We start from the raw sequence: 61,982 nt of genomic DNA, 5'->3' as shown, positions 1-61,982 counted from the left end.
AGATTGAAAGTGTGCTAAATGACTAAAAAATTAGAGTGCAAGTAGATAACCGTTACTCTTTTCATTTTCATTTGTAGAAAAAACTATTACTTTTTATTCATTTTTTATATAAGTAAAATCATATGTTTTAATAAACATTTATTATACATTTCTTAAATCACTCCTCATGAAAAATAATTAATGCATGCTTATATTGATTAACATAAGAAATTTTATTTAATTTTTTTTTTTCAAACATAACTATTATGATTAATTAATTTTCTTAAACTATGTGATATAATTTTTTTCTCTTATATATAAAAATGGATGGAGTACGTCTCAAGCCTATATGCTTGCACATTAAGTTTATTTGTTTGCTTTAGTCCTCCATTATAATTTTGACTCCAACAAAAAACTTAATAGCATTTTGTTGTAATTAGGGATACTTGTTTTGAAAACATTTTTTATTTTTCAAAACAAGAGAACAAAAAATGTTATTTGGTAATATGTTTTCAAAAAGTATTTTGGAGAGCCAACAAAATACAAAATATTATTATAGGGAACGAAAAAAAAAATGAAAATAACTTTTAGATATTTTATGATTATTGTTCTTAAAAATAAAGGAAAATGAAAAAACACTTATTTTTATTATTTTTTTGTTTTCGTAACATGTTTTTACAAAACATCAGTTCTCATAACAATAAAATCAAAATAGTTTCAAATATCCTTATAATTCATCTCCATCATCGTTATTTTCTGCTAATCTACCAAGGTGCTCTTATGACACAAGGCGTAAAGAGACTGCTTAAAAGAGTGGTTGTGACCAGAGATGGAAATTAGGGAAGACTTGGCTCCTAAGAGCTCAGACTTTAAAACTCAATTATCTAAAATTTAACCTAATTCTAAAGGCCAGTCCTTATTTATAGGGCTTAAAATCAGGCTCTTAAGCCTTCTTTTCTAAAAAAAATTCAAAATTTTAATTTAAATAAAACATTCTAAAATTAACATAAAACAAATTAAAGTCTCACATAAAATTAGACAAAAATTTAAAATTTTAAATTTAAGATGAAGATTTTAATTTTCATCAATGTAAATTGAAAATCCTCATCATCATCATTTAAAAATAAAATTTTAGATCCTCACATGTAGATCCATTTGTTTAAGATGAAAGTGGAGATTTAATGTCACTTATTTCTATAAATTCTTCTTCACCACTTATAATAAATATTTACTAAATTATGTCACTATTAATTAAATATATTTATGTGTATATATACATATATAAGATAACTTATTTTATCAGGGATTGAAGAACTTATCAAGATCAGGCCCTCAAATCTAATTATTTAAAAAAAATAATTTTTAAAACTCAAACTTTTATTTAAATATAATTTTCAAACTTAACTTTTTAAACCTGACATTTATTATCGGCTCTAGCTGTGACCACCCTTTGATGATTCACGAGACAAGATGAAATAAACAATCATAACAAGCAAATTCATCTCACTTTGTGGGTGTCATAGCAGTATTCGTTTAATAGTAATTATGACATTACCTTTTTATGGCAGTCAGTTATTTGTCTTCATCAGTTGCAGTCAATTCGGGGAGTCGAGTGAACGCGTGGTTTAATTAGCAAGTTAAATGTACACCAAATATATGTGCAAAGAATCTGGGCTCGGAGCCTAGATTCCATACGACAACACTCGCCAAAGTTGGGCCCATAGAAATGCCACATAGTCGAGATTCATGGTCACAAGTATGATAAGTCTCCTAACGGATCATAAGGTGGGAAAACAGGCCAGCCTGATCTTAATAAGATTGGCCGTTGATAGGCTCGTGTGAATTGGTGATGTGTACAAAGATACAAAGTTGCAAAAGAAGAAGAAGAGCTCTTTTTTGTTTTTGTTGAAAACGACGAAACCCAGGCAAGATTAGCCCATATCCCTATTACAGTTCATAAAGTCTCTATCCATGATGGCTGGAAGCTCGTTAGGAGCCTGTGAAATAAAACTGAAACTTAGCAGCAAATTGAGGCCAGTTTTATCGAGATAGTCTGCGGCGCAATTCAACCTCCTACTGACATGACTTAACCGCACTTCCCAGCACCTCTTCATCATCGTTTCCAGCTCTAGTCAATCAAATCATTATCTCAAGTGGCAGGCACCAATCTATTGGAAAAGAAGGTTTTTACCAGACTTACGGATGTGGTAGGCCGCCAGCATACAAGATGAGCTTTCCTGATGGCAGGGGAATAGATGCACACACAAACCAGAAAACACCACGCACATGGAGCTAACGAAATTGTTGATATGAGCAATAGGATGAAGAGTTTGGGGCTAGTTTCTCTTCATTTTTTCTTTCTCCATTTCTCATCTCAACTATCAGATTCATTCTTGAATGGTTGAGATTTAATATCTCATAAAATTAATTTTTTATTTTTAACTATAATCTTAATTTTTTTTAATTTTTAATCATAATCTTAAATCTTGAATTATATTTTAGATAAAATTAAAATTTAAAATTATAGTTAAAAATAAAAAATTAATTTTATGAAACATTAAATCTTAATTATAAAAAAAATTTAACAATTAAAATAAAAAAAATAAAAAAATAAAAAAATGTGAAATGGAGAGAAGCCAGCTCAATAAGTTTGGCCAGCTCAAATGGCAAGTAAAGCGTCACTTACGGTGTCTCTTGAGATATTATTTTTCTTTTGCTGGAGGCCCCTCGGTAGATTTCCTACTGCGTCCTCTGCCCTGCGCTCCCCACCCCCCAAACAAAAAACAAAATAATAATAATAATAATAATAATAATAATAATAATAATAATTTGATCAAGTATCTGAGATGTAAACTCATTTTCGATACATTTTCACATTTAAAATCTCAATAATATCTCCTTTGCTATTAATTTTAACTATTAATTAATTAAAAAATTATAAAAAGATACCTCAAAAATTTTTAAAAATAACCCAAAAGTTATGTAAGAGGATAAAAAATAATATTCTGTGATTCTTTTGATTTTTTTTATAATTTTTTAAACCCTATACAGCTACAAAATTAATGTCAAGTATTAAATTGTCATGTGACTTTTTTTTTTTTTTTTTCCCATCCTTTCCTTAAAGGCCATCAAGTATATTCCACGTTCATCTTACTTGTTATTTTCATCTTCATGCAAATGAGCTTAATTAAAAGGGAAAAATTAAATTTCTTGTAGCGGACAGAATCAGAAGATACAGATTGACGGAAGCTAAAGCCAAAAGAGAAAGCAAGCAGGGTTGGAAAACTTGGCATCAAGTGCCCAAAACGCTGACGCTTCTTGGTCCCGCCACGCCTTTTTCTCACCTCCGGTTCGCCGCCACCACCGGACTCTGCTTCGCAACTTGCATGGCGCAGACAACGATACAGCACGTGTCTGCTTAGCCGCATCAATAATTCCCCATTGTTCGGCGTTATCGGTAACTGAGGCGCGCAAGACTTTTCTAGTTCTTCCTCCTAGGGTTTCTCAAATTCCTATGGACAGAGGGGGGATTTCACAATTAATTTGTTAATCATTAATAATTAACAGTGTTATCGTTTCTTAGTACTCACGCAAGAGGATCGGAATCAGGGAACTTGTGGCTGCCGGGAACTGTTTGCAGGACCCGTGCGAGTCCGTGGGAGCTCTAATGGAGGTCGATGTGCCCGATCCGAAACCCATTGTCACAATTCGGAGGGAGAATTCGGAGGAGGATAGGGTTCGGGTCAAGAGGAAGACCTTGCAGGCCGTGCTAGAGCAGTGCCAGAGAGCTCTAGAATTACTCAATTCAACCAGCGGTGATGGTGACGATGAGGAGAGTTGTGAGGATGAAGCTGCAGTGGCCGATGAGGAACGTCGCCTTGAAGGCTCATCCTCTATGCGAGCTGATCGAGAAGCGGAAGAGGTAGAATTTATTTTCTAATTTTTTAGGCGGGCTTTTGTTTCGATGATATTTTAGCATTTGATGATTTGATGTCAAAACTAGGACGGCGATTGAGATGGGAGTAGGTTGGTTGAATAAAACCTCCTTTAAAGCTTGCTTTTGTTTGGATGTGTTGTTTCGATTGTGATGAGTGAGTTGGTTTATTACGAGCCAAAGCTAGGAAACGAAGTTAAAGAAAGGGTATTTTAGATTAAGAGGTGATTTCTTCTTGTAGCACGAGCCTTTTGCTTTAGCGTTTTGCATACGTGCGTCTTTAAGTGAACTTATGACACTGCAGGTTGTATCTGTCTTGAACATTTATAATTTGTTAAGTTAAAATTATATTAATGTCACGTTCCTCTTATATGCTTAATTCTTGTCTTTGAATATATATTTTTTCTTGCTTTAGTTTGTAATGGCGTTTCCACTTACATTCAGTAGACACCACTTGAAGACAAATGTCTGTTATTGAAGATACATGTACAAATAATGCTGCAATACAAGTTATTGATAGTTGATACTGTCATCCTGTTTATCCTCATGCTAAATGCGGTGGAATCTTTAAATATCACGGACACTTAATGACTCATTAAGGAAACAATGCCTCACTGTTGGAGATTATCCTTCCTAAATCCTAACAGATCGTATCATGTGCCCTATGCAGTTCTGCGATCTTCTCAAATCTAGGGTTGAGTGCCCTGCCTTCCTTGAAAAGCTGGAGTGTGCCCAGGCATCAGTTTCACAGAATGCAGCTGGTATGCATCCACATATAATTCTTGTCTTGTACATGGTGGTTTTGAGTTTTGACACCAAAAAGATTTATAGTTGGGGACGACATCAATCTTATTTGGAATTTATAAAAGCTGTTCTCTTTATTGCTTGATTAATGAATGCTCATAACAATTTTCTTGGCCTGTGACAGAAGATGGTAATTCTTGGGATATGATCAGTGACAATGATTTATGGGAAGGTGAAAATACTGATTCAGACCAAGAAGATTATGTACTTGTTAGACAAGAAGATATAGCGGAGGGCATTGCTTGCTTCATGGCTGCATATTTGTTATCTCTTAAACAGACTAAAGTAATGCTCTCTCATGCAAGAGTCTTTTGTACCTGTAATTCTTTTGGCTCACTTCTTATTCAATAACTAAATGTATGGTAGATCCATTGAAATACAATCATAATGATATTATTTGACGATGACTTGACAACCATGAAGATTTCAACCTCTTGGCCTTTAATTACTTTTTGGTATGCGGTACAAATAGATCAGTGTCTTCTATCTGCTATGAACATTGCTAATAGGTTTCATTTTTGTGGACTTTTTGACTTTAAATATGATGCCCATTCATACTTGCAGCCATGTATTAAGATTCTTTTGCAGCCCTATCGCTGAGAATTCACACCACTTGATATACACGTCTATTCTGGAATATAGTTCTTGTTGGGAGCTGTATTGCTTTCTAATTTAGATCTAGAACCTTTTCTCATGCTGCTGCAGCCTAACAATCACTCTTACAGAATTATACGATGTGTCATTTTCTTCTTGCTGGTTAAGAATGTTGTATCAAACGTATATTAAAGTTTCTACTCTCTTTCTTTCTCACTGATCGATTTACTCTTCGCAGGATTTAACCCCTAACCAACTTCAGGAAGGTGAGTCTAATTGCTTCCTTCATAGATACAATGAATAAATGGCACCCTTTTTTGCAAGTTTATGCTCATGTTAAACCAGTAAGCTAAAAGAAATGGGCAAACATTTTCCTAATTTCTCCTTGTGTGTGTCTTAAATAGCGCTCAGCAAGACATTTTCAATGAAGAAGAAGAAGGGAAAGCTTCAAAAGGCATGGGATGGGAGCAAAGTCATTTACAACGTTGCATCCTGGGGAGCTACTGCTATTGGGTAAGCCATTCCCCCCGTTTTCTTTCCATAAAAACTACAAGAACCTGTTAACAACATGTTAACACTTGGGAGCCTGCATCTATTTATGTGGCATGCCTTGCTTTTGGTGCTTGCTGTTTTCTGTTCGTCTGAGATTATTCACATTTATTTGTGTATTCATAGGAAGTCATTCTGATATAACGATTCCTCCTCTCTGTCCAACTTATCATTTTTTCCCTTTCTTTCTGACCGTCTTCTGTTTTATATTCTTGTCAGGATATATCAAAACCCTGTTATTTTAAGGGTTGCTACTAAAGCACTCTGGACTTCCTGTCATGTTATATCAAAGCTTCTCTAATTCGCCAATGCAGCTAGGAGCAAAGTTGCTTTGTATTTTAACTCTTTTGCTTGTGCTGCAATTCAGCGTGGTGTTCCACAATCTGCAGTTTATAATTCCATTCGTTTGCACCGTAGTTCATTTGGTTTGGATGTAGTTCGATCTCTGTAAATATCTCTCTACTAAATGCTTGGGTGCGATTCAAGGCGTGTGTTTATTATTAATATTTGCCTATATGGTGCTCTTCTTAGCTGTCCAATTTTAATCATTGAATGGAAAGCAATAAAATCAAGTGATTGTGTTGTCCTAAGGTTAAGTTTTCATGTCTTATCTTTGCAGAGGTACATAGTGCATTTTGTGTTGAGAAAACGTTGCCAAATGCTCCAAATGTAGTAGAAAATTCTTGTATCTAGGCTATGATTATAGCCGAAGATGGAAATTTTTAGAGAAGATAAATGAAGATATAGATAATTGAAGAAAAGTGAACATTTGGATATTTGCTTAGAATAAACACGGGCTTTGATTTATTAGAGACTGCAAGAATTCATTCTAGTTTGAATCCTATTCTTGTAATCAGGCTACATTAACAAGAATAAAATGTAACTTCTCTAAGAAAAAGAGAGTGAAATGTATTTGGGACGAGATGGAGGGGATTTGAATGGCGTGTTTTACTTTGTATAATTGGCATTCTGTATAATTAACAGCCAGAAAGAGAACAAGTAAATTGGGGTGACAAGATATAACTTGCCCATAAGTCCGTCTTCTGCTAGCCCTAAGCGGAAAGCAACTCTGCAGAATTGTACCCTTGCGAGAAAAATTATCAAACCACATTGATCAATATATATATATATATATAGCAAAAGGCTGCGATATATATATATATATATATATATAATGCTAAGAAATAGGATAACATAACTGTATCAATTGTAATATAGATTGACAACGAAAGATCCCACGTGGGGAATATATTAATCTTTCCAGGAGCAGCCAAGTTGCTAGTTAGCCTACAAAATTGATGACAACCCCCTCGCTACTATAAATTCAGTATTTGTGCCCTCCTAACAAAATCGAGCTTTTCTATCAACAATCTACCAAGCCAACAAGCAAAGGTAATGCTGGCGTTTATCATCTACTAGTTCTGTAACTAAATCATCTCTGAAGCTGTTATCATCGCGTATTAACCACCTTTTATGTACAGGTATAAGCCTAATAGTAGAAAGAATTATCCTTAGGATTGGGAGCATCTTTGCAGAGCATAGAACGAACTTCCATGATAGACCTAGGCGGTTCTAGGTCTTTCTCTTGCAATGTGTTTCCCAGAAGCTGCTGCATCTGTGAGGCAAAGGCATCGTCCAGAATCTGCACAGAAATCTTCAGGTCAGAGATCAGATGGTATGTAACAGCCTACAATACGTGGAAAGTGAAACACAGCTGAGAAAACGGAATCTTCACAATTAAATCATCGGATCCCCACTCATTGAATTATCCAACATGACAGCTTTGCTTATATGCCAGAAGTCAGAAAACCCTACATTGGCACCATTCATGTTACCCAAATTTAATCACTACAATGCTAATACAAGATTCTCTTAAGCCACATTTCTAGAAGTACCACTAGAAGCATCTAGTGAAGTGGATCCAGCAAGAACACAGTTTCTGATCTTTTGATCTGGTAATGACAATGAGGTTAGGTAAAGCAGTCTTCATAAACAAATAAACCTATAAATAGAAACCTCTTTTTGGGTAGATGAGTCGGATAAACATGGACAGAAACCACTAAAATTTTGTATTCTTTAATAAAACAAACAAATCCCATAAAAGGCAAACAGCACTGTGATGGAATCTCTTTTGCTGCAAAAACCTGTAAGAGCAGAAATAGGAAGCTACAAACCTGTAAGAGGAGAAATAGGAAAATACAAGAAGAAGGAACAACACCTCTAGGAGGGGCTGAATGTTGATTTTGCTATTCTTACCCGTAAGAGGAAAGCTATTCAGACTTAGAGTGGGCTTGGGGGGCAGGGGTTAGGCCTATCTTAGCAGAAAATGATGTTGGAGACTGTGCAAGGTACTTTTGGGATTATAGCAGTCGCTAGTGTCTTTTGGAAGGTAGGTCATATTTTGATTGTAAATGAGAGAGGAGACTAGCTCTCGAAAACTAGAGGGCATGCTTGATAACATTGCATTGTTACTGTTTTGTTGAATATTTTGGTTGTTGTAGGAAATAAGGTTTGTTCTGAATCAGTGAAGTATTTTTGTAACACTGATTTAATCTTCTAGAATTATTAATATCAAACTTTAACATTTCCCTTGATCTGTTGGTTGTCCTATTATTGCTATTTCTGCATTTTTGTGTGTTGAACAGCAGGGTTCCATCACATTGTCTTCTATACACTTTATACAAACAAATAACATACTAGTTGCTGGTTAAATGGATCGCTGTACTCACAGATACTGCAACCCTTGAGCCTTTGTACCATGATTTATTCTCTTTTCTGTTCTCCAAGAAGCTTAAAATTTCCTGTTGAAACAAGATGTAAACCAAGGGCATTGATACTGAACAATTAACAGCCTGAAATCTGCAATTTCAAAAAGGTGAGGAAGTCAAATATACAAGGGAACTTACCTGTCCCATACGGTCCCAATAACCTCGACAGATGGCAATGAAGACCTGGGTCTCAAAAATACTGTGAACATGACTTATGGTATTAACCAACTGGTCTTTCAATGGCTGCATTCTTACTCTTAGATCAGATTCTACCAGAGTTTCCTTTGACTCTTGAAGAACCTTTTTCAATTTTGTGGCATTCTGTAACTTTGTCTGGGTATAAAAGATGCATCATGAATAGTAAGGACACAAACATGACTTGACTAACGTTATTTTAGAAGAATCAGTGAAACGAGAATGAAATATCTTGAACTGTGGATGTAGAAAAAAGCAACTTCAAGGTATCAGAGATTACATGGTCAATTTGATGCCGCTAGGAATTTAGTAAGAGATATGCTAGTTATATGCAAAGAGTAATTTTCTACAATTCAATTAAAATAGGTTTTATATTGGGTATAAACAACTAGATGATGGCACGAAAACATTGAATGCATTGCTGCCCTGCTTACATAAACTGGAAAGGTTTTATCAGAAATTTAGAAAAAGTGAAGCTCATCATGCCTGCCACTTCATAGGTCTCACGTTCCATGTCCCAGCAAGATCTCTATTATTGAGTTTATCAAAATCATCATATCATAAATTTATAACAGACTAAGATTTTCCTTATTTATAGCATGATACTCACATTCTCAGCAAGTTTCTCCACAATAGCCTGCACATAGTTCCTGAACTTTGCTCTCAGCATCACTGTCACTTCACTGAGTCTCTCACCAGGTGCTATGTTTCCAACATTTGGTATGCACGAACCCCATGACTTGAAATGTGATTCCACCCTGGGACGCAAGACATCCAGCATTCTCTTCATGGAATTCAAAAGAATTCCAAGCTGAAAGAAGCAACAACAGTTTGAATAATAAAGTACATGTCTAGAAGAACACTACAGAAGTTCCACTAACCTCATCAGGAACAATATAAGAGGATGCAGATCGCTTAGTAAGCTTCTGCACATACTTGAGCCCAAATTTCTTAGGGATGATGTTTTCCTTGATTGGAGACAGTACATCTGCGTACTGTTTGTCTAAAGCTTCCACAATGGCTTTTTCAATATCAGCAATGGCCTGTTGACACATGCCAAAAAATTAGGAGCCCAATTACAACTTGCACATTCTCAGTTCTTTTTTGAGTTTATTAAAAAAAAAAATACAAATTTCTAGAACAAACTTTTTTTCTTTTTGGGGTTAAAAAAAAGAATAACAGTGCCTCAATGATAACACAACACACATAACCCTCAATATGTGTGTTTGGACTTTGGAGACATGAAGGAGAGACAACAAAAAGATGGTTGTGGGGACGGATGTTGAAAAATAGTTAAAATCTACTAAAAACCCCAGTGCATACCAGGATATAGTTGGATCTACTATCTAGCACTAAGAGCCTCCTTACCCTTAACACCTCCCTGAGCGAAGAATTATCCAGAAAATAATACAGTTGCCAAGGAAGATGACAAACAGTGATTACTGATGTAACAAAATATCTTTAGTAATATAGCGTAGGGTTGATTAACAGTATAATTTTAAGGACACAGTTGAAAAAGGATGCAAGTAAGATCTATTACAAAGTTCAAATTTGTAGCAGAGCCAGATATTAGAAAGAATGACGAGATAGAAAAGATGAAGATCCCTACTGACATACATTCTCTAGAACCAAGGTATATTCTGGCCAGCGGCTAATGATGACTTCATAGTCTGTCAATGTTTCTTTCAGCCGTTCGTACATGTCATCAATAAAAGGAGTAGTAGAATGTTGTGTTCTGACTCCTGACCATTTCACCTGGCAAAAATGATGCTTTTAGACAATAGATTTGGTGTACAGATTATACTACTGGAGAGAGCAGTCAGATACATGATCAATTTCAAATCATCTTTCATACAAGATATAAATCTAGGAGTATCATGCAATAGCAGTACATTAAAATTAATGTACCTTATCCAGTTTGCATGACTCAAGCAAAGATAAGCGTTTATCTTGGATCCAGACAAGAATGTATAAGTGGAACAATTCTTTCGCGTCTACTCCGCCTTTGACAGGACTGAGAAAGAAATTGGGGGAAAAGTTAATATTATTCAGAGTTACAGAAATTTGATTGCCAACATAAATGGGGCTATATATATTCTAAGCATCAACACCGCCTTTGATAGGATTGATAAAGAATTTTAGATGGGGGGAGGGTGTTAATATTATTCAGAGTTACAGCAAAGTTGATTGCCAACATAAATAGGGCCATATATACTCTAAGCATCAACGATTACCTAAGATTCCAGCTGATAAGATCCCTTTGAAAATCTGATGTTGCAATAACAAGTTCTGCTACATGTGTTGAAGGGCCTGCTGGTGGACAAGCAATGAGGAAATCATGTAATCGATTGCAAAGTTCAGTGCTGTATATGGATGCAGAAAGATTTGGTAGGTCCACAAAGCTGCAAAAATATATGGAGAAAAAAAAAACAGTTTTAGAACCTTTGATTGACATTAATTGCTTCACAATCCCGTAGAGTGAAATGCATGCACACGAGATATAAGTGCTTCAAATGCTTCTTGGTGAAGAGTAATAGAGAATAATTCCACTGTAAATGAAACATCTCTTAACGCCAATTAACTTATCATAATATTAAAGTAAATAACAAGTCTTATCTCACTAGATAGTGTATAATATCAAAGTAACGTCCCAAAAAAATAAATATTAGATAAAACACCAAGAATTGCAATTATTGTAATTAAATCCATCAAATTTTTGAGTTAAAATAATAAAACCATCTTCTCTTCTATTGCTTTCTAAGCCTTTAAGAATGTGATGGAACCCTCTACTCTATTAAGCTTAAAAACAAGGAAAACCAGAAAATACACTCCAAATGTAACTAAAAATTACTACTGCTGAATAATAGAGAGAGATTACAAGCAAAATAAGAACTGAAACTACATTCAGATGACAATTACGGAGTACAGGAAACATCATAAAATACACCCTCTTTAACAGCAACACAAACACAAGCCTCTCACAAATACAAATTAAGGTAGAAAGATAAAATGATGAAGAAAACGTGATCTTCTCCACCCCTGATCTACCATTCTAGAGGCCAGAACTCTCCTCACTTTGGTACCAACAGTCCCATTTTTAACAGTCCCATTTTTGCTGTCACTTTTCTATTCTTTTCATGTCTCCTTTTTAAAGTTTTGACATTGACCAGTGATGGGGTCTTATCAGAATGATATCAACTACAACCTAATTCATTGCTATTTACTTGTCTTGTTTCCCGAACAGATAAGACTACTGCAGTACTGCTACCTCTGCCTCTGTTAAAGTTCACATGAATGGTGATTATGCCTTCATTCAGTCTCAAAAACGAGTATTCACTGATGAAGACTTGAACGGTGTACTTGGTAAGAAGGAATAGCATGCTGCTTTATCATCACCCCAGTTAATGAGACACTCATTTAAATGATACACTCAAAAATTGAAATTTCCATTAAAGAAAGGGTGTGTTGATGATTAACAGTAACTGCATTAGGTATTTTTATAGTGGTACGAGGAGGGGGGTGGTCGTGGTGCATCAAAGAGTATTTACTAAGATGAAATTTAGTTCTGAACACTAGTAACATAAGCTTGCAAACCAAGAATCAAATGACAATGAAGACTCAATCTGAATTTGACAAGAAAAGACAGTTCACCACAGATATATCTCGACAAGACAGAAAAACAGCTTATTCCACATTCTTCAGGGCAATAAACTGATTTGGTTATTTTTTAATATTTCAGCATTTTTTATCATAAAATTACACAGGTGCGTCACAAATAGACATGAATGTGAACCAAATTTCCAACTACTTAAAAAACAGAAAAGATGACGTGAGAAATAACTAATACCTGGGAAGTATATTTTGATTCAGAATCTGGATGTCAGCAAAGATCTCGTTTCTAAGATTTACGCAGAGGGTTTTCATTTTCTGGTAAGCAGTATGTGTGGACACACTGTCCATTAGATTGCCTTCATTATTGTTTGAAACATACTCATCTGTTTCAGTCAGGAACCTTCTGGACCTCTTTTTTGCAGCAACCTAGGGGGTTACCAGTAGTGAGTGAAGCAAATACGTTCATATACTTAGCAAGCATCATGATGATAATCTCAAGTTTCACTAACCTGAAAATAGTGACAGAAAGCTGTTTGAGCCTCAGGAGATAATATATCATGAAGAAGTTTGTAGAGTTTGACAGCAGGCTCCAGTGCAGGTGCTGCGACACCAGACACAGGTCTGAAAACCTCTGAGATACCAGAAAAAGATGATTCATCGAGTGACTTGTAATTCTCAAAAAGAAGAGTGAGTATCTGTTCAATTTGATCCTTAGTCTCTCCAAGTATTCGGTTCTGATCAAAATAAGCCAAATTCACACTATGTTAGGCCAGACAGCGCTCAAAAGTATTAACTGAATAGTTGCTCATGTTACCAGAGCATTATCCAAAAAATAAAACACTATGAAAGCAGAGCACACAGTCTTAAAGTTACATCACTTGACTCGGACATTTCAATAGTACCTCCTGGTGGCTCAAAGAAAACTTGCCGTTGCCCTTCATAATAACAGGTGATAGCAAATCATAAACCAAGTTGAGGCAGTCAGCTGTTGGAGTAGCCACATCCATTACATAAGATAGGTACCTAATTGGATAGAAAATGAGGAGCAACACAAGTAATGAATAAGGAAAATTATCAAAGAGAAAATTCATTAAATTTAGTATTTCTAGTATTCAAGAGAAAATCAGCAAATTAACATCAGATTACCTTAACCTGGTATACATCTCAGACACCCCATAATATGATGCGAATTCTGTTAAAAGCCATTTCCATGGACCATGTAACGTTAGGTTCCTCTGTTGAAAGCCTTGAACTTTCATGGCAACTTCCAAAACTAAGTCATATGCCACCGTTTCTGCCACAGAGCCACACTATGATCACAAGAAAGAGACAACAGTGTAACTGCTTCAGGTAAAGTACAATAAGAAACTCATAATTTACATAATAAGATATCATTTAGTCAAAAACTCTAAAATCAAATGGTTAATAAAGTCTTTTTTTCTTTTTTCTTTTTTTTTTTTACTACTTAATAAACCATTTCTGTGCACTCATGTGGTAGTTGCTAAGACTACAAGGATATATCTCAAATGCTTTTCTTGTCCAGATTTCTGCTGGGGATAGTAGAAGAGGAAGGTGGTATTTAGGAGGATCTGAAAATTGCATTTAATACTTTATAATATCTTTTTGACAGTCTGCAAAAAGATAGCGCGTCTCCAGTAACTTTAGTTGAAAAAATCTTATCACAGCTTCTAACAGTACTTAACAAAAAGAATATATCAGAAGCCCAAGGAAACTACTGGGAGATAACAGCACCTTTTAACTTTAAACAGTTTCTTGCTTCCTATTTCATGGCAACTAAATAAAATGAGGTAAATCGCACATCTATTTCACACATTTGATAGTAAGATCATGGTTTAACTGTTTAAGGCAAACAGCTCATAAACTCTGCTTATATTAATAGTGACTAACCTTGGGATGACTATTGTCATCAGAACTTGTTGAATAATTTATATAAAGTTGTATCTTGCCCACAAGGTTGTGCTCTTGCCCGTGATAAATGTTCCACCAGCGTAATTTGTCAGCCTGCATTCACATTGCTCATGACTTGTAGCATAATCATCATCATTCAAATATGCATTGTAAGTGTGCTTGCAGGCAAAGGGTATTTATGCATTTTGGGTTTCTGAAATGCACAGGTGGCGTGCTTGATTCAGCATGTGCCAATTATTTATTTGTGTTACTACACATGCCATGCAAGTGTAACAGAATCTATCACCATGTAATTCAGAGATTGTCGTCAGGATCATCTGAGCCTTCACTCATTTTTCATTTATTCTATTATTTGCTTCTCTATTCCCAAGACACACACAAATAACACCTCTAAAAAGAAAATGCAATAGAAAATATTACCGGGTCATCAGCGACATTAGCCACTTGGACAAGAACACAGCCAAAATGCTTCCCCTTGGAATCTTGGACTTCAACAAGCAGATCATCTCCTAGGCTATCTGGAAAACTGTAGAGTACTCGGCAGTTTGTTCAGAAAGTACAGTCATAAAAGACTACGAAACAATACTTACAACATGTGGGTTTCACATGACCCAGGCTGCATCCTGATGGCATCTTCTTCAACCATGCTTTTAAGTCTTAACAAACATGAGTATGTTTCTGGACACATAATAGGCAGAAAAGTTTATATAGTAAAGGATAAACAACAGATTAATACTTTATAAGAAAAAAATGAGAATGGAGCACGAAGGAATTCACAGCTATTACGAGACGATGTAGTTCACGAATGCAGACAATAAACATGCAAGCGCATAGAAATGAATTAAAGAGTGAAGACTTCTGAAACACCAAAGAAATTGTTATGTTTGTTACTGGAAAATATGAAATAAAAGAAAAATTAACAAGAAAATTAATTCTCCACAAAAAAAAATCAAAAAGCATCAAAACTTTCGCTTGTAGTGAAATTGAGAGGAAACAATGGTAAGGGTGCAAAATGCATCAAAAGCTTTCCGTACTACACCAAAAGAAAATAGCTCCAATTTTACTTTTGGGAAATCATATGCTGCTCTGAAGGAACAACAATGAAATATTATTCATGAAATTTGCACTTTGAAACTACTCCCCCCATTCCATAATGTTTATCTCCTTGGGGTTTTCACACAAAGCAAGAAAATAAATAGATAGCACTATCTTGAATACTTTCTTCATTAGTGGAGAGATAAAAATAAAGGGGAAATAGGGGGGAAATGATAAAAGCTTTGTTGAAATTCAAAAGTAATATTTATTTGGAAAAATCAGAAACTCCAAAGTGAATCATTTAGAACAAAAGTAATACTTAGTTGCCCATATGGTTCTTTGACACATTCAAATAATAGTAATATTTCAGATAGACATATATATACACAAACACAAAATTCAATACTTGTACAATCTATTCCCCACATAAAATAAGTTGGCAGCTTAGGTATTAAGCACCTGATGTCATTCTAAATTTCTTGCTCCTTTGACTCTCAATTCTAAGAATTAAAAGAAGCTCGTAAGAAAGAGTGAAGGGCAGCAGCCAAGTTCAATAATTACAAAGAGGCACAAACTCAACAAAGGTAATGCATCCTTGTGTCAAGCACATGATCGCGTACAAAGTTTATAGGGTCATAATTACTATATTAAAAAAGGAAGGAATTTCTCCAACAGTACTCCATTTTCACTCAATCAACTGCAACATTTTACAACCCGAGCAACTATCTAGTGAGACTAGGGCAGCAGGACAGTATAAGATATCAAATATTGGAATCAGCACCCGTAGGAGTAAAAAATGCACACGTTATAAAGAAATCTTGATGGGCTGCAAAACAATGCATAAAAAATAGCATCTTCACATACCTTGCGCAACTTCATATGATGATGGAGAGTTCCGAAGAGTTTTAGCACCGGCTTTCAGGAGTCCAGAAACCTGCTGTATATATCGGGTGCTGGCACGTGCATATGCCAAACTTTGCTGTGCAAAGGAACCATTCGCCGGCACACGTGGGGCGAATCGAACTTTTCTGAGGGATTGCCATCCAGAAGAGACTGTAGACTGCAGGCTGGTAAAATATTGTCGCACAGACTCCATTTTAATTGAAGGTGTCCTTAAAGATGAGATGCTACAGCCAGAAGGAGGTTCCAGGCCTGGTTTGACTTTACGTACTGCACAGTAAAACAATATCAACAAAGATTTTATATCAAGAAATTAGATTATTGAATAGTCAAAGCTGTCATAAAAATCAACCTTGCACTTTCATCTTTCCAATGAGTTTTTTATGTTTTGGTGCAAAACCCTCACTGGATAGCCCTGAATTTTGTTTCACCATTAGTTCATCCTCTGACTGCAATAGGACCTGCCGCAATCTACAATTCAAAAAATATAATGAGGGTGGAGAAACAACAGCACATAAATGAGAATTCGAGACTATAAGCCAGAACCATGGCTACAGTTGTTTGGTTTCAGCAATTTTCAGACCAGAATTAACATAAGATTGCTTCTTATAGAATTATGAATCCATGAGAATAATTAGTTTTTATCTATTTTGGAATCTCATAAGCTCAGATGGATGCTCTCCACATCAAAGCCAGAAGAGTTATACATATGGGTTTATCCTCTCCAAGGACAAAAAAGCAGAATAAAGCAAGGTTCATCTTTGCATAACAGAATCAATGACGTTAAGAGGAAGAGTTCAAACTCACCCAAATGCATCCCTTAGTAACGCACATTCATTTTCTAGAAACATAGGAGCTTCTATGCATTGCATAGCCCAAGCATGAAGACAAAGACGCACACAAGCATCATAGGTTATAACAGCATGCCATGGCCCAAGGGCGCTGAAATGCATTTACATAAGCACATAATTAATGAATATAAACCAGAAGAATACTTCCCTCAATCATCAGCGCAATTAACATAAACGATACCTTGCATGAAAGGTTGGAACACGAGCAGGGTATGAACTTGAAGATGCAACAGCCTCCAAACCAGCAGTAGTTCTGTAGCATATACACTTCAAAATAAGTTGATACTGAGTGTATAAAGTTTGCATATGTTGTGTGACTAGAAAGTCAATGCATTTTGTATGAGATAAAAGGAAGAGCCTTGAGACATGCTTGTTCTCGTCAAGTACACAAACCTGACAAATTGGTCAGGATTCTCATTTCTTTTATTGTTCTCTATCTTATCCTTAGACATAGATCTGAAAGGGCTTGATTCATTTCCAAAAGAAAACCCTTGTGAATCTGCCGAATGAGGAACTGCATGAACTCTAGAAGCTGCAATTTTCACAGACATTTGCTTGATTTCTTGATCAGAACTGCAAAATGGTGGGGCACTGGGAATGTCTTCAACCTCATCTTCATCATCATCACCAGTCAATCTTCCATTCTAAGAATATTCATATAGGAATCACGAGTTTAGGTCAATTTCCATTATAAGAGAACTTATACTTGTAGAGGGTAGAAGGTAGGAGCTTAGAAGCTAAAGAAGAGAAAATTCTTAAAGCACTTTCAGAGATTGCAATTATGCCTGAATGAGCATTTAGCGCTCGACTTTCTTTAATTTCTTTTTGTCTTTCTTTTCTATTTTTTAGTGAAAGTTGCCCATAGAAAATCATTTATGATTATACTCACCATTATACAAGTCCTTGATCTTCAAGCAAAATATAAAGAAGCTTCAACAACACAATTGGCAATCATACAAAACAGATAGATGAAATTTACACTGTAACCCTGTGCCTAATTTTGGACGTTAAAAATGTAATCATATAATATAACACGTTACAGCCATGCACTTGATTTGATTATATTAGCATGTTACATACCTTTTCAGTAGCATGGTTCACATTAATCCTTGAAGGCACACTAGAAGTATACCCCTCTGCAAGATAAGTTCTTGTCTTTGATAAAGTACCATTGACGCTTCCTGTCGGTGAAGTTGAGAATTCCGAGCTCGCAGCAGAATCTGATGATTCGTCCTCCGTAAAATTGCCCTGCATTGCATTCCTAGTTACCCGCATCTGGGGATTTCTCGCAGCGCCAGGTCTTCTAACCGCTGTTTCCCTCGAGGAACTCACCTCAGAGAACGTATTGTCACTACCGCATGGAGATTGCCCTTGCGTGAAATTCCTGTATCTGTGACCGGCACCATTGGGGACTCTGTGGTCTTGGGGAGACGAATCCAGTGAATATCTGCCACCATAAACTTCCTCTTCCGAGTCACTGGCACCATTATCAGAATAAGTACCACTATCATCGACCCCGCCAGGAATCGCATTCGCAGGAAGATGACCACTTCTGAATTTTGCTGGTGGTGGTAACCCGAATCCTCTAGCGCCACTGCTATTTGTCCCGCCAACAGGATCAATTCGGGATCTTAAACTTGAATGAGAGAACGGAACTTCCTTCTGGACAACAACAAAATCAGAACTTAGAGAGATCAGTATACATTTACAAAAACACGTGCCATTATTCAGAAATCCAAAATGTGATGCAATAGCAAGGGGAATGTGTGAAGATCGATGTCTATCCCTTACAATGGAATGTGGGGAGAAAGGGAAAAGGTAGAAACAAGTCAATGAAGCTGACCTCTCGAACCCATCGAATTGCACTCCTGTCAAGTCCTTCAGTAAACATGGTCGCGGCTGAGCCTTCGCCTGGTCGAGCTACCAAGCCTAGATAACCTTCGCTCCAAATTCACAACCTCGACCCTCAAGCAAACGTATATAAACTGTGAAGCTTGGGCTAAATAACAATGCTTCACATGTGAATTGAAGTAAGGGGTTTCAACGCAGAGAGAAGCAAATAGAAGCAACGTCAGAGCAAAGTTTTGAGATTTAATCAGCTTACGAACGCTGGAACACAAACAATGGGAAATTTGGGGAGAGAGAAAGAAGGGTTTGCTTCCTCAGAAAGCTTTCTTACTTGTTCGTTCAGCTCTCTAAGGAGAGACCCACAGAAGCACCTCTGCAGGCAGGCCTCTTGGTGGATTTTCAGTTCACTTTCCGTTCCCTCTGCGGAATATGCTCATTTTTGTTGAAGGGCAAATCATATAGGGAGAATTTTAAATAAAGTTCAGGAATGTAACATGATTATTAGTGAGTCCTAAAAATTTTTAAATTTTACTTCAATATAAGGATAAAAGTATAAATAATTTGAAATGTAAAGAGATTAAAAAATTATTTAATCATTATACAAAATTATTAATTATTAATTATTTTATTTTATTTATTAATTTATTAATATAAGTTGCTTGACATGTTAATAAGAAAATAAAACTTAATATCAATTGTTCAATCATTAACAATAATATCAATTATTAAATTACTAGCTTTATTTATTAATTTACTAACATCAGTTATAAATTATTGATAAATTTTGTAATTTATTAATATTAGTTGTAAATTAATGATGGATCTTATAATTTATAATTAATGTTGGTAAATTAACAATTAATGTTACTGCTTATCCGACAAACAAATGTAATTTACAAGTGATGTTAGTAAATTAGCAAGTGAAGTAAGAAAATTAATAACTAATATTCTGCATAACAAATACTTTCTTTGTTTAAAATATAAGACATTTTTAATTGAGCGTTACTCCCAATAAAATAATTACATACTTTCAAACTAACCATATTTTTCTATATTTATCCTTATTAAACACTCTATGATAAATATAAAGTCATTCATTAATAGTGATATTTTTAAAAAGGATAATGATTGCACCTCGAAAGACTAAAAATGCCTTACATTTTTTAACATTCAACTCCTCAAAAAATATCTTTCATTTTTTAACGGAATGAGCAAGTGAAATTTTAATTTTTTCACAATTAAAATTAACTTTACTTTCATTCTTTAAATTGAACTGAAATTTTAACATTTTTGAGAGTCACTGGTAATTATGTCAGTCCTTATTTAAAATTCTTCCAAAAATACATTTCGACCTTTGACTAATTTTGTTAGATTTGTTTCCAATAGAAATAATTGCCAAATTTCATCAATCGACAGGTTGTAAATAGCACAACAGGAGCATTTTAGTGGGAGAGAAAATTTATTTTAATAATAGAGAAATACACACACACACACACACACAAGATGTGTTTGGATTTTACTTTCAAGTGAAACTGATTTGGCAAACTTGATTCTTAGAAAGATTGAGGCTAGACAAAATTAAATTAAAGTTGGTTAAAAAGTAGATGCATGTTACTTCTTTACTAACCAGAATTTTAGGTTTGAACATGGTTGGAAAAAAATATGCATTTTAGTTTTAAAGTTTCAAGTGTTTCTTTTTTCCTTTGAATAACGAATGTTAAGATAAGCATAAAAGTACTAAGTATAAACTAAAGAGAAATTTCTATCGTCATCTTCCACCTCGATGCAATAAGAGGATAGGTGATTGAAGATATATCGGCCACCAAAACAAAATGAAGCATTCCTAGCTAAGTAATAAGCACAAAAATTTGCCTCCCTAAATATGAAGTTAATCGTGACATGCCACTTTCTCAACACAATGCTTTTACCTACTCAATAATATCTTGGAATGGATGCTAGTTAGCATTACTACAGTGGATCAAGTTAATGTGGCTTTAACGTAAGGACTGTTAAGGAATGCCTTAACTCAGTGGTCAAGTTTAAGGATAAGAAAATGACTATAGATCTAATTGTCTTACCATTAAAAGACGTGGATTTAATTATGAGGATGAGTTAGATGTTGGCAAATGGAGCTATTATAGACTGCAGAGAAGGGAATGTGTCCTTATTTGCTTTGTGCATGACTTCATTAGAGAACCAAGAATGAATTTTCCTATCAGTGGCACAAGTTGATAAACATGTGAAGAAAGGGTGTTAGGTTTTTATGGTATTCCTTTTTATTCAAGATGAATTGGATGAAGGGGTGAAGAACGTTCCAATCATAAAGGATTTTCCCGACGTGTTTCCAGATAAGATCTACGGCTTGCCTTAAGAATGTAAGGTGGAGTTCTCGATCGAGCTAATACTCGACATAAGGCCAATTTTTAAGACTCCTTATCGAATATCTCCCTTGGAATTGGCTAAGTTAGAAAGGGAAATTGAAGAGCTACTCGAGAAGGGTTTCATTCAACCAAGCATTTCACATTGAGGTTCACTGGTTCTATTTGTAAGAAAAAAAGATGGAAACTTTCAAATTTATATCGACTACCGACAGTTAAATAAGGTAATTATCAATAACAAATATCTACTTTCAATGATTGATGATCTACTTGATCAGTTGGTGGGGTTGGCGATATTTTCAAAGGTTGACATAAAATTAGGGTATCATCGGTTGAGGGTTAGAGCAAAGGATATTCCTAAGACCACCTTTCAAATCAAACATGGGCACTATGAATTTATAGTGATGTCGTTTGGGCTTACAAATGCCCCTGTAGTGTTTATAGATTACATAAATAGGATATTTAGGCTTTATCTAGATAAGTCCATGGTGGTGTCTATCGATGGTATCCTTATTTATTTGAAGGATGAGGACGCTCATGCTGAGCACTTGAAGACTATCCTACAAGTTTTGAGGAAACACAAGCTCTATGCTAAGTCGAGCAAGCGTGAGGTTGGCTCTAAGAAGTAAAATTTTTAGGCCACATTATATCAAAAGATAGGGTAACAGTGGATCCAAGTAGGATTGATGCAATGATAAAGTGGGAACAGCCTAAGTCAATGACAAAAATATGGAGTTTCTTAGGTTTAGCCTGTCACCACCGCCATTTTATTAAGGGATTTTCATAAATTGTGATGCCCTTGACCAAGTTAACCAAGAAGGATGAATCATTTACCTAGACTGACAAGTATGGAGTCGCTTTTCAAGAGTTGAAGAAGAGATTAACCATTATTCCAATGTTAACTATTTTTAACCTGGCAATATCATACACTTTGTACAATGATACTTTTTTGAAGGGACTAAGATGTGTATTGATGCAAAACAAACGAGTAGTCTCATACTTTTCGATGAAAACAAAGGCCATATAGACAAAATGCCTTACACATAACTTATAATTGGCAGCAGTTGTGTTTAGCTTAAAGATATGGAGGCATCATCTATATGGATCTAAGTTCAATACCTACAGTGATCACAAAAGCCTTGAGGACTTGTTTGATAAGAAGGAATTGAACATGAGATGAAGAAGATGGATGGAATTTTTAAAAGATCATGACTTCGAGTTACATTATCATCCAAATAAAGCTAACGTGGTAGATGACAATCTAAGTAGGAAGACCATCTATGCAATGTACTTAATAGTACATGAACACTGATTGTGGAACAATTTCTATAATGTTCTAGCGAACGCAATTGAACATCAATTTGCCGCATTCTAAGTAGCTGACTTTGAGAGTTGGTTTTGAGATGACATCAGAGTAGCGTAACAATTAACAATTACTTATAAGGCATAAGGAAGGAAGTAGAAGCAAATAAGGCCTTGGATTTCTTTATTTCTAATGGCATGTTGTTGAGGTATGAGGGGAGAGTTTGTATACCCAACAATCTAAGGCTGAGGAATATCCTTTTGGAGAAAGCTTATAGAAATAAATACACTATCCATCTCGATATGACGAAAATATACCATGATTTGAAGTAAGATTTGTAGCGGCAAGGGATGAAGAGAGACACGTCATGATTTATTCTGAATACACCTACGTGTTAATCTATAATATTTGTATATAATATATGAACTGAGTCAATCAAGATATGCCTATCAATTTGTCAAAGGTCATGAATTTTTTGTATTCCTCACTTTTTTTTAAAAAAATAGAATATAAGTTAAATAATCAACCTTAATCCATTAAGGTTATTTTATATGGTTCACGTGTTATCTAGGTTGGGTTAAAAATAAAAACTTATTTTTATATGGGTCATTTTTTTTTCAATCCAAATTACTTCATATTTCCAGCCAATTCATAGAACCCAACTCACACTCTAGGTTCTAGGCACGTGGCAGTTGGGCATTTTTGCCAAATGAAACGACAACGTGTTCTCTCTGAGGGAATGACGTGCCCGATGGGCGATTCCATCGCAAATCCGCGCCCCACAGTAGAAAAAAGAAGGAAAGTTCTCTTCTCTCCCTCTTATTTTATAATGGAAAGTCGTCTCTTTACCAAGATGATGAAGGGAAGAAGGCACTTTTGGCCAAAAATAAAAAAATAAAAAAAAAAGGAAAGAAGGCACTCTAACCGAGCGGGCTCGGAGCGGTCCAAAAATAAAGCGCACCTGGTTTACACTTCGAGTAGCAGTGAAAGTAAGAAAAGCAACGGGATTTTCTGAAGTGGCTGAGCGATGGGTAGTTTCTAGAAGTTTATACTTAATTTATTAATTAAATTAAATTAATTAAATAATATCATTGCCAGGCTAAACAATCGAACGTTGTAGTGTGGAAAGTGGAAACACTTCGCTCTTGCCGTAACTTCATGCTCCTAAGAAAAAAATAAAATGCTAACGAGAGGCGGCCTACTAATCACATTATATGCACATGGTGGTAGGTCCCACCTTATTTGCACTTTTTTGTTCTGTTCTTGCTACTCCCCAGCTAGCAGACCTAACGCTATCAGCTCACAGTGTTGGTCCATTGGGTGGACCGACCCGTGCCCGCCCCGAGCCAAGATGTTTTAGAGTCAGACGGTGTGTCGTCGATGGAGGTCGGACCGCAAATCAATTCATAGACCACGGTGATGATGAACCACGAGAATATTTGAGTGAACAAAACTAGTGGAATCTGGACGACACTTTTAATTCGAAATTTTTTGAACGGTTACCCAATCGCGACAGCAATATAATAATAATATGACCTGGCCGTTGCTCTTAATTCTTTCATTCTCGGAACCAAAATTGAGAGTTTGACTAGACGCAATGGAAGCAGGGAGGTCCTTTGGCATTAAGCTAATGATTCCGACAGCACCACCAAATTAAACATTCAGAATTATAAAGACGTTCGATAAAATTTAATTAACATGGATTAAGCCGAGTTGGCTCTGACATTAAGGACTCAGTTTTCAAGCACCTGAAATTAGTAAAAGGAGGATGGGACGGGGTAAATTATTGTGTCTAAAGCGTGTTCGGAATTACCCAGCATATATATACCACTCATCTAATAACCGAACTAGGATTGAAGAGCATAGATTGCAATTTGCATGCAAACAATACAAGCACGACAACACCGATTCTTCGAGGAATAAGTCATAACTCATACGATGAGCATGCCATAACTGCCAAAGCATTTAAGCAGCAAAATCTGCAATCGCTTTTCTAGGAATGATTTATCAGTATGAACTAACCATGGATATAATAGTAGAAAAATTAATCGCTAAGTTGCCTTTTGAAGGTTTTGATTCTTTTGATGTGATATGACTGACTGATCGGGTCTACGCTCAACACGTAACTATCTGTTAATTCAAGACAGCCGAGATACAGAGCTTGAACAAAATGACATCCAGCTAGTAGCCATAAAACAATATTTAATTCTCTGCACATTACCAGCTACGTGTGAAAGCATTCACTGGCGGTCTAGCGCTGAACATGAGTGGACAAGAAAGCAACAACCAATAATCAATGATGACTTCACGGCTTGGTCGGCTCTCACATACTGTGGCTTTTCTTGGCAAATGGCCACTGGCGTCTGGCAAGCTTTTCTTTCTTCCTTTTGTTTTCACAATCCCAAAATATATATTGCCTCAGTTAAAAAATATTTTTAATTAAATTTTATTTTTAATAAAATAATTATTTATTTTTAAATTAATTTTATTTTTTATATTTATTCTTATTAAACACTCTATAATAAAAATAAAATTATTCATTAATAGAAATATTTTTAAAAAATTAATAATTATATCTCACAGAATTTAAATAATTTTATATTTTTTAATATTTAATTTTTAAAAAAATATTTTATATTTTTAAATAGACGGAAAATTATATACACAACGCGCGCGCGAAGGGACATGGAACAACTGAGCAAGAACACGATGCCGCACATGCATAGGCGCAAACCCACAAAACTGCGTGTGCAGTGGGAGGTGGCACGTTACGGTGAATTCATTAATCCGATTATCCGAGTCACGATAGGAGGACCGTGCAGAACAGGGCATTAAGATTGGATTCTTTTTTTAATGCATAAACACGTAATTTTTTTAATCATCAATTCTGGTCACAGTTCCGAATATATATTCATCTTTTTTTGTTTTTTTAAAGCCACCAAATCCATCCGCATCATCGCATCTTCTCAATGAAAAACACCGATTCCTTCAAAGTAAACTGTGTTTTTCTTGTTTTATGTAAGAATTCATTGATTAAGCCCTTTTTGGCGTTGTTTGTCACGGATCGATCCATGTGTGAAAAAATATCTGATACTCGAAAAGAGGCATGTTATTTTTAAGTTATTAACAGGCAAAAATATTTTAAACTGGATAAATTAATTTTTAGTTTCTTTATCATGCGTATATAGGGTCCGTTTGGATTTTAGTTGGGTATAATAGATTATAAAAATAATTGATTACGTGATAGATTTTAATCATAATTAATTATGTTATAACATAATCTGTTTGGATACTGTTTTTTTAAAATTGATTTTAACATAATTGCAGATGTTTGGATAATTTAATCAGAATTAATTTTTAACTATATAAATTACTATATAATTTAATTTTTAAACATCAAATATTAATTTTTTAAATATACAAAGTTTAAATTTTATTAAGAAAAAAAAAAGAAAAAGAAGAGAGTTTAATTTTATTTTTATTAAATTATGTGCTTTCTTTGTAATTTTTTTTTGAGCCTTTCTTTGTAATTTTCTCCAACATTTTTGACAAACTTTTGGCAAAAAGCTGGTGAGAGGAGATTATGAAAAAACGCGCGTTTTATCTTTTTAATCGATTTCTGTGTTTTTGTGCTGTTTGGGTGATTTTGTTTAAAAAATCAATTCTAGACTGAAAACGCGCGTTGCTCTGTTATCCAAACATACACATAATCTTTTTTAAAAAGACGTTTCTCTCTCTCCAATTTTCCCAACCCAGCAACCTTCCACCCTATTCTCAACCAAGCACACTTTTAATAATTTTTTATAATTTTCTTGTTTATAATTTTCTCAAACTATATTTAGTTGGAGGGAGAAGAAGAGGTAAGGGGGGGTGGAGAAATCCATCAATTTGGGAGGAGCCTTAAGAGCATGTTTGATTTTTAAGGGTGATGCTTGATTGGTAAAAATGAAAGGGAGGGGAAGGAAATTTTTTTTACCTCCCCTCAGAATGGGAGGGGGTTAGGAGGAAAAGGATGTAATTTTATTGTATTAAATTAATATATCCTTATCATGACATGATAATCTAAAAATGCTCCTCTCTTTTTCTTGTCATGTATGTCTTTATTCAAGTTATATTTTTCCTCCTAACTTATATTGTCATTTTTTATTCTCCTCCTTTTATTTTATTTTATTTATTCTTTTTCTTTGTCACATTTTGTTATTGTTTTTTTTTTATGTTAATGAACTTACTGCTTGTTCATACTTTTGATTTATAAACTGTGAATAAATTATTATTAAATATATTATTAGAAATATATATACTTCTTTTATTAAAAAATATAAGATATTTTTATTCAAATTTTATCCTAATAAATTAATTACCTATTTTTAAATTAATTTTATCTTTTCATATTTATCCCTATTAAATACGCTATAATAAATATAAAATCATTATCAATAGAAGTACTTTTAAAAAAAGGCAATGATTACACCTTGAAATATTAAAAATGTCTTACATTTTTTAACATCAAACTTCTCAAAAAACGTTTTATATTTTTTAATAGAGGAAGTATGAACTATGGATAATTATATATTAAAAATATTCATACCTACATTTTATTAGGAAAAAAAATACTATTACTTATATAAGGGTAAAATTGTCTAATATATTTATTTTTCCTTCCCTTCCCTCTTGAGCCAAATAAGTATATCATCCCTCCTTTTCATTAAGACCCCTCCTCTTGCCCCCATTAAAGGTGAAAATATGGGCCAACCTGGATCATATAAATTATAAGAAATGTAGGTTGAGTTGGATTTAACTCATTTTTGTATGAGTTAAAAAAAATTCTAACTCGACCCTTGAGGGTTGGCGGGTTGAATGGGCTAACCTGCCAACCTATTTATTTAATTTTATTTTATTTTTTATGAATTTTTAAAAATACACCTAAATAATGGTTTTAATCTAACATTCTTTCATAATTTATTTTAAATATATCAAAATATTAACCCCCAATGTTTGTACAACATGTATGAATTGATTCAGCTGAATAAATAATGTCTAATATGGTTTATATCTACAAAATTTTCTCATATTTTCTTTTTTAATTTGTTTAAAAATAATATGGGTTAAATGGATTAACCCTAATCTATCAAAGTTAATCCATATAGTTCACGAGTTATATAATATGAGCTAAAAAAAACTCATTTTTATTTAGGCCATTGTATTTTCAATCAACCCAACCCATTTGATTAGTTATTTGGGCCAACTTGTATAATCCGACTCATATTCTTGGTTTTATCTCTTATTCCCTCGGCTCTCCTCTCTTCAAACCAAATAGATCCCAGGACTTGAGATGAGAAGAGAAGGAAAATTTTAATGAATATATTTTCCTTCCCTTCCCTTCCATTATAGTTTTGCCAACCAAGGGAAAATGAGTTCACTCCCTCCATTTTTCCGTTCATTAAACCAGAGATAATGTTAAACACGATCTCTAGCATTGATGATGTACATTAAGCTGTACATGCGGCGTTATGTTATCGGAACACGTGTAGGGGGCTTGTTTCTTTGGCCGTTTGAAATTTTTGGGAATATTTTTGTTACCTGCAAAAAGATGTAGAAATTTGTAGTAAGTCCACATATTTTAAGTAGTTTTCAATTTACCCCCTCCATCTATTGGTTTCTGGACTCATCTCTGCACGTACGAAAATTCTTCATATAACACCTTCTCTAGTCGTTTTTATAACACCCTCTTGATTGAATTAAATAGATTAAGAAGTATGGTTATATATAATTACTTAGGTATATTATTTTTTAAAATATAATATATTATTTCAAAAGCGACCGCGGAAAGGAAAATTGGTCAAAGACTGATTGAGGCCATAAATCCATCAAAATCCCGTACTTCCACCTTCACATTTGTTGTAAGCCAAGGGGCCGAGTCAGATACATTTGTCAATGTTCCCAAAATTTTTACTCCCACGATCTAGAGGCACTTGGTTAAGTTGGACTGGTGCAATCATCTCTTGTAGCAAACAGTGATTCTCCCTGTGACACGCGAAAAACAAATTTGGCAGATACATATGACCTGCTATCCGATCCCCATCATCCACTAGTGATACTTGACAAAGCAGATGCTAAGCTAGGTCGATCCTGTATCTAAGGAATTAATTGGTGGCCCCTGTCATCTACCGGTAAGGTACACGACACTGTTTTAAAAACTGAATTGGATCGGACAATCAGATCAATTGGACCATCGATTGATCTGATTTTCGGTCTGGTTTATAGAAAAAAATTGTTTTAAGAGTTGAGTCGGATTGAGTCATTTCGAACCAGCGGTCGGACCAAGAATCGGAATCAAACCGGGAACCGGATCCGGTTTTCAAAAGTCAGATTGTTCAAAAAAAAACTTTTTTATTGTTTTTCAAATTTTTTTAAAAAAATGATTAATTTTTTTAATCATTTAATATTATATTGTATCATGTGGCTTGTTAAATCATGATAAACTTAAAATATTTAATTTTTTAAGTTAAGTATCAATTTCATATGTATTTCTTATCTTTAAATTATTATATACATATATAATTTTTTTAAATTTAATTATTACGTTACCGGTTGGACCATTGGTCAAACCGGTTGAACCATGCGAACCGTGAACTGCTGGCTTTTTCGGTTTAATGTCCGGTCTGGTTTTGAAAACATTAGTGCACGGCTTTCCATTAAATGAGCTGCAGTGTTCAATTCAAATAATTCCAACTTCGTGGTACAACAATCTTAGCGTGAGAGCATCAAAATCTAGTCCGATGTTTCATGCTATAGGAGCGAACATTTCAAGATTGATGTGCGCTCCTTCACAAGGGATAAATCCATCAACAATTAGATTTTATTTCTCGTGTAGCTTATGACAGCAAGTGGAGTACGTGACAACTCCATCACACATAATGCCGGTCATGGAATAATTTTCTATGTCTCTATTCCGTTTGTAATCTTCAAATTTTAAAACCATTGCATTCATGCTCTCTCATACACAATAGCGGGCAAGCTCTGTTCTTCATCATCTGATTCCTCAGTTCTGCATCCTCTATCTTCCTAGAATTCCAAAGGGTTGCTGTTATTTTTTTTTTTATCTTCCTTCCTTATCAATCTTACCTTAGTACTCCCTCGGGTTGTTGTTCTTTTGCAGCGTTCCCATGGCTTCAGAACGCATTACCCCACTCAGGGAGTTAGAGGAAGGCGTGTTACAGGGTGATATCTGTGTTTGATTGGTTCGTTTATTCTGGGAAAACGACATGGGCTTCAAATATGTCATTGATTCTGTGAACGCTATTGTCTACGACGCAGAGGTATCATGTGTGATCTTTTCCAATTGATTCATTTTGTGTTCATATTTGATCAAGTGTCTATCTTATCTTGAGATATATGTATATGACGGCCACAAAAGTTATTTTCACGTTTAATGTTATCTTATTTATTGAATCCTCTATGTTCCTTTTTTCACGTATTCTTCTCCTGTAATTATGTGGACTCCCAGATATCCGGAAATCTTAAAATAGCTTAAAGAGGAGGCGTGTTATTGAGGACCAGATCACGAAGCATCCTGCCATAGGAGAACTTAATTCTATGAACTCCTTTTGCTTACATTTTAAATGTTAAGCTTGAGCTTACTGATGCATTTTTTGTCTCATCTATGTTTTTGCACACTAAACTACTATTACTCGATTATCATCAGGTGATATTATCCATTGCAATTATTGAGCCTGCCCTTTGTGAACAGATTCAAGGTCCACTACACTATTATGTATTCCAGTGGCAGGACTTCTATTTTTTTTCCCCCTTAACCGTATTGCTTGCAATTGTTAGAAACTACTACTCAAGAGTTGCTTCCTTAGGTTTGCAGAATCATTTAATCAGAAATGATCCTTCATCAGTCAGGTTGACAAGTTGATGATACTATCAATTCATACAGGATTCATGTTGTATACTATATTTTTTTTTTTCCAGAATTCAAGGAAAGGATCTTTCCCTATAACACTTCATATTCTTGCTAGAAGAGAGATGGACATGAGAATCAAGATTGATGAGTCAAGCATTCGTCAAAAAACATCTTCTATTGGTGTGTCTCAATGCAATGAGGACCCAAAAATGCTGGAGAAGTTTACATACTCCAAGGCACAAGTATCATTATGTGATCTTCATATTTTATATATCCAACAATATTTTATCATCATTCATTTGTCTTACAAAATTATTGCTCATTGTGGTTTCAAAGGATCCTGCCCTTGATGTGATCAAACCACAGGTATGTGTTAATTTAATCTCTCATATGCTAGAATAAGTACTTTAACCCAATATATCAGTATGGGAACTCCGATTTGATTTATCTTTATGAAACGAATTCAACACAGGCTTCTGTTTTCACCTCTTCTGTTAAACCAGAGTCATTTTCTGCTCCTGAAAAGAATAGCAAGAGAAGGAATTCTATGTTTGCCAAAGACTACTCTAGATTTGACAAGTATAGGTGAAATGTGTACACTAACTTTCAGCTCCACCAAGAATCCAAGAGTCATCAAGCAGTAGGAGTAGAGAAGAGCATTATTACTAAATAAGTTTATGGTCTTGGTTTTTTTAATTCTAAGCATTTCTACTGCTTTATATTTTGCATGTGCAGTGTTAGACTGCATCATATTTTGTATTCAGCATTTTGAGTCTTTTTTATCAGAGTCTTCTTTCAGGAATTCCTTCAAATATGCAGTGTCATCCTGCATTATTTTTTGTGTTCTTCATGATGAGTATTTTTGGGGGAAGTCAAACCCCAAGAACTCCTTCAATCATGCAGTCAGATTCTTGCCAACACTTTTGTAATGGAGTTGAAAGAATTTTACCTTCGCTATCTAATCATGTCTCATTCATTGCAACGTCAGCTAGCGTTTTTTCGACTGAAAAAAATCAGCAACTCTATCAGCATTAATTTGTATTCAAACATCTCTAACACAATTCAAATAATATAGAAAGGAGTGAAATTAATTTAAAAATATTGACAATGCCATTTTTGGCATTTTACCTGAAAAGGATGTGCTTGTCTTCTTGAACCAAAATAAATTTTAAAATCTATTGATCCTATTACACTCCTTCCATCTTTATATATAAAATATTTTTAATTAAATCACATAAATTAATAAAAGTTAATTATTTAATTAAAAGTATAACAACATTCTAATTTTATCTCTAATTATTATAACTAAAAAATGAATATCTTTTTTCAGAAAAAATTAATGAGAGTACTTTTCTTTTTTTTTCCAATTTAATAAAAGTGTAATGATCTATTCATTAAAAAATGTTAATAATTTCTTTTATTTAGGGGCAAAAAAAATTTTAAAAATTTTTTATATATAGAAACGGAGAAAGTAATCACTGAGTTTAAGAATTATTAGACTCACAGTAACATAATTGAATGCTTAACAGTAAAAAAATATGTACAAGTTGGCCAGCATACAATATACACGTAATAGTAAGACTTAAGAGGGACAACCTCATTTAAATTTCATAATGCCCTGACAGATCAGAATGAGAACTATTATAATAAATGAATTTCATCTATTGATGGTACTTTAAGCTATCAGAATTCAGTTTTCAAATTCAATTATCAGTTTTCTTGAATCAAAAAATGCAGCAGACATATTTCATGCCATGATTACTTTCATATGTCTAGTGATAAAGTATTAACTTTAAATAATTTAATTGAAATTGTTGGCTTCAAATGAATTAACGATCATTCGCACATGGCTCGAGTTTGAATGTAATTGATGATATGGAATGATTTGTCCAGCTAGCATTGTGTGCCCGTGTTATTTTTCGGAACGGTTTTTAGATATGTTTGAATTTTAATTAGATATAATTGATCGTGGAGAAATTAATTAATATAATTAACTTTGATTATAATTGAATGTGTTATAATGTGATTATATTTGAATTTTTTTTAAATTGATTTTGATAGAATTGAAAATGTTTGAATGATTTGGTTAAAGTCAATTTTGATTGTTTAAGTTATCATAAAGGAAAGTTTGAAAAGCAAAATATTCATAAAGTTGTTGTTTAGGCTAAATTTAAAACGATGCCTATTCAAAATGACACAATGGTTATAGCAAAAAATGGGCCAAGTGAATGAAGTATTAGGCCAGGCAAGAGATTCAATAATAATAAGCGCGGTTCGCGTCATGATGAAATAATTTGATTAAGTCAGCTTAAGTCTTTGAATTTCTTGAGTCTTGAAACTATTATCAACACTGTTACTTCACATGACCCCACAATTTCAACAAGTTCTGAATCTCACAAAATCATAACTCTTGTCTACGGATATTACGTGAACACAAGCTGGCAATTACATGCTGTAAATAAGAAAAACATGCCACGCATGAGCTTAACTTAACCTTTAAGATTCATGATAGACGTACGAGATCATCAAGGGAATATGGGACATCATGCCACAAATCTCACAGCCCGAGTTATTAAATCCTTGATATTTCGCGAATGGACTCTGAATTTTGCGAGGACAGTTATCTCAACTGAATCACTATAGAAGCAAGAGAAGGTCGCATGAAGAATGGATTCCACCAAACAATCAATTATTGACATGCATTAATACTTTTAGCATTTTACTCTATATTTTCAGAAAGTTTTTAGCATCATTTTTAGTTTTGTAACTTTTACGACCTTGTATCCTGCACATTCTATTAATCAAATACTTGTCTTCTGACTTCTTTGCCTCTTTACATCCAAACAAACTATAATAAGGGAGCTCGAGAATCCTTTTGTTATATTTTGAGATTCAATATTTCTGACATGTCTGATACTTTTACTGTTCATGGGGAACGATTGTGTGTAGTATTATTACATTTGTTAAATTTTATTTAACAAGTAAAATATATTATTTAACTTATACTCTCTCTGTTCATCAATTTCCATCATGGTAGAGACATAGTACGTTATTGATCATCGGTCACTTTTATTAGTCAAGCTAGCAATAATACTATCAAAGAAACTAGAGAACTTTAAATCTCATGAGAAATTAGGAGGATGGCACACAAGTTATGAAGGAGCAATGTCACAGTAGTATAATTGAATTTGAGAAGCTCCTTTCCCCAACTTATACTGAGACGTGGTCAATAGCCAATTGATTGATTATGGGCAATGTGAATGTTTGGGTATTTTTCATCCAAACCATGGTTTTACCCAAAATAATTGATTATCTTTTGTATCCGAGCAGGCGCTTTCTCATATTTTTCTATCCAGTGTGTCCCTATGCGCGGGCAGGTTATCTAATTTTCAAATGAAGAATGTGACATTTGGCTACTTCGTAGTGCTGTCAAGTAGAGTTGATCCTTGAAGCATTGAGGCCTAAACAAGCTAGCCTTGTTAAGCTCAATTATATCTTGGGTCTTCATTTTAGTTCGCCTAAACTTGGCCTTCAAGGCCTCAATCCTATCTTTTTCCCATTTTTTAATTTAAAAATTTTAAAAAATATATCAAAAAGCACAAAAAAGTTATTACAGTTTGCACATAACATTAAGCTTAAAAAACCAAATTTAAATTAATACACACGGTGATAAATTTAAGTTTAATAAAAAACATCAACATCACAAAATTAACATCTATAATAACTAGACTTTGTTAGTATCATCAAGTAAATTTGATGATTTTTATTGTCACCAACATTAATATAATTTTATCATTCTCCTTATGGAGTTTCATTGGCAAATATACTAAAAATTTCATATATCATCTCTTCATTATCGTAAAATGAGGTTATAGTTTTAAAATTAGTGTGATATTTAATTTTTAATATTAAAATTTAAATAAAAAATCATAAAATAGTTTAAAATGGCCAACCCTTTTAAACCTTAATTATCATTTTGTACTCCAAAATAGCAACTTGACCTTAATTTTTTTTAATTCAGATCAAGCCAGATCAGGTTTAGGCTTGCCCGGATAACAAAATAAAATGTTTAAAATAAATATAAAATATAATAAATATTAATTAATTTGTAAGTTCTATGTCATTTTATATAAAATACTATATATTTGATTGCATTATTATAGCTATTTAAAAATTATTTATATTTTCATATTTTAATTGATTAAATATCTCAAAATAATATTTAAAATGTATTTTAATATTAATTTTTATATTTTAAGATCCTTTAAAAATTTTTTAAGTCATATGCATCATTTATGTATGCAAAAAAAATTATATTTTTATAAAATAAGATTATTAATTTTAAATTGAAATTAAAAATAATTTTAAAAATAAAATTCGAGCATGTATGAGTTTCTGAATCTACTACTAAATAAATATAATAAATAGAACAATGTTCTTGAATAATTATTTGGTTATCATTCATGTTAAAATTAGTTAAAAATTAAGAATAAGTTAGAGTAAAAAATCCTTTTATGTAAGGTTAAATAATATAAAAATTTAAAAAAATTATTTTACTCATAATTAAATTACTTCTTTATATAGTATAATGATAGCTATTTTTCTCAAATTTTTAAAAATGTAAAATACAATTTACTTAAAATGAATAAAAATTTTGAACTAATTAAAATAATAATTTTAAATTAGTAGTCTAACTAGATTAATTTAATCATAATTAAAATAATATAATTCAATTACAATATATAAACTATTTATATATGATAATGATAAGATCAATATTTAAACAACAAAAAGGTTAATTTATAAATGAAGGAATCATTTATGAATAAATTATATATAATATAATAATAGAGCTACTTTAATATAAATTTAATAATTTATTATTTTTTACTCTATTCTTTTAAATTTAAAATAATATTTTATACTTAATAGAATTATTTAAAAATTAAAATTGGTTCAAACTTCAAACAATAAAGAAAAATATTTTTAAAAACTTTTAAGTATTTAAGCCGACTTGAATAAGTCCGAAGCCTGAAGGTGTTAGGGTTGAATTTGACTATATGAGCTTTTTAAAAAGGATAAAATATTTTAAATCTGATCCAAATAAGCTCAATTTACCTGAATTATTGACTCTAACTAAAAATAAATTTGAATGATGGAAACAAGTATGAAATTGACAAAAGAAAAGGAATTAGAATTAAAAATATTTTTAGTATCACAAAAAATTTAAATGTAATTTTGATATTATTTATATTAGATTTTTATGGATTGAGAATTAAATAGAAAAATGAAGCCACAATATTAAAAACAATTTCTAGATTTTTATTATTAATTATCTTCTTGTCTAGATGTATTATCTTTTTTACTAAAAAAATTAAATATAAGCTCATATTATTATTTTAATGAATTATTTTTTGTAATTTTAATCAATGAATCTCATGAGATTAATAAATAATATATATTTAACATATTTTTATAAAAACTAATAAATAATCAATTTATAAACTATAATAAAATTTTATTTGCAATTTATAAGAAATACTGACACTATCTTTCAAATGTAAAGAACATATTTAAAAGTCACAAATTATAAATTAAAAAATATTGTTATTATTGTAAATTTATAAGTAAAAAATAAATTATTTTTTTAAAATAAACCAGCCTATTTTTAAAAATAGACTAATTCTTTTAACTCAATCTGCCACTCATCAAAATTGGGGGTTAAATGATTTAAACCGCTTGCTCGACTCATTTTTCCAGCTATATTGCCAAACCTTTGCAATCTCTGGACAGCCATTTTTCAGTATTTTTTTTCTTAAATACTGACGATCTTTTTAAACCCCAGAAAAGACAATGGCAATCTTGTTTGTTTTCCCAAATCTATGGCCCTTGTATTTTTCTGGTCACCATTTTTAGGGGCTTGACTATTGTGTGACAAAAGAGAGGGAGGGAGAGGAAATGTATCCCTTGGCTTCCTCCCCAAGTTTAAAATTCGTTCTGCTGAAAAAAATTCCACTTATAAATAACATAATTTGTTATTATAAATTTCATTTTATATATTGATTTTTGAAACATTAAATAAAAAAGGTAAAACTTATCTTTTAATATTGAAAATACATAACTTATCTTTTAAATTTTGTATAATTCACGATAAAGCATGTTTAATTATGCTAAAACTTGAAATTTCATTATGAAAATTATTGTATATCAACGCAGATGTTGTTTTTCAGGTCACCAATGTATAGCAAATTAGGGCACACAATATCCCACGTAAATCACATCATCAATCAATACTATCTGTTAAAAATATCTTATTTCAAGGCTTGTTTAAAAATATTTTTATTTTATTATTATGATTAGTATTTTATAAAATATGTTTTGAAAATTAAAAAAATAGATGCCTTGCCGTTTGCATTCTTTCTCAATCTCTAAAATAATAAGTTTAAAATATCTAAAACATGGTTCCGTTTTTTTTAATTTTATCTAATAATATATATATATATATATATATTTTTTTTCTTTTTTACTCTTCAAAAGATATTTTAAAAACATACCATTAAATAAATTTCTTCATTTTGTTTTGTTTTGTTTTGGGAAACAGACTGTTTTCCAGTTCTCAAACGAGCCCTTTAGCCTTTACTCGTTTCATGTAATTTCTCTGGGTAATATTACTGGTGGAACTTGACTCGTTCCTTCTTTAATATAAAGAATTTTCCAGACAGAAGGTTGTTGCTGAACGAAGACGAGTATCGCGGCACATTTTAGACGAACGCGGCACGCCGATAGACACAGATACGAAGGGAAAGGCAGGACCCCCAATCCTGACCGGATTATCCCTCGATTTTCATATGCCTAAACCCAGGGTTGAGGTTGAAGTTTACATTCAGTCTGAAAGCACGTAAGCCTTTCTTTTCCTGCTTTCGAAATTCAACATGACGTGGCATGAGTGGGACAACAATATCCCTGAAGGTGACCAACCCGACAAAGATTCCTATCTCAACTTCGATTTCTTCTCTGCTCTGTCCAAGCCCAAGGTAAATCTGGAACATTTCAAGCTCCGACCCCCGTTTTTGTAATTTTGAAAGGTCATGCGTTTTGAAAATTGATTTCGTGTTAAGGATTGCTTTCCTTTAGTTTTAGTTGGCTGATGCGTGTTTCTGATGCTACTGTCCTGAAATTGTGAGTTGTATTTCACAGGATTATTATAAGATTCTGGAGGTGGATTATGATTCTACGGACGACGCTATTCGTTCTAATTACATCCGTCTAGCTCTGGTGTGTTAGCTGGTCCAGCAATTTCTAACCTCTATCGTTTTATTTGTTGGATTTCGTGCTGAGTGCTGGTTTTCACCGAGGAGCTGAGGGCTAACATTTCTCTGCTTCTGTGGACACAGAAATGGCATCCGGACAAGCAGAAAGACCAAGATGCCGCAACCTCACGATTCCAAGAGATAAACGAGGCTTATCAGGGTCAGCAAACCAAACCTCCCCCCCCCCCCCCCCCCAAAAAAAAAAAATCCCTTTCTATTAATGATATGGGTAACTAGCTACTTATGCCCTAAAATTTTAGGGTTATTCGCACATATGGCCCTGCTCCTATCTAACTTGGGCAGCTGGTGATGTCTCAATGTTACTCATGATTCATGAATTACGATGATTGGATAGCGACTGGTGGATGTAAATGAAAAATTGATTAGCTTCTTAAGTGGAATCTGAAATAGGCCTATAAACTTGGTGATATGTCTCAAATCTTCAACATAAATGCTTTTCTTACTTGGACAATGAACTTGTTGGAGTTATTGCTCCCCCTGTCAATAGACTGTCTTCACGAAAGCTTGGGACCAAAAGTCTAATCAGTTTGATTCTATTCATTATATACCCTTTCACATGTTCTTGACATGGCTGCCTTCTTTTCCTTTTTGTTAGGTTTAGTTCATTATCATACTCAAAGAGTTTGATTAATAATTAATAATCAATAAATCCTCTTATTTCTGGATGTTTATTACTGTAAGGTCTTTGGCTGAACAATGATGCCAAATTAGCTCTCCTTAATTTCAGTTGGAGAGGAGGATTCCCCCGGGCACCACCCCAACCTAAACATTTTCCTTTATTTTTTCTGTGCTGGTCATAACCTTGTGTGTGTGCACGTGCACGCGCCTGTGAGAACTAGTTTGAATCTACTTAATGCAGTTCTGCATTCCACTTTACTACCTCATTATTAGCTTGTCAAGATTATTGACATTTATGTTATAACAAACAATGGTACTGTGGTAATTGTTATGCGATTCTAGTGATTCTTGAAGCCATTGTTGGACGTAGGAGGGGGGTGAGGGAGCGAGAATTTATACATGATGAGTGGAAATTATTTCCATTTTGAAAGAGCTAGCGTGCTAGGAAACAGGATCTTTACCTTTTTCTAGATTCATCATTGGCTGAAATACACATTCCCTTCGGATTTGATCAGTACTAAATCACTTAAAGACTGATGGGCATATGATCAATGAGGAAGGCGAGTCTATGTGAAGGCTTCAAGAATATAAAATGTGGTTGATGCAGCCAGTCGTGAAAGGATTAGATTAGCTGTTCAATAAATATGGCTAAGTATTTTGAAATTATACTGAAGATTTTAACGATTTTCTACCTTTTCTTTCTCTTGCTTCTGCCTGTTAAGGTGGACAAAACTGTGAAGCAAGAACATGAGCTTATCTCAAATGATAAGAATAACATATCTTTTGCTTTACTGAACAGTCTTGAGTGATCCTGCCAAAAGGAGAGAGTATGACAAAAACGGGATGTTTTATGTCTACGATTGCAATCTCATGGTAAGGGCTTCCATCGTTATCTGTCATGAACTATGATTGTAGAAAATGGATTAGTTACCAAAAGAAAATATTTTAGAATGATTTTTTTCTTTATTATTTGCTGCAGGATTATCTTAATCGTTACAAGAGCCTTATATTGACGTGTAATGGCCTTGGGATGAAGCAATTCATCTGGTAAGCCAAATTAACAGCATGGAAATCCTCCCAATGCATCTGGGACAATTTTTTTGGGTACCTGTCTCTGCATGCCATGCTCGGGAATGAAGGAGACATGCTTTTGATGTACTAGGAGGGCTTATTTCATGCTTCTGTATAAAAAAAGTAGATACGAATTGGTTGCCACAACATTTAAGGGTCACTTTACCTGCTGTCAAATGGATGTGTTTCTTTCTTGTGGCTTAGTTTGTTAATGGATATCTGAATTCACTCTGCTTTTCTGCCATTAAACCAGTTAAACCCTAACAATCACGGGATGGCATTTTCAATTAATGAGAACAGTCGGCAGTTGCCTAGAAAGATGAACTCGGAATATGGGCAAGACAAGCTGTTCTCCTGATTCATGCATATGTTCACTGGTTTATATACAACACTTGCTCGGAATTTTAACTTAATGGTTCCTGCAAAAACACGCCCAGAATTTTAATTTTATAGCATTTCACACACACACACACACACACAATATATATATACGTGCATGCTGTCGAATTGCTCTATCATAATATAGGGGTCTTGTAATTTTTGATTGCATGGTAATAAGTTCGTAATCTCAAAGTGGGGGGTGAATTCGGAATTCATCACATGGGTCATGGGGGCCATGTTTAAAATTTCATTTCAATGTTGGGGGTTATAACTAAAATTTTATACAAATATGGGGTGCTACCAGTAATTTTTACATTTTTTCATAGATAATTTTACCTATTTAAAACAAAAATTTTGAAGTTGTCACTGATCTCAACACGAATGTATCATCATTCCACGAAACTAAATCTTTCAAATAGGAGTGTTCAGTCTGGACCTATCCCGACTGGCCTGGTATCGTTTCAATCATATCGGGATGAGTCTTGTTTCAGCCCGAAAATAATCAGAACAGGACTTTATGGGACAGGACAGGAAAGGGGTTCGTGACGGGACGGGACACGGGGTTACTATCGGGACGTCCCGTCCCGTCCCGTCTCGAATATTATGTATATTATTTTTTATTTTAAGTATATTAATTATATTAATATAATTTATACTTATATTAATTATATCAATTATAATTTTAATACTTGCAATTCTTATTCAAAACTAAAGTTTTTTTATATTGATAATTTTAATGGCATGGAGTAAACATGACGATATCTTTCTTTATAATATATTAATTATATTAATATGATTTATTTTTATATCTATCTATTTAATAACTTTTATTTATAACATATTTCTTGCTTATTTTTAGAAGAGTAATTAGCTTAGTACATCTTCATTAAAGTAGAAGAACAATGATTTGATGTTGTGTTTGACTTGTCTGTTGTTGCTAATCTTATAGCATAAAGATCACTTATATTTATTATTATAATATGTAGTTGTGATTAATATAATTCAATAACTAATTTTAAATTATTGTTATTTATGTGCTTGTGTTGTTTTGATTTTAAACTTAATAAATTATATGATTTAAAATTTTAATGAACGTTATTACCCAGATCTTTTTTTGATATTATTTCATTTATCGGGACGACGAGACTTCCCGATCTTGTCCCGGTCCCGTCCTGACTCTTAATGGGACGGGGACAGGACACGAGACTAAAATTCAGTCCCAATTTTTTTTTTGGGACGGGACACGAGACGGGAGTGTCTCGGTTTCATCCCATCCCATGAACACCCCTATTTTCAAACATCTTTGATGCATTGGCGTAATTTTAAAATTTCCATGTTTCATGATAATTGTGGACTTTTGGCCAATGTCATTAAAACTTTGTTCCTTTCACTATCCCCATGTCTCTTCAACGAATTTTCCCAAGACAATCCATGTAACCTTATTCTTGCCTTCTCAGCCTTCATTTTGGCCCTGAAGATCATGCACATTTTTCTATGTTGCAGACATCAGTTGATACCCTGAATTCTTATAGTTTTTATAAGATTGGATCACATTTGTCGCTTAGGTTTTTGTAATTTATAATTTAATAAAATTATATAAATTAATAATTATATTTTATCATATTTTATAATGAAATTAATAATAAAATTTATTAAATATACTTTATAATATTAATTTTTTTAAAACATAAATATAAATTTCTATAAATATCTTTTATTTAATACAATATTATTTCTGAAACAAATAGAGAGAGAAAATATAATGAGAAAAATGTAACATTGAAATAAGCATAATTAATAAAATTTTATTTTTAATTAAAATATTTTATATTTTGAGACATATAGTCATGTACAAAATATCTTATGAATTGATATCAAAGGATTACTTTAGTGGAAAAATTGTTAGAAAATTCCTTTTTTAGAAGGGAAATTACTCTCAAGAATCAAGCCAAATTGAAAGACTAAAGAGAATATAATTCATAAAACAATTTAAGCAATTAACCAAAATGCCTCTTTGTGAGATTTCATCTAACAATCTAAGCAATTCAGACGGGACGATTTTCAATGTAAGAAGCGAGTTGCGACTTGGACCCTTTGTCTCTTAGCATGCGAGTGTGCGTGACCATGATTGTGCTGTGCGACCATGCATTCGCAATTGTGGAGGGTGATTTTCGATGAGAGAGAAGTGATTTTTGACAATGTGAGAGGCAATTTTCGGTGAAGATTTCCTCTCTTTTTCTGCAAGATTTGCTTCCTACACTATCTCTTGTTTGTCCAGGAGCCAAATATATATCCCTAAGCTGGAACTTTGTAGCCGATCTAAGTTTGAAAGAGCTGTCAAGGAGCCTCCATTGATTCATAAATTTGAAATAGACCTTGCAGTATTTTTTTTTAAAGTTCTACTTGTTACAGGTTCACATCCTTTGTTTTGTCTTTTGATTTTGAGCTAGGAAGATCAGAGCCTTTGCAGTTTTCTTTATCGGACCCATGCCTTCACCACCCCCCATCAGCAAAACAGCAAGCAAGTTTGGGTCCAACTCAAGTTCTTCTCTTAATTGATCCTATAAGAAAGTTTTAAAACAGAACTCATTCTATCATCCACACCAAAACCACCCAAAGAAATGTTAGAGATTATTATAAAACGATTCATAAGCCTTCACCTAGCGGTCTGTGAGTTTCTTTAATGATTTACGTTGGTTCTTAGACGGGTATACACTTGGTTAGAAGGAAAATTTTGAAATTTAGAATCTGGCATTGGACACGGTGCGTTCTTTTTCATAGTTTAAAGGGCTGAAGAGGTTTCTTTGTGGTTTCCTTCCCCAAATCAGTCAGTGTGCATTCAGCTCTTAAAAGTTCTGTTCCACAAGATATATCACGTTTAATAAGTTGCACTCTTTATAAGTTATTAATAGTGTTAGCCCATTCGTAAGACTCATACATACACGATTTATTTTAAATTTTTGCCAAAGGATTTGTGCCATCTTAAGTTCTTCATCATTCTGGGGATTACGAGAGTGTAAATCCATTTCAATCCATCTACAAATCTTGAGAACGGGAAGTTAGGAACGACAAATTCATGCCGCCTTCTTTTACAACCTGTCCTTCTCTCATTAATTTTCAAGTTTCATTTGAAAACTTAGTAGTACTCAGATTCATAGTTCAATATAGCTTCCATACTGAATTTATAGCATTTAGTGTCTTCTGGGTCTTATTAGGTGTGGAATTAAAAGTCAATAAATACACGTGAACAGTTTGGCATGGGGAATATGGTATACAATCACATTTTGTTCGTATTTGGGCCCTGCTTTACCTTTATTTTTTTTATTCCACTTATCTAATATTATCACGCTATTGTACCATACAAAGTCAATGAATAATTACTTTCACTATAGATTTTTCAGAGTCTTAGTAATTCACTGTTTGTTGTTATTTCCTACTTTTGTTATCCCTCAAGTCTATTTTTGCATATTTTTCAGATATTGATAAGTCGTTCAAGCAGCTTACTCCGTGAGGCTAAAACAGAGAAATATAAAGATTTGCGTGCCCTTCTTCAACTCCTCACAAGTCTATGTTCCAAAGACATGGTCAAATTTTCTTATATAAGCTTTAGATAAAACCCCCCCCCCCAAAAAAAAAAAAAAAACTCCAAGCTCAGAGAACTTGTTACTAATTTAAGCATTTATTTCCTTAATAAATTTCTTAAATTTTAAAAAAGGCAAAAGAATTGAATAATTTCACCAGAATTGTGCCATGTTGCTTTTTCATTCAAAGTAATTTATTCGAGCATCGTAAATTCTACTTGCCCTTTTAATATGTAGTTAATATTGTATCCTTGCCAATTTTTCAGGATGGAGATGTGGTTAGCAAGTGCCTTAGAGCTCTCCAAGGTCTTGCGTCATACCACTACAAGGAGACTATTGCTGGTAGAATAGGTTCGGTGAACATGCCACTGGTCTAAAGGATCAAAACGGAACTTGCAGGAAGGCCTGCTGAAGCTTGTTCTTTCGTTCATTGCTTCAGTTGCTTCTTTTTGAAGATTACAGGTGAAAAAATATGCCATGGTTATTTGTTTGTGAATAAGTCATCTTTTGCAATGATTTTTCTGTGTTTCATGGCTGTTCGTCTAGCAAGACATGTTTCACAAGAACGGCACTCTGTATAAAAAGCCATGTCCTGTTTTAATGTCTTGGAGGTTATTCAATTGAGAAGTCCAAAAGCTTGTCACTGAATAATAATTAAGGATAGTAATTCTAGTACTTGATTTCTCTTGGTGCCTTATTCAGGTTACTTATAACCTGAGTGAATTCTTTCTTCTTTCTTGACGTTGTTAAAATCTTTTGATAAAAAGAGGTCCCAGAAGCAAGCATTGAGGGTTGATTCTTGAGACAGGTGATGTGAAATCCTTAATGGGATGCTTACAAGGCATTGCCAACATGCACAAGCTAAAGAAAAGTGGTATGTCTGTGGCAAAACTGGTTGATGATAATTCACTGATTATTATAAAGAGAGTGAGTTTTGGTTTGAATGTTTACTTATTGTATTGCCCATGACTTTTAAGTGTTATAGTGGATGTAGAAGATGAGGGACCTTTGATGTGATTGGTAATTGGACATGTTATGAATGATAAATAAATTTATATTAGATCATGTATGTAGGCGAAAAACAAAACAAGATGCTATACTTGAATTGTAGTTTCAGTTCTTATATCATAAACTGTGTTATTCTTTTATCTTCACTCAAATATGTTTGGAACACTTTTATTGAGCTTCATCTTCCTTTATGTATCCTATTTTCTAGTCTTAGGCTTTAGGTGTAAGATATAAAGTGATAGGCTTCATGTCTAAGCTTATAAACTTGGGATGCAAGGGTGTAGGTTTAGGGTACAAAGTACAAGGGTATAGATTTTGATTGCAAGGGTATATATTTTGTGTGCAAACTTATAGGCTTAGAATGCAAAAATATAGGCACGGAGTATAAGGTACAAGGCAATGATAGGCTTGAAATGCAAGGGTAAGGCTTAGGATATAAGGGTATAAGTATTGACATTTATGTTATTTCTAGTTGTCGAGTTTTTATATAATATTTGATAATTAAATGAAATCAAGGGGTACTAACCTTTTTTGATGGTCCTTCATCAGCTCCAGCTTGAGCTTTGGCAGCTGGATTTTATGCATTTTTTTAAAAAAATTTAATTAGCATAGAAGGGCATTTTAGTTAATTGCATAGATTGTCTTAGAAACATTATATTCAATTTCATTTTTCAATTTGCCTTGTTCCTTGGAAGCAATTTTCTTTTCAAAAAAAATATTTTCTAGCTATTTTCCCAACTTTGTTTCCATGACAAGTTGAATGTTTGACTTAAATTGAGTATGTTTTCTCGAAAATCTTAAAAAAAATATACCGTATGGATATGTGAATTAACATGGTTTGTCAAGAATTTTATACTTTCTCAATTTTAAATTATAAGATATTTTTAAAAAAAAATTCATTATCTTAAAATATAAAAAAATTTAATAAAAATAAAGTTTCATTAATTATACATTTTTAATATTACTCTTTTTTTATATTCTCTCTTTTTAATATTTTTTTATTAATGAAATATTAAATAAAAAATATTTTAAAAAATTTATATTTTTATTTTAAAAAAAAGGCTGTAATGTGTATTTAATAAATTTTATTAATATTTAAAATTTTATTTTAAAATGTTTTATAATTTAAAATAAAAAAAATATTTTATACTGTTGATTTAATAGAACAATTTATTATAGATGACAAGATAAGACGGGCATCAAGAGAAGCTTTGGGAAACTCACGCTCTGCCAAGTGCCAACTAACAAGGTCACGTAAAAATTAAAATTGCCTGTAGATTGTGGACTGATTCTCTGGACATCACTTGGATACCGTCAGATCAACATTAACGTTGCAAATATCAATAATTAAATGCTGTTTGACAAGTCAAAACTTGATAAACGCATTTAGATCAAAAGTCCTTAATTACAAGCCTGGAGAATAACCTTAAGACGGGTGGAGTGGTAACAGAAAATCAGATCAAATTGGATTTAGTGTCGCTTGGATTTCAGTCGGTTATAATAAATTATAAAAATAATTAATTAAATAATTAATTTTAATTATAATTCATTATATTATAACACAATTTATTTGGATACTATTATTTTAAAATTAATTTTAATAGAATTAAAAATATTTAAATAATTTATTCAAAATTAATTTTAGTTGTATAAATTATCATAAAGGAAATTATTTTAAAAAATTAAATTATTGATAAATCTATATCAGATTAATTATAAAAATTTAAGTTATATTAATATTAACAATTTTAATTTATAAAAATAAATAACTTAATATATCTTAATTCAAATAAATTTAATAAAAAAATTTAATTCTTAAATACTAAATATCAACTTTACAATAACTAATGAAAATAATAATATATAAGTTAATTTTTAATGACATCACAAATATGAATCATATTTAACAAAAATGTTAAACACTATCTAAAAATTTTAACAACATAAAAAATGTAGTGATGTGACAGATGATGTAAAATCTCTCTTTCTCATTGTGGACCTTTACAATAATTTCTGAAATGACTCTAAATTTTTAAATTAAATTAAATTAATTTTCTTCTACCAATTAATATTTCATTTAAATTAGTTTTATAATAAATGTTAAGTAGAGGATGGTGATTGATAGAAACTTATGCTAATAATTTTATTGAGGATTCAAAGTTTGAATTTTATTAGAAAAAAAATAAAAGAGACAAGAGTTTAGTTTTTTTTTTATTAAATTTTGTATCTTTCTTTTAATTTTTTTCTTAGGTCTTTCTTGTAATTTTTCCACATGATTTTTGTAAAATTCGAACGCAGAAGCTGATTCTCATGGCTTATGGAAAAAATTGATTTTTTCCACAAAATCGATTCCCCAACTGAGCGGCTGTTTGGGTAATTTTTTTAAATAATCGATTTTTAGCCCCAAAAATTGGACGTAGAGTGAAAACAAAAGGGAAAATGACATATGAGCCCCATGGGGACAAATTAATTTAAAGTTAGTTTATAGTTTAAAATTTTAAAAATTTACAAGTTCAATTTTCAATATTATAATTTAGTTGTGATTAATTTATAACTTATTTTTTAAATTTTAACATAGATGAAGAATAGATAAATTTATTTTTTCTATTAATATTTGGAACATAAGTTGTAAATTTATCATAATAAAATTTTAAAAATGACAGCCTAATTTGTAAATTTTTAAAGCTTGACATTTTGAAACTAACTTTGAATTAATTGTTTACTTTAAGACCTACATATCTATCATTCTTCCAAAACAAAATCAAATTACATAATCAGGACAGAAAAATTTAAAGCTGATACCAGGCATGATTCACTCGTCCATCAGCAAACTAATTTACTATTTTCATTAAAAAATATTTTTAATTAAATATCATTTCAACAAATTAGTTAAATGTCATCAAACTTATACTATATTTATATATTTATTATCACTTAATAAGATATTTTATTTAAAAATAAATATAAAATACTTTATTTATTAAGGGTATTTAAAAATAGTATTAGCTACGCTTTGAAATACTAAAATTTTTTTACATTTGTTAACATTCAACTTATCAAAAATATCTTATATTTTTTAATGGAAGGGATAGATTCTTTAATAAATGCAAATATTTTATTTGGAAATAACCAAAAACAGGATAAAAAGTATAATTATGGATTGTTAATTTCATATACGATTAGATTCTTTTATTGTTTTTTCAATGATGTGTTGAGGGAGGTGATCAAGTTTAATCAAAAAGTGTACTGACAATCAAACTAATTAAGGGTACCCGTAATCAAAGATTAAAATAAAAGTGGCAAAAAAAAAACCAAATATTCAGATTAAAAAAATGGCCTCGATTTATGAGGAGAAATTGACATATTTCACAAGTACTAGTGAATTCTTTTATGCCAACTTTGGATTCAAAGTTACCTCAATTTTATCGCGATTCACACACTTTTCAAGTTAAATAAACGCCAGCAAAACAACTATAACATAAACAATAGTAAGTAATAACCATCACAAATGGCAATATAACGAGTTTCTTGTAATTTTCTGTATGAATAATTATTTTTGAAAAGTCATGAATTTCAAGTTCAAGCATAATTGTCGAGTTAGTTTTTAACTTTTTACGTATCAATTTAATAGACTGTTATTGACACTGAAGTGAATGCTGGTTCGATTAGTCTCAGTCTTGATACGCATTAAAAACAAAATAATACGTTATTGTAAAAATAATAATTGACAAATAGACGAGACAACAATTGGATAAAAAAAAAACTTAACTAAACAGACCCGATAAATATAGTCCAATTCATTTGGTCAAAACTTAAAACAGTTTTTTGTCCCAAAAAAAAAAACTTCAAACTGCTTGGATGGGACTAAGACCGAAGTGAAAAAAAAAAAAAAAGGAAGAAGAAGAAAAAGAAAAAAGAAAAAAAAAAGAAAGGGCAGGACCAATTTGGTATATATTTTTTGTGAAATGTTGAATTACTCATTTAGCGAACACGTCACGTCACTCATGCACATTTGCCTCTTCACTAAATTGTATATAATAAGAAAATAGAAGGACTTGACTTGCCTCATTGATCACCACAGGTTTCAGGCTTCTGCCTTTTAACGAATGTCATTACAACATAATCTTAACTAACAGAGGAGGTTAACTTAGTTTGAGATCTCCTAACCAATTCAGTTCAGTTCAGTTGGATCAATTTATATATTTTAATTGTAAACGAAATTGAATCTTCAACACCAATCGGTCGCACACTCTTGAATCTTGATTATTATTTATATAATTATAATGTCGTTGGTTCCATCGAACCTGTGAACTTGTGAATCAACCATCTTTGGACTTTAAAAGGAAGAAGAGAGAGGCTATCGAATAAAGAAGACAGTGGTTCTCACCAGGCGAAATCATTCCTTCGGCCAAATCACGCCTTCAAAGATTCTCACTCCACTCTCTCTGTAGACCATATACAGCTCTCTGCACCCCGATTTGCATCCTCTCTCTCCCTCTCGAACGGGCGGGAAAATGGCGTTTGCGCCGGAAAACTTAACCAGAGGTCAATATGTGTCCTTGGCTAAGTGGGCCGAGCAGGCCGACAGATTTGAGGAGATGATCACGTTCATACGGAAGGCTGTCCTGAGTTCAACTCCTTCCTCCGAGCTCACCGACGTGGAGCGGAATCTCGTCTCTGTCGCCTACAAGAATCTCACTGGCTCCCTCCGAAGCTCCTGGCGGGCCCTCTACACCATCGAACAGAAGGAGGAGGCTCGCAAGAACGACGACCTTGTTCCTCTTGTCAAGAGTTTTAGATCCAAGGTCGAGTCCGAGCTGTCCAACGTGGGTGACAGTATCTTGGAGCTGTTGGATTCCAACCTGATTCCCTCCGCTACTACTAGTGAGTCGAAGGTCTTCTATTTGAAAATGAAAGGAGATTATAATAGGTATATGGCCGAGTTCAGGCTTGGGGAGGAAGGGAAGGCTGCTGCTGACGCTACTATGTCAGCTTACAAGGCTGCGCAGGTAATCATTCTCTCTAGTTACCTCTGGAGATGCTACTTTCAGTTTGGAACAAACCGACGTTAAAAGCATTATTATTGCGTCACTTCATAAATTTGGTTCATTAAGTGGTTGGGCGTTGATCGAGCAAAGCCATCCGAAGCCTGAAGATTCGGATTCCAGAGCTTCTTTGTTGCTGCTTTACTTTTTGTTTTTAACTAACTGGGACTTTATGTTACTGTCACAATTAATGTAATTGGGCCCACATGATATTTCTGTTGCTTAGTCTATTATAGTTCTGATTATTTAAGTAGATGGATTTTTAACTGAAGGCGGAGTAGATATTTTAATTCCCAACTTTGAAAATAAATGGAGACTGGGATTTTGTAGTTAGCACCTCTAGTTCCTTTATATCTAGCAGGGAACCCCTGTGTTCCAACTTTGGCCTTGCTGATAATTTGTACCTCCCAGGAGATTGCTAATGCGGATCTACCTACCATTCATCCCGTAAGGTTGGCTCTGGCACTCAACTTCTCGGTATTCCACTACGAAATTCTCCGTCAATATCGGAAAGCATATAAGATGGCTAACCAGGTATATATGCTTCATCTTCAGTCTGATATCATGGTATTTTTTTACTTTTAAATGGAATTTTCCTCATGAAACACGTCCATACTCCTTGAGTCTGTCCGTCTTATGTGGATCAGGGTGTAAAGACAGTAGATTCCTTTTGTTGACTTGCTTTGGCAGTTTGTTTCCTTAATAACGTTGTGTTCTGTTAAAACTACGCTACATTAAATGCAATCTTCTATTCCTGCTAAGAATTCTGCCCACGAAGCCTGTTGACCGTTCTTTGAATTCCAGTTAGGTGCAAGTTAGTTCATTGGAACGGCTATTTTGTCATAATTTTTTTTTTAATCTATAAATCAGATAGGGAAGATTATTCCACTTTCCACAGAGGGGGAAAACGTGGTGTTAATGTGTAGAATGCAATTATGCTAAATTTAAACCTATAATTGTGACATTAGTCCCCACTTCCTTAGGTTCCATCCTTCTCTCTTTTTTTAGGTAAACGAATCTATCCTTCTCTTTATTTCCCTTTTATGCTTTGCTTCTGAGGACATAAACATAAAATCAGGAATAGACGCTTAATTCGACAATCTACTAAGCTCTTGCTGGTTTTCATTTTTGAAAGGCTTTTGAAGAAGCAATGAGTGAACTGGATACTCTGGGAGAAGAGAACTATAAAGACAGCACAATTATCATGCAACTTTTGAGAGACAACCTTAACCTCTGGACTACTGATCCTCAGGTAACTAACTATAGAACTCACCCCACTTCTTCCCTTCCCGTCCTTTTCACGTTGACAAGGCTTGGATTTTTTTGTCCTTATCAAGCAGTTTGATTAACTAACTGTATTCGGCATCGTGCAGGAACCGGACGAGCACTGACATCCATTGTAGGGAATGGCGGGTCCGATTCTTCATCTGTAGGAGGTGGGCTCTGATTGTCATTTCTCGGTGCTTGATTAGGAACTTCCCTTGCATGTGACAAGCAATATGATGTTTTTCTTTCTGTTCAGATTTCAGACAATATAATACTTGTGCTTCATTTCTAAAATCATTTGAGGAGGGCAGTGTGCAGCGGGGGGGCCCTTTAAGTGTAATTTGATGCAGTCTTATTTTTCCCTCGACATTTTATGATCCAAATTTAGAGTACGACATCAAAGACAAATTCTCGTGAAAAAGAAATTAAGCAAAAGGCCATGTTAACTAATCCTCTCACCGAGTGAGATTGTTTTCCGCAATAAAACTTAGAAGTACAGAAAATCCCCTCTAGTTATGAAGAATTTGAGATGGTCGCAGACACTTCTATAATTTTTATTATGTTAATAATAATGGCGTGATAATGTGTTTGGTACGTTGGGTAGTTGCCGCCGTCGCATGCAAATGCGGTATTCGAATGACCTAGTGCGGCCAGGCAGCACAAATGCATGTTGACAAGGAAGATCTAATAAGATGAAAGTGTGAAGCACCAGGCTTCATTTTTTTTTTTTTTTTTTTTGGGTGGGTGGATGGGGGGTGTGAACGCGATCAACTTGACTTGGGAATTGGGATGCGTGCAACCAACTTGACTTGGGAATTGGGATGCCATTTCAGGCGGAGCATGGTGCTTAATAAAAGCAGATGAATCGACAAAAACATACCTGACGTGAAATCACGAAATGTCTACTCATAATAAAACATTCAGTCTAGAGACTAGTAACAACCAGCAGTATTCCGTATAGTACATCGATCCCACCTTATCATAAATTGACAGTGCTCAATTCTCATCACAAAGTTGAACGGACGACATGCGAACCTTTATTTCTTTCTTCTTCTTCTTTTGGTGAAACATGCTAGCTTATTTTTGCAGACAAGGGTGGCTCCTGTGATCAAATCGACAAACCTATGGCTAAATTTGGCAGTCACTCCCTTGTACTGTCTTTAATCCATTCTAGGTATTTAAGATTGCCCCCGGTGATGGGTAGAGAGATCACTTCTGGCACTCTGAGGAAGAGACAAAAGACAAAAAAAAAAAAAAATCAGTACCAATTCAAAGCATTACTGTTTTACTATCAAGTTAATTTCAACGTGGATTTTATGCCAGTTTACTAACACACAAGAATATCGACCTGTTTTACATTTAGTTCCACTCTATTCGAGAGCTCTTCAAGTTTTCTTTCAGGATTTAGATACAATGTCCCAATCAAACTTTACAACCTAAATTTGAAATTTTGATGAATGGTAATTGATCAGAAGCGTCGGCCTTACTCATATTCGTGGTTTGCTTTGACATGCTCCGTCAGTGCTTCCAAAAGAGACTCCCTGGTCTTGATTATAAGAAGTTCCTCCGAATCAGCTTGGATCTGTCAATTTGCAACACACAGCTGACATTGACAAGCCACACCACACTTTCAATTAAATTTTGCATTCTTTTCACCACTTGCCAATAAGGACGGTAATGAACGCAAGAAAATTGGAATACGTAATGATAGATAGAAAGTTCCTCCTGGGGAGCTTTAGACACGCCAGCATTCTCAAGTCAATACGGAAAATGAAGTTCTTAATCATACCTCTCCTTTCCATTCATACACTGATTCGACACCTGCATTAGACATAATTCACATGGGTTATAAAATTCAGATTGGAACATGTAATATTGATATTTAGCTGACTAATGCCGAGTTTCCAACTCAAACATCTCCTCGAAACTAACTAACACAGCAGAGGTTATTACAAATCTCATGAAGAAAGCTCATTCCATACCCGGAACCCTATTTACACAAGCTGCAAGTCTCTCTCTCACGATGCTTTCGGCCAGCTTCTTGCCTGCAGAGTCATGTGAGTATATCAAAACTTGGAGCGTAGAAAGCCATAAAAAATACAAATCCATTAGTATCTGCCATGCACATATTAGACAAGAACGGCAGGGTATTATATTTATGATTACGATAAATAACATGATTTCCCTGTGTTTTTAATATCTTCAACCCTTAATACTACGTCAGCCCAATTCTTGATGGACCAGCAGCCAAATGACATGTAACACACAATCTCAACGAATCAATTGTGCAAACCGGAATGATCCATTTCTCTCCTGCAATAGCCCCAACAAGGAAAACAAAGACAATGCTCGAACCTGCGTCTTTGCTGGGAACAGTGACATAGACAACAATGCTGGGAACAGTAGCGGTTTTTTCTTCCATCGCCTTGGTACCAACGCTAGTGGCAGCGGAGTGCCCACGGAACCTTAATCTGAAAAGGAAGGAAACAGTCGCGCCGAGAATCAAAACAAAGGAATGATAAAATAACCAGAAACAAGCTAGGTAATTGGGATCTCTGAGAACAAGAAGAATTAGGTGGGGAAACGGAGAGAATGGATGAAAAAGAGGGATAGCGTCGTACTGTAAGAAAGGGAAAATGGGGAGAGATTGAGCACACCCCGTTTTGGAGGCGGAGGAATGCAGAGGGGAAGAGATGCCGAAGCTGAAGATGCAGAACGCGCCAAGCAGAGGAAGACGGCGATGCCGACGCAGCGAAGATGCGAAGACGAAGGAAGCTCTGGTGGGAGTAGCGAGGGTGGAATAAAAGAGCGTGGAAGCCATTTTGGGAATTGAGAATAGCGTCAGAGATATACCCTCGTCGCTCGTCGGCTTCCCTTGCGTGATCCCCTCCTCTTCCTTTACTTTAGGATGAAGTATAAATTTACTTCTTTTAACTTTATCCAAAATTTTATTTTAACTTCCTCATTTTATAAAATATATATTTAATTTTTCAATCATAACACAATTAATTTCATTATAAAAATGCTATATTAAATTTTTAAATATTAATGAAATATTATCAAATATTAATATATTAAAATTAATTTTTTTAATAGTAATATTGGCATAAAATATAATTTATAAATTTAAATAATTAAATTAAAATTTTGTATAAAGTTAAAAAGATTAATTTCCAAACTTGCATGTTCAGCTCATGGACGTGCCACCTGTGTTACCCTTCACTCTTTAGTGTTGTGTTGAAAAGTGAAAACTTTTTCAATTTTTCTGTGATTGTTCAAACTTTTGTTAATTATCTTTCATACAGGGGGCTCGGAGAGGCAATTGCTGCTGATGCGTTTAATTTAATTTTGATGATTATGGTATCTGAATGAAAATGAGGGTTCGGGTCATTGTGTGAACAATTACATTTGTCTTTTTTTTAACACAATTAATTAATTTTTTAAATTATAGGTTCGGAGGCATTTAAATCCTCAAACTCATTTTTAGTTGAGTATTTTCCTCAACTTTTAAAAATGTACAATGTTGTCTTTATTGTTGACAAAATTAATTTTGATGGTTAGTTAACAACAAAATCTTAAAAATTACCAAAAAATGATAGGAAATTATAGAAAATTACTCAAAAATTACATACAATAACCCAAAATTACATAAAAGGACTAAAACTTCATTTGTCATTTTTTGTAATTTTTATAAGGACTAAAACTTCATTTGTCATTTTTTGTAATTTTTATATCTTTTTGTATCATTTACTTGTTAATTAATTGTTGAGGTTAACTTTTATTAATGACAGAGGTCATATTACAATGTTTTCAAAATTTAAAAGAAAATATTACAATAAGAATAAGTTTAAGATTTCAGATACTCCTAAATTTATAATTTTGGAGTCACTTTGCCATTCCATCTTTTATAAAAAAAAATTATTGTTCATCTAACACAAAGGTTTCTTAGCCAACAAGTGTTTGGATAAAAAAAAAATTAAAAATTACTTTTATTGCGTGTTAAGATTGGGATGGATTTGAATTTGAATTTGAACTTGAATCAAATCCCTCATTTGGATATATAAGATTATATGGAATCAATTTCACATTATAATTTTTTTTTATTTCAACTTTTTTATGTACTCTAGTCATTTGAAATTTAAGTCACTTTAAACATTTTGCTGTTTTTGTATTTTTATCATTGATGTCTCTATGACTCACATTTCTTTTCTTGTATCTTGTGCTTGTCTCACATCAATTGAAAAAAAAAGGTAAACACATCTCTTTCAATTTTCAATTTTTTGTCTGAAAATACAAAATTAAAAGAATTAAAATATATGAATTTTAAATATGAAATTTTGAAATGTGTGATTTTAAATCAATAATTCAAATATAAACCTACTAATTCAAACTCTACCTCAAGGAATTGGATAGAAGTTAATGATTGAGAAGGAGAGAACAATTCCTTTTTTTTTTTTTTGCAAGGTAGAATATTACATCCTGCTAACAAAATGTTTGAACAAAAATCCCACGTTGATATAACATCGTTGATTTTTTGTTTTCCTGTTTAAAGGAGTAAATGGTTAAATCTATTGATGTTAGAAATGGAAAGCTACCACATGAGAATGGAAAGAGAAGAGAATTAAACAAGAATAGCAAAAAAAAAAAAAATTACTACATTTTAACTTAAAACATCAAATCTCAAGTTCATGGATCGTTTCTTTTTATTATATATTAATTATTAAGTACAATTTCATTTTATGTAGATTTTACTATATCATATTAAATCCATTCACACTTAAACAATTAAACAATCCCCTTTCTAAGGGTAAATTTTCAAACTCCCTACATCAAAGATGACCTAGATACTAAGTTGAGAATGGGGAGTTATCACTCAAGAATGGGGGGAGAGAATAAATGAAAAAATTTAATGGAATAATGTCACATCTTGACTTAAGATCTTAAGATTCAAATTTATGAATTATTTCTCTTTATTTTATATTAAGTTTTATGCTCGTTTTATTTAATATGAGACTTTTCACATCATTTTAAACTAACTTATGCTTGGACAACCTAACAAGAAAACAAAAGATTTCTTCTAAAAAAAAGAAGAAGAAGTAATGCATTTTTATTAAATGAGACATTTCTACCAAGAATAACTTTCTCCATAGAAGAATCAAAACACTATAATTGAAATCTTATGTATAAAGATGTCATTATTAACACATGAGTCATTAAAATCATTTTCACATGACTTTAACTCGTTATATATTCTCAACTTTTTAAACTTTTTTCTTTGGGTTCTTCCTTTTTACTTTATATTAATTATTAAATTTAAATTTATTTGACGTGGAAAGGGAAAGTGGAAAAACAAGCAAGAGTAGCGAAAGAATATCATATCTGAACTCAAAACATCGAGGCTCAAATTTATGAATCTTTTTTTCTTATTATATATTAGTTATGAAACCTATCTTTACCTAATATAGAATTTCTCACATCGTTTCAAGTTTACTCACACTTGAATAGCTTAACAATTAGTAATGAGGATTTCATGTTAGCAAGGGCATGAAAGGATGTTGAAAACAATCCAAATTAATTATGCCAAATCAAGCTAGATCTAACAAACACAAAGAAATAAAAAAATAATTATAAATGAGGTTTGGTTTATTTATTTTTTGGACAAAATTGGATTGGATTGGTTTGGTTTTGTTAAGGTTTTTACTTCTGAAAACATAAACTAGACCAGACAAATTTTTATTATATTTATTATGTATTTATATATATATATATATATATATTTATACATTTAGATAAGTTTTTTTTTCTCTCCCACAAGTTTAATCATTTGTAAATCATTGATAAAAATAAATCACAATTAGCTAAATGTTACCTATAAATGTTTATGGTACCTTTTTTAATTTCATAATCAAGTATTTTAAATATAATATTTTGATTTTAATAGTTAAATATGCTAATTAATTATTAAAATATTATTTTATGCTTAAGATATTTTTGCATCACAAATAGTAATTAATAGTTAAAAATTATTAGTGAAGGTGAAGATGAATATATATTGATCATCATGGAAAATATGTCATAAAAATTTTTAAATCTAAACTAGACCCAATCAAATTGTTAAAAAACCGAGCTAAGTCAGTTAGAGAAAAAACCAGGTAGGTCTCAAGTTATAGTGAGTTGATTGGTTTGGTTTGGTATTTTTTTCAAAACTGAACCAAACTAAATTTGTGAACACCCTCAAGCATGAGTTAGCGAGAAATTATTGTATGAATCTCATCCGCCATGTCATCTATGTCTTGTTGAATAAAATTACAACCATTCGATTAAATAAAATATTATATGTTATTATTTTTAATGACTTTATTTTTTAAACAGCATGACTCTTTCATTTTTTTTTTTCATTTTTCTTTCTATCATAATTAATTTATACTTATAACCATCTAACACATGAAATATTTCTAGTAGACAAAGTATGGATGATACGATGCACTGAGCCCATGTGATAATTTCTCATGAACTAGTCTAGATGAATAGTGACAATTCCTCCATTTTTTTTAGGATGTTGGATAATGAAATAAAAAAATTCTCCGGTAAAAGCCACGAATCATCCCACCTTTGCTACTGCCTGCCTCCACAGACCAACGAGAACGTGCACGAAGGGCGGGGGGTGAGGTTTAGGGGTCGGTGAGGCCCACAAAACTGGGTTTAGAAGTCAACAACGATAAGTAAAACCGAATGGGCTGTTCATACAGGGCACTAGCCCAACTCTCCAACGAGGCCCAGTAAAGATGTTTCTGACTCCTGCTTTCGGAGCATCCTTCGATCCTGTCAGTTAGTCTATTAAGACTCGAGAGATGTTAAGTAACATGTACGGCAACAAAATCTTATAATATTAATATTTAATTAAAACGTCCGTATATTGGCAAGCTAAGTTATTTTTAAGCCATTTCTTAGACTCTTCTCACTGTTCTTTTTAACTCGTGAATAGTGAAATGGCAAGAAGCGATCAATAACTCAAGTCAAACCTTAAAAAAAATAAATACAACTCGCTAATTTGAGGTTAATGGAAGGGATACTTTTTATGTATAAATGCAAATGGATCTGAATGTATGTAAACTCGAGTTTTATTGTGAATTTCTTCCTCTCAAACAGTCGCACTCCGAGAAAAATAGATTTGTCGGGTTACATTAGCAACCTCCCAGGGATGAAAAACATTAGCAACAAATTTTTCGCCACATTGACGAGTGCATATAATTTGAATTAAATTTGACAGGGCAATTAAAATTCCACTGAAAAGATTTGAACCAAGTTTGATCAAGTTTGCACTTTGCTTGAATAAAAAATTATGTTTTTTAAAAATATAAAATATAATAAACATTAATTAATTTTTTAAGTTTTACGCTATTTTATATTAAAATATCATATGTTTGAATGCATTACTATAATTATTCTTTAAAAAAATGAAAACTTAAAATATTTATATTTTCATACTTTTCTTATTTTTAATCAATAAAATATCACAAAATAATAGTTAAAATATATTTTAATAATTATTTTTATATTTTAACACTCACATATTTGTTTTTAAAAAGATTTGAGTTCTATATATCGTGTTTAGGTATGCAAAAATATATTATATATTTTTTATAAAATAAAATAATTTATTTTACATTAAAAATTATATCAAAATAATTTAAAATAAAATTTGGGTATGTATGAATTTTCAGCCTACTACTAAATAAGCATGATAAATAAAATAATATTCTTGAATAATTATTTGATTAACGTCCATGCTAGTCTTAGTTAAAAATTAAAAATAAACTAGAATAAAATTCCTTGTATGTATGTATAAGTTACTACTTCTATTAAAAAATATAAGATATTTTTTAAAAAGTTAGGTGTTAAAAAATATAAGGTATTTTTAGTATTTTGAGGTGTAATTATTGTCTTTTTTCAAGAGTACTTCTATTAATGAATGACTTTATATTTATTGTAGGGTATTTAATAGAGGTAAATATAAAAAGATAGGGTTAGTTTGAAAGTAGGTAACTACTTTATTGAAATGAGATTGGGTTAAAAATATTTTATATTTTTAAATGGAGAGAGTAAACAATATAAAAATTTAAAGAAAAAACAATTCAAAAAAATAGTATTTTACTTATAACTAAATGGATTTTGTTTTATATAATATAATAATGACCATTTTTTCACATTCTTAAAATAAAAAGTACAGTTTATCTAAAAATTATTCAAATTTTTGAATTAATTGGAGCAATAATTTTAATTTAATGGTCTAATTGTGATTGAATTGATGTCAACTTAATCATAATTAAAATAATATAATTTAATTAAAATATATAAAATATTCATATATAACCATGATAAGAGTAATATTTAAACAATTAAGACATTAATTTATAAGTAAAGAAAATATTCATGAATAAAACACACATTATGCAATAAAACAGTAACAAAGTTAATAAGTTATTATTTTTTATTTTCTTCTTTTAATGTCAAAATAATGTTTTATACTTAATAGAATTACTTCAAAATTAAAATTGATTCAAAACATAGGGACAAATATTTTTAAAAAAGTTTTAAGTATTCAAGCCGGTTCGAATAAACTTGAAGATATTAGGTTGGACTTGATTGTATGACTTTTTTTTTATATATAAAATACTAAAACAGGATATTTTAAATTTAATTTAAATAAACTTTGTTTAAATAAAATTAACTCGTCTGAATTAACGGCTCTAACATTGACATTGATATTTATTTCATTGGCAAGCAGGAGTAGCCAACCACCAGCAAGAAAACAAAAACATCAAAGTTCAATTTGGACGGTTTTGCGGCTCTCGGATAGATAATATACTGTAAAACCGGTACATAACGATGATGATGATATACTGTAAAAGCGGTACATAACGATGATGATGATGATAATAACAATAATAACAAGAATGATATAAGTTCGACTGATTTGCTAGGAATCGTGAGAATTGAAAGGCTGGAACTGGTCGAAACATGGTAAAATTGAGGAAGATGGATCAGAGGCTGATTAATGGTGCAGTGCGTGTGGAGGCCTGCGTGGTCTGCATCAGACTCAGATATCTTAATGAAAATGGGGACTAGTCTCTGAGATTGTCAAAGCATCCAGTTCAGTCCAGACCTCAGAGTGATTTGACTAATCCAAATAAAACCGCCAAGGTGGAGGGATTATTCATTAATTAGTGACTTTACTGAACGAGAGAGAGAGAGAAGAGGGGGGGGGGTTGTTAGTGTTACATTACAAGCAACCCTCTTCCCCAGACAAGGCATATGGTCCCGTCGTCTCCAGTGGCTTTCCTTCTTGTTTGGATTTTTTTGATGATTTTGATAAAGACACTGCCTCTGCCAAGACTGGCCTGCCACTCTTTGCCAGCTCACTCCATATCCTCTCCCTCTCTTCAATTTTTTTTTTTTAAAGAATTTTATATTCCCATCTTCCATCGCCCTCCCCGCAAAACAATGCTCCTATTGGTGCAATCCCCCTGCGTGGGACTGATTTCCTATAATGCTCGCATCATTAATTCCGGCTGGTGGTCTTATTTTAATTCCATGACTGGGCTTCACAGGAGATACGGCGGATGTTCTGGATGCTTGAGAGAGCCGTATGCTTCTACGACCAAATTCACTACGATATTATACTACTCCTGTATAAATATATGTGAACAGACACGCTGACCCATTTTCTTTTCTCTCTCCCTTGTCTAGTTAGAAGACATTTCTCTATCCTCTTGTTATAGACGAACGATGCCTTGTTTAATATTATAGTGAATCTCAAGAACTTCCTTCGATGGCTCCATTATCATTTTCCTTTCCAATAAAAACCGTTCAAACCCAATCCAACCTCGGCTACTTAATTATATCCCATTCAACCCCAACTATTTTTAATCAGAGGCTCGATTCACGGCATGTCAAAGGTTTTCTTTGTCCATACCTAATTTGCACGTTAATATTATTACAATAGCTATTGTATCTATTTTGCTTTGGGAAAAATAAATGGAATATGACTCGTGAATTGACCTTCGCAATTTTCCTGTGGAATTGTGTAAGCAGAGAAGTCTGAAAATATCCATTAACATCACATACAGCACAAAGGACGAGAAGCGAACTCACTAACAATTTTTTCCAATTTTTGTTGCGTTGTCGTGTATCCAGTGTTGCTAGTCCCGTGCAACCACGTCTTTGAACACACCCTTGCAAGGGACAAATCTCTAATATTGTGTTGCACTGTGTGAGTATAATAATATATGCACATATACACGGTGATAAGGAATAAGAGATGGGAAGAGTCATAAATAGGCATGAAGATGGAAGCAGGGGCAAGAACGTAAAAGCGCAGGCTTTCAATAGAAAAGCATAGTAAGAAGTGAGGAATAAGGCATGCAGCATGCTGAGCACAAAGCGCATAAAAAAGACGAGGTCAGAAAAAAGTGAGTAAAATAAGGGTTAAATCAAATACCATACGGAAATGGAAAGAGCGTCATATGCTCAACATTTGACTGCGACTAAGTAAAGTAGTAAACCGAGGGAGGTGGAAGAGATGAGTTGAAAAAAGAAATAAAAATTGGAGGAGTGGGGTGTGTGTGTGACTGAGTGACACTCTGTGAAGCTCGGATCTCAAACAGTGAATAATACTCTCTTTGAGACCATAACCGAAAGTCTTACCAACTATGCCTTCTCTACCACATGCTTAAAATAAGACTGGCTGGGAATATAGACTTTGAAAGTTGCACCATAACTGACACCAGTCATATGGGGGAGTAGTATTTGGTGTTTCAAAAGCACGTTAAAAAAGGTTTAATTTTTCAGAGAGCATAGGAAGAAAAAGGAGGATTTCAAAGATTAGATTGGAGCAAAAGGGTTAGAAATTTGTGTCCTAAAGTCTCTTTTGGAAATCCTTAATGTTAAAGCTAGCACGTCTCCTGCTTGGCTTATTGAATCCAAGAAAACCGGCATCCTAAGTTAAACTCGTTCTAGTCACTTCGGTTTTTCTTACTTTTAAATCCCGTGTTTATTACCATTGAAATTTCTCATCATTGGTCATCCAAAAT

The 61,982-nt window shown here is 33.0% G+C and overlaps 5 protein-coding genes across 10 annotated transcripts; 3 read left to right on the top strand and 2 right to left on the bottom strand.

The window, feature by feature from the left end:
* The first annotated feature begins 3,179 nt into the window (after nucleotides 1–3,179).
* Nucleotides 3,180–6,450, top strand: LOC129294777 (uncharacterized). 5 transcript variants are annotated; one of them, XM_054933262.1, is made up of 7 exons: nucleotides 3,183–3,445; nucleotides 3,589–3,901; nucleotides 4,584–4,674; nucleotides 4,842–5,002; nucleotides 5,550–5,577; nucleotides 5,716–5,824; nucleotides 6,080–6,450. In XM_054933262.1, the coding sequence occupies exons 2-7, from the start codon at nucleotides 3,647–3,649 to the stop codon at nucleotides 6,159–6,161; spliced, it is 726 nt and encodes a 241-aa protein (XP_054789237.1). In that variant the 5' UTR covers nucleotides 3,183–3,445; nucleotides 3,589–3,646; the 3' UTR covers nucleotides 6,162–6,450. The 5 variants fall into 5 exon arrangements, with proteins under 5 accessions (XP_054789238.1, XP_054789237.1, XP_054789236.1 ...); XM_054933261.1 differs by having other exon boundaries at nucleotides 3,184–3,436; XM_054933258.1 differs by having other exon boundaries at nucleotides 3,184–3,436; nucleotides 3,563–3,901.
* Nucleotides 6,451–7,079: 629 nt separating this feature from the next.
* LOC129294776 (uncharacterized) lies at nucleotides 7,080–19,434 on the bottom strand. The gene is made up of 22 exons (XM_054933257.1): nucleotides 18,994–19,434; nucleotides 18,231–18,812; nucleotides 17,544–17,794; nucleotides 17,332–17,403; nucleotides 17,107–17,241; nucleotides 16,652–16,770; nucleotides 16,264–16,569; nucleotides 14,955–15,042; nucleotides 14,785–14,890; nucleotides 14,344–14,457; nucleotides 13,582–13,745; nucleotides 13,338–13,458; nucleotides 12,945–13,169; nucleotides 12,671–12,861; nucleotides 11,058–11,225; nucleotides 10,732–10,837; nucleotides 10,441–10,578; nucleotides 9,705–9,866; nucleotides 9,434–9,634; nucleotides 8,767–8,961; nucleotides 8,590–8,661; nucleotides 7,080–7,502 (listed from the first exon to the last, which is right to left on the bottom strand). The coding sequence occupies exons 1-22, from the start codon at nucleotides 19,039–19,041 to the stop codon at nucleotides 7,350–7,352; spliced, it is 3,717 nt and encodes a 1,238-aa protein (XP_054789232.1). The 5' UTR covers nucleotides 19,042–19,434; the 3' UTR covers nucleotides 7,080–7,349.
* A 17,817-nt stretch (nucleotides 19,435–37,251) lies between these two features.
* On the top strand, nucleotides 37,252–39,841 carry LOC129294461 (uncharacterized). Its single transcript, XM_054932854.1, has 5 exons — nucleotides 37,252–37,622; nucleotides 37,786–37,863; nucleotides 37,983–38,058; nucleotides 39,337–39,410; nucleotides 39,517–39,841. The coding sequence occupies exons 1-5, from the start codon at nucleotides 37,521–37,523 to the stop codon at nucleotides 39,586–39,588; spliced, it is 402 nt and encodes a 133-aa protein (XP_054788829.1). The 5' UTR covers nucleotides 37,252–37,520; the 3' UTR covers nucleotides 39,589–39,841.
* A 9,059-nt stretch (nucleotides 39,842–48,900) lies between these two features.
* On the top strand, nucleotides 48,901–51,357 carry LOC129294667 (14-3-3-like protein B). Its single transcript, XM_054933122.1, has 4 exons — nucleotides 48,901–49,587; nucleotides 50,035–50,157; nucleotides 50,759–50,875; nucleotides 50,997–51,357. The coding sequence occupies exons 1-4, from the start codon at nucleotides 49,093–49,095 to the stop codon at nucleotides 51,012–51,014; spliced, it is 753 nt and encodes a 250-aa protein (XP_054789097.1). The 5' UTR covers nucleotides 48,901–49,092; the 3' UTR covers nucleotides 51,015–51,357.
* Nucleotides 51,358–51,770: 413 nt separating this feature from the next.
* Nucleotides 51,771–53,774, bottom strand: LOC129294705 (protein CutA, chloroplastic-like). 2 transcript variants are annotated; one of them, XM_054933164.1, is made up of 6 exons: nucleotides 53,511–53,774; nucleotides 53,245–53,360; nucleotides 52,872–52,934; nucleotides 52,679–52,710; nucleotides 52,377–52,471; nucleotides 51,771–52,112 (listed from the first exon to the last, which is right to left on the bottom strand). In XM_054933164.1, exons 1-6 carry the CDS (start codon nucleotides 53,708–53,710, stop codon nucleotides 52,031–52,033), a joined length of 588 nt encoding a protein of 195 aa, XP_054789139.1. In that variant the 5' UTR covers nucleotides 53,711–53,774; the 3' UTR covers nucleotides 51,771–52,030. The 2 variants fall into 2 exon arrangements, with proteins under 2 accessions (XP_054789139.1, XP_054789140.1); XM_054933165.1 differs by having other exon boundaries at nucleotides 53,547–53,774.
* Between the last annotated feature and the right edge of the window lie 8,208 nt (nucleotides 53,775–61,982).

Source organism: Prosopis cineraria, unplaced genomic scaffold (assembly GCF_029017545.1).
Source record: "Prosopis cineraria cultivar Desert tree isolate PC_DT_omini unplaced genomic scaffold, ASM2901754v1 PC15, whole genome shotgun sequence".
NCBI lineage: Eukaryota > Viridiplantae > Streptophyta > Magnoliopsida > Fabales > Fabaceae > Prosopis > Prosopis cineraria.
Note: the sequence above shows the minus strand (reverse complement) of the source record. Positions and strands in the feature narration are given on the sequence as shown.

What these genes read in the sequence shown, in the direction of transcription:
- LOC129294777 (XM_054933262.1), top strand. Translation starts at nt 3,647, where the DNA reads ATGGAGGTCGATGTGCCCGATCCGAAACCCATTGTCACAATTCGGAGG. An exon ending in CTGATCGAGAAGCGGAAGAG is followed by an intron (nt 3,902 to 4,583) that starts GTAGAATTTATT and finishes TGCCCTATGCAG; the next exon opens with TTCTGCGATCTTCTCAAATC. An exon ending in AGTTTCACAGAATGCAGCTG is followed by an intron (nt 4,675 to 4,841) that starts GTATGCATCCAC and finishes GGCCTGTGACAG; the next exon opens with AAGATGGTAATTCTTGGGAT.
- LOC129294776 (XM_054933257.1), bottom strand. Translation starts at nt 19,041, where the DNA reads ATGTTTACTGAAGGACTTGACAGGAGTGCAATTCGATGGGTTCGAGAG. An exon ending in ATACCTTGGTTCTAGAGAAT is followed by an intron (nt 9,867 to 10,440) that starts GTATGTCAGTAG and finishes ATGTGTCAACAG; the next exon opens with GCCATTGCTGATATTGAAAA. An exon ending in ATTGGGACCGTATGGGACAG is followed by an intron (nt 8,662 to 8,766) that starts GTAAGTTCCCTT and finishes TTGTTTCAACAG; the next exon opens with GAAATTTTAAGCTTCTTGGA.
- LOC129294461 (XM_054932854.1), top strand. Translation starts at nt 37,521, where the DNA reads ATGACGTGGCATGAGTGGGACAACAATATCCCTGAAGGTGACCAACCC. An exon ending in GATAAACGAGGCTTATCAGG is followed by an intron (nt 38,059 to 39,336) that starts GTCAGCAAACCA and finishes TTTACTGAACAG; the next exon opens with TCTTGAGTGATCCTGCCAAA. An exon ending in TCTACGATTGCAATCTCATG is followed by an intron (nt 39,411 to 39,516) that starts GTAAGGGCTTCC and finishes TATTTGCTGCAG; the next exon opens with GATTATCTTAATCGTTACAA.
- LOC129294667 (XM_054933122.1), top strand. Translation starts at nt 49,093, where the DNA reads ATGGCGTTTGCGCCGGAAAACTTAACCAGAGGTCAATATGTGTCCTTG. An exon ending in CAGCTTACAAGGCTGCGCAG is followed by an intron (nt 49,588 to 50,034) that starts GTAATCATTCTC and finishes TGTACCTCCCAG; the next exon opens with GAGATTGCTAATGCGGATCT. An exon ending in CATATAAGATGGCTAACCAG is followed by an intron (nt 50,158 to 50,758) that starts GTATATATGCTT and finishes CATTTTTGAAAG; the next exon opens with GCTTTTGAAGAAGCAATGAG.
- LOC129294705 (XM_054933164.1), bottom strand. Translation starts at nt 53,710, where the DNA reads ATGGCTTCCACGCTCTTTTATTCCACCCTCGCTACTCCCACCAGAGCT. An exon ending in TGTTCCCAGCAAAGACGCAG is followed by an intron (nt 52,935 to 53,244) that starts GTTCGAGCATTG and finishes ATGACTCTGCAG; the next exon opens with GCAAGAAGCTGGCCGAAAGC. An exon ending in TTGTGTAAATAGGGTTCCGG is followed by an intron (nt 52,711 to 52,871) that starts GTATGGAATGAG and finishes TGTCTAATGCAG; the next exon opens with GTGTCGAATCAGTGTATGAA.